The sequence below is a fragment of the Zingiber officinale genome, unplaced genomic scaffold, assembly GCF_018446385.1.
Source record: "Zingiber officinale cultivar Zhangliang unplaced genomic scaffold, Zo_v1.1 ctg131, whole genome shotgun sequence".
In the NCBI taxonomy this organism is placed as follows: Eukaryota; Viridiplantae; Streptophyta; class Magnoliopsida; order Zingiberales; family Zingiberaceae; genus Zingiber; species Zingiber officinale.
Window position 1 is genome coordinate 524,313 of NW_024589827.1, and position 72,089 is coordinate 596,401.

At 41.9% G+C, this 72,089-nt stretch overlaps 1 pseudogene; it reads right to left on the reverse strand.

Annotated features, from left to right (window-relative positions):
- Positions 1-34,433: 34,433 nt before the first annotated feature.
- LOC122036030 lies at positions 34,434-57,612 on the reverse strand (annotated as a pseudogene).
- Positions 57,613-72,089: the final 14,477 nt, after the last annotated feature.

The window sequence follows — 72,089 nt, forward strand, 5'->3', positions numbered from 1 at the left end:
GCGTGATACTTTTCACATTTGAGTATGCTATTATGAACTCTTTAAGCATTTATGTCTTTAAGCATTTCTGTATGGAAATTGGGTGTTTAGTTTGAGTAGGCTATTTTAATTTGTCAATGTAAATTTCATCGAAAATTACTCCATCTGTTGTCAGTCTTTGCAAATTTATTTTGATCGAAAATTTCATCGAAAATTACTCCATCCATCGAAAATGTGCTGTGCGGACTGCTGTGCTGGCAGGTATGGATTACACTGATTAAATGTTTTTGAGATCTATGGCAGCTGAATTTGTCACTGAATAACAATTACAATGCTGTGCTGGCAGGTATGATTCATTTTCAGGTTTTCTGAAAGGAAGGGGAACTCCAGATTCTTTGTTTACTAGTTTCTGATGAAGTGCAGTGAAAGGTCTTCCTCAGCTCATAAGAGGCCTTTGTCCAGGTTCAAAGCATATATGTTGCTTTGTTATGCTAGAATTGTAGTGCACCATACCCAATGCCATATAATTTTTTGTATCCACAGGTACTAGAAAAGTCTGCACAAAATTGCTTTGACAGATTCCATGCCAATTTTGCAACTCCGCCTCAACACCAACCACGTTCAAGAGCCAAGAAAGCTGATTTATCTCCAACAGTCCATTTTGCATTCGGAGACAAACCTCTAGATGGCACAATCTGGTGTTATAAAAGCTACGATGGCTACTTTAATGGCTGAAGCCCAATCAGTTATTGGCCATTTTCAGGACAGGCAGGTGAATGCATTGGATTATGATGATGATAGTACTTCTGCAAGGAACTGTAGTTTTGATTTGGATGACGACGCAAATCTTCTTTCACTTTACAAGTTCGGCTGTGAAGATGAATTCATCAATATTCAATGCTCAACATCTGGTTGAAGTACAAATCCTTGGGAAAACAACAAACTTCTGGCCTTCAGTTCCTATAGCTTGAAAATGTACTTTGTTTTTGCTGGTAGAAGACTAATGAATTTGGATCACCTCTTTTGTCTTTTAGAAATGGATTAGAAGGTTATTATGTGCAACATAGCTTTTTTGTTTTTAAAAACAATGGATTATCAAATAGATGCAGTGGCCGCTGCAGCCTCTTATTCCAATCCACCTGTTTGTTTTCCTTTGTATGCAAGCAAATCTTCAACCATTCCTCTATGAAGCCACTAATTGCAGTCCAGATAATATTGACAATTGCAAGAGACGATTATAACGATCAAACAAACATACAGTACGCTAAAACTATTAGCATTATATTAACAATATTTTGATGCAAATAATTTATTCTCAAGGTACATAGCAATTCTACCATCAACAAATCATATCATGAAACCAATTTATCTTAAAGTATCATTTTGATTTCTAAAGTATCATTTTGATTTCGATACAACACTTGCAACTACTCAAAATAAAATTAGTGTTTGAAATTCAACTCATATAACGACTTGAAATAACATGACTAATCATCATCATTATCATCACTGATCATAAGAGAATCCAATTGATGTTCTAGCTCGTTCAATGCATCCTTCAACTTAATAATTTTTTCATCTTTTGAAAGTTTTCTCTTTAAATTTGAACTTGAACTTGAAGTTGCACATGATATTTCATTTCGACTTGGTGCAAAGGAAGTTGGTGCAGATTTTTTATCTATGTATGCTTCAAAAGCTTTTTCTGTCTCCTCTCTACTTTTGAAAGATTTGTGTATAGCGCCCTTAAAGTGAACAACATGATCAGAAGCTTCTACCCATGTTTTATAAATTTCCGGTTCACGTCCAACAAATACAACATATATTTTTCCCTACATTTAAAACAACATTTAGAATCTTATAAAGACAGTATATTAGAACTTAAATGAAATGATTACCATGGATTGGATATAATGTGTTTATGTGATGCAAGTTTCCTGTAAAATTTAGAACCAAAAGAATATAAGTTTGTAAAGAGAAAATGTTGAAATCCAAATGAGACATGTCAACTGTAGAGAAATTTCATAAATAACTGATTGGTATACCCATAGATTGTAATGTTATTTCCGAATACCAGAACACAAGTTATTCTCAAATATGGGAAAAGTACAGGAGACTAGTTACATTGTAGTCACTTTATAAGAATATAAACAAGTCCAGGAAATAGTATTGCTAAAAATTGAGAGGTTTGAGTGCTATAAATTAGTTTGTTGCAAACCTAAGTAACCCTGTCAATTGAAAGGGTTAATCGACGATAATTCCTCTTAATTAAATGTGTTACCCGACTCTTCTTGTATGTCCGCTCGCGGCCTCTTCTCGGCGGCGAATCACAGCGGCCGGCTGCTCAGAGAACTGTCAGCAGGCGGTGAAACCTGTGATGCGTCGGGGAAGGAGGAAAACAAACTGCAGCAGAGGGGACACTGTTTGCTGTGGCCGGTGATGATTTCTGTCGGCTACTCGCGAGCAGATCTGCGCTGGGTCGGACGACAGAATAGTGCGCCAAGAGAACAAAAGCAATTTTAATCGAAAACAGAGATGAACAAATAAAGCTTTCGAGAAAACAGAGATGAACACAGATCATTTAGCAAACTCATTGAGGTCTTACAAATCGTATGCGCGAGTCGGTGAGGATGGCATGCCCTAGATCTTCGTCCCTTTGGTTTGGCGAAGAGAGCTTCGCTTAGGACGGCGTGCCCTAGATCTTCGTCCCTTTGGTTTGGCGAAGAGAGCTTCACTTCGGAAGGTCGCCGAGAGAGATCCGAGGGGCACGATCAGGAGGAGTTGCGGCCGAGGGGAGGTGAGCGGCGCGAGGAGGAAGGAAGTCGCGTGGCGTGCCCTAGCTTCGTCTCTACTGTTTGTGCGAAGAGGTTAAGAGAGCTTAACGTGGATTTGCTTTTGTTAAAAAGCAAAATCCATATTAAAGAAACAAGTCAAATGCCACGTCTGCAATGCCAACAAAGAAATCGCGCACAGGCGCGTTTCTTAAGTCCCGCAGCATAACAGGACTGTATATATATATACGTTTTCAAAGGTTTAATTATATATATATATATATATATATATATGAACATGTGAACAAGTTTTCAAAGGTTTAATTATATATATATATATATATATATATATATATATTTATATACTAGTGTGATCGTACACACGCGTTGTGTGTATAATATAATAATATATAAATTTTTTTGATTTTTGAAAATCTGAATTGTTTGGATTTTCTAGTGTCACCCTTATAAACCAAGAATTAATTATTTGGGTAAGATTCGTCAGACCCATGCAATAGTGACGGTAGAGAATCCCAGCAAAACACTAGAGAATTAATTTTTTCTCTGATTTTTTGTTTGCCACGTTTTCATTCCATATATAATTATATAAAGGTTTAGTTTTTATACTTTTATTTATCGACCTTTATGGCTTTACCTTGTGATCATGGCATCTTCCCCTTTGTTTCTTCTGTCTCTCCCGATCACCAACCAAAGTGGCAAAGGTTCGGCCTTCAGCCTTCATCCTTCAAGTAAGTAGATTTTATTTTATTTTATTTTATTTTATTTTTTTAATAATTGTTTGATTATTTCTTGATTACAATGTATGATACAAGTAATAATTTAAAATTTTAATTGTTTAAATAAAATTTTAATTGTTTAAATATTTAGTTGCTTTTTATATTTGATTGTTGGATAATTAAAAATTTAGATTTTGTATATTTAATGGTTGGATAATTTGTAATTTAGTTTTTTATAAACTCTGAATATGTAATTAGATTTTTATTAGATGTTAGTTAATTGTAATTTGTGAATATTGATAATTTATGCTAAATTAATTTTATCTTTTTAAAAGAATTGTGTCGATGAATAATGTTAAATAATTTAATTGTGTTATTGTTAAATTGTTCACATTACTTTATGTTGATAATTTTTTCCCATACATTATAATTTGTAGAAAATGTTGAAATATTTTGCAAAGATGCCTAGGAGTTCAATCGAATCGTCTAGTGTTCCGGATGAAGAGTTTACTCCTGCACCACCACCACCTCCTCCTCCTCCGCAAATTTTATTTGAAAATATTGAAAAATCTGAGTAGTGAAGTAGAAATTGTTGTTGATCCTGGTTTACGAAAATTGATTGAAGAGTATGATGTTGGTGCTATAGATCATATTCGAAAAGAATATGTTGCTATGGGCCCTTGTCAACCTCGAGGCCATAATTTTTCAAGAAAAAAATGGGTAAAGACAAGATGTTTCATAGAGGTTTGGTTTAAAGACCGTGATTGGTTGGAGTATAGTGTTTCAAAGGATGCATCCTTTTGTTTCTGGTGTTATCTTTTTAGACCTAGTAATATAGGGTTTGGAGGAGATGATGTGTTTACAAGATCTGGTTTCATAAATTGGAAAAAAGCAATTGAAAAATTCAATGAGCATGTAGGTGGAGTTGGTAGTGCGCACACTGAGGCAAGAATACAGTTTGAGGGTTTCAAGAATCAAAGACAAAGTGTGGAGTATTCATTTTCATCAGGGAAACATGAGCTTGAAGTTGGTTATCGCAAACGCTTGACTTCCATTTTAAAAGTAATTCGATTTTTGTTGTTACAAGGATTGCCTTTTTGGGGACATGATGAGTCTTCGACATCCATAGAGGTAATTTTTTAGAATTGCTCAAATGGTATAGCTCAGAGTGTCCAGAAGTTGCGGCAGTTGTTGGAATGAATGCACCTGGAAATAATCAAATAATTGCCCCAAAAATTCAAAAGCAATTGGTGAATGCTTGTGCAGTTGAGACCACAAATGCTATTCTAGCTGATATGACAGTTGTTATTAGATATGTGAACAAACATGGAGAGGTGACTATATATGCAAGTCCCGTACGTGGGAGATCCAAACCAGTTGGGAGGTTGAAACATCGACCACTTAAAGCAGCACCGACCATGAACGTGGAGACTCTCCCCCTTGGTAGGTGTGCCTCTCTCTCTCTCTCTAGTAATAAATAGGTCTTTTAGATCATTTTAAATATTTAGACTTAGCTTTGTGTTGAATTTTAAGTGGTCGAATAATTCCATTGACAATATTTTTCAAATCCATCAGATGATATACAAATAATACAAACACACAGATATATCTCAACTATCCACATACATGCATTATGAATTGCCTCATAATTAAGCAAGAATAAAGGTAAGTACAATTTTAGATGTTTGTGAATCCTCACAAATTAAATAAATATGTGAAGTTAGGACAAAATTACAACAATATAAAACGAAAGAGTATCATCAACTTAATATAACATCAAGAGGATAATTAGATTAAATTTGCAAGGAAAACAGAAGTAATTAAACAATGCTTGCCAACAGATAATGTAACTTGTATTGGGACATGGCAAAAATTTTTATGAATAAGAGATTGCTACTGTAAAATCCAACCACATCAACAGATAAAGTTGATGACTACACTATGTTTTTATAGCCTTTGTTTGTTATTGAAAGATCCACCATTGTTCTGTACATGCAAGTGAATTCTAGGTCGATTGGTCGGCTTCAATTGAACTTCGTGTTTGCAGGTTGGATTATTTTTTTTCAACATTATATATCTAACCTTGTTCCCGATAATTAAACACATGGCCTAATTAGACACTTCAAGTAAGCTTCTAAGGCATTATTAATTTAGTGGTGGTTGGTAGTTTACCACATAAGGATACGGGATCAAACCTCGAGACTAGCAAAATGCAAATCCTTGCACCTCGAAATAACTCACCCTCCCCATCCTTTGTCAGTTATCTTGATTTATTTTCTCCATATTAACTCTGAGATAGGAGTGCTGGAGACGAGTATTTCATCTTTTTACCACATACGACATTATTTAATAGGCTAGAACAGTCCAAGGTGACTTTTTACAAGCCAAGTCTTTCTATCATTTTGCATCCTTTTCTGTAGTGCTTATGTATCACATAATTCACTGATTGAGTAACGATTGCTATGGCTACCAATGGTGAAAGTCTCAAGGCATCTCTAATAATTAGACCTCTAAATGAGTATTTTTTATATTCTTAATTTACCACATCAACAATATGAAAGTTTATTGAAAGAAATTGAGGGGGTGACTCATATTTGGATAAAGGTTAATATGAGGGATGTTATGAAAGAAAAATATGTTAAGATTTTTCTTAATAAAATTCTGTTAAGATTTTATATAATAGAATTTTGTTGAGATTTTTCATAACAAAATTCTGTTACGATTTTATCGGGTCTGGAGTTTGACATTATTTATAGAGACTATTGTAAGTCTATTGTACAACAACAAAAACACAAGAATTATTAGATGTGATTCTCTTGTGTAGAGAGAATTTTAATAAAGCTTCGGCCGTTTTGTGGAGTAGGCAAGTCGCCGAACCACGGTAACTCTTTTTTTTTAATTCTTTCTCTTCTTCTTCTCCTTCCTCGTGTTTGCTCTCCTTTTTTGTGCGTCTTTGTCTTATTATTCCGCGCGATCTCTTTTCTCTCTTCCTCTTCTTCTGTGGTTTAGAGGTTGAGAGATATTGCCCTCTCTTTGCGCAACAATTGGTATCAGAGCTACAGGTTTTTTTGAAGGATTTCTTCAACATGTCGAGGACGACTTCTGCGAAGTTTGATATGGTGAAGTTTGACGGAACCGGAAACTTTGGATTATGGCAAACAAGGATCAAGAACTTGTTGGTGCAACAAGGCATGGTGAAGGCGCTAGGAGACAGAAAACCGGAAAGCATGGAGAGATCAGATTGGGAAGAACTTCAGGCGAAGGCAGTAGCAACAATCAGGCTTTGTCTTACGGATGACGTAATGTACCATGTCATGGACGAGGAGTCACCGGTGACAGTTTGGCAAAAGCTGGAAAGACGGTACATGTCAAAATCATTGACAAACAAGCTGTATCTCAAGCAAAAATTATTCGAGCTGAAAATGACAGAAGGAACCGATCTGAGCCAGCACATCAACGTATTCAACCAGATTGTAAGTGATCTGAAGCGGGTTGATGTGAAGATTGAAGACGAAGACAAGGCGATGATGTTGTTGAATTCTTTACCTTCATCTCCTATGTACGAGAATTTGGTTATTGCTTTGATGTGGGGTAAGGAAACTCTCAAATTGGAGGAGATCACAAGTGCGTTGCTAGGTTTTCACCAGAGGAATAAAACAAGTGATGAAATTTCTCGAGGAGAAGGACTTGTGGTAAATAGCAACCAAGAGCGTGGTAGGAGCAAATCTCGACATGGATTGGGAAACAACAATAAGGCTCATTCTAAATCGAGAAGGAAAAAGGTGATAACGTGCTACAAATGTGGAGGCAAAGGTTATATCAGGAGAGATTGTCCAGAGATAAAGAAATATATTGCAGAGAACAAAAGTAGTTTGGCAAAGTCTGCAAACATAGTTGAAGAAGAAAATTCAGAGAGCGGTGATGGAGAAATGCTATCAGTTATGTCAAGCTCGGAGCAGCTGACAGATGCATGGATTTTAGACTCTGCATGTTCATATCACATGACTCCAAACAAGGATTGGTTTGCACCTATAGGGCAATGGATTCTGGTTCAGTGTTGATGGGAAACGATGCATCATGCAAAGTTATCGACATAAGGAATCAGAATCAAGATGTTTGATGGTGTGATCAGAGCTTTATGTGATGTCAGATATATACCAGAGCTAAGGAAGAACTTGATCTCACTAGGCGCACTGGATGATATTGGTTGTAATTACAAATCAGTGAGCGGGGTGATGAAAGTCAGCAAGGGAGCTCTGACGGTAATGAAAGGACAAAAGGTAGCAGGAAGCATCTACAAGTTGATAGGGACTACAGTTATAGGTGGAGTCGCCTCGGTGGAGTCTGAATCAGATAGTACTGTTTTGTGGCATATGCGGCTAGGGCATATGGGTGAACGTAGGATGCTAGAACTTCACAAGAGAGATTTGTTGAAGGGTGTCAAGATGTGCAAGCTTGAATTCTGCAAATTTTGTGTTCTTGGGAAATAGAGCAAAGTGCAATTCAAGACGGCAGCAAACAAGACAAAGGGGATTCTGGACTACGTACATAAGGATCTCTGGGGACCAGCCAGTGTAGCATCACGTGGAGGACACTTGTATTTTGTGAGTTTTACTGATGATTTCTCACGAAAGGCTTAGGTATACTTTATGCGTCACAATTCAGAAACTGTTGCAAAGTTTAAATTGTGGAAAACTGAAGTGGAGAACCAGACCAGAAAGAAGATCAAATGCCTTAGGTCAGACAATGGGACTGAGTACACGAATTCAAAGTTTCAGAAATTTTGTGAGCAGCATGGGATAATGAGGCATTTCTCGATTCGCAGAACACCTCTGCAGAACGGGGTAGCGGAAAGGTTGGATAGGACAATCATTGAGAAGGCAAGATGTCTCAGGCTGAATGCAGGGCTTGCAAAGAATTTCTGGGTGGAAGCGGTTAACATGGCATGTTATCTCATTAATAGATCACCAAGGGCAGCACTAGAAGGCAAAGTATTAGAGGAAGTATGGACAGGGAATCAAGTAGATTACTCTCATATTCAAGTTTTTTTATGTCCAGCCTATATGCACATATCTAGTGAGGAAAGATCAAAGCTGAATGCGAAGTCAAAGCAGTGCATATTTTTGGCGTATCAAAAAGGAGTTAAAGGCTTCAAGCTTTGAGATCCTAAGGCAAACAAGGTGGTGATCCGCAGAGATATGGTGTTTGACGAGAAAGCCATGTTACAGCGTATTCAGGAAGAAGGAAAGGAAACACCACAAAGTAATATGGAGAAAGATATTGTGCAGGTAGAGCTAGAGACTAATGACTTTGATGATTCTAGCTCAGAGCACACAGAGCATCACACTATATGTAGTGGTAGAACGAGACGAGTCGTAAAACCACCCACTAGATACGGATTCGAAAACTTGGTATCTTATGCACTTATCACTAGTAGCGGAGACCCTGCATCTTTTCAGGAGGCGATACATAGCTCTGAGAAGGACAGGTGGACGGGTGCTATGGCAAAGGAGATGGAGTCGTTGCATAAGAACCAAACGTGTGATCTATTGGAACTTATTGAAGGAGAGAAAGCTATAGGGTGCAAGTGGATATTCAAGAAAAAAAAAAAGCAATGTCAGAGGGAGAAGAAGTGAAGTTTAAGGTTCGGTTGGTAGCAAAGGGGTATTCACAGAAAAAGAGGATTGACTATGAAGAGATTTTCTCTCTGGTGGTAAGACATACGTCAATTAGAGCGGTGTTAGCTTTAGTGGCACATCGCGATTTGCATCTTAAGCAAATGGATGTGAAGACGACATTTCTTCATGAATATTTGGAGGAGCAGATTTTTATGTCACAACCCGAGGGATTTAGTCAGCCCGGACAAGAGCGGTTGGTTTGCAAGTTGAAGAAATCGCTCTATGGATTAAAACAATCTCCTAGGCAATGATACAAACGTTTTGATTCATACATGATTCAAAACGGATATAGGAGATGTGAGTATGACTGCTGCATATATGTGAAGAGCCTTGAAGATGAATCACTGATTTTTTTACTACTATACGTAGATGGCATGCTCATTGTTGCGAAGAAGATGAAAGAGGTTGACAAATTGAAAAGACTACTGAGCATGGAATTTGACATAAAAGATTTGGGAGAGGCAAAGAAGATTCTTGGGATGCAGATTCACAGGGATAGAGCTACAGGGAGATTATGGTTGTCTCAACGTAGCTATGTGGAGAAGGTACTGGATAGGTTCAACATGAAGAATGCAAAGTTGGTAAACACACCCCTGGCACATCACTTCAAGTTATCCAGTACACAGTATCCAAAGATGGATGACGAGATCCAAGAGATGTCAAAGGTTCCTTATGCCAGTGCAATTGGTTGTCTGATGTATGACATGGTTTGCACAAGACCAGATTTGGCGCAAGCAGTTAGTATGGTGAGCAAGTTTCTCTCAAATCCTGGTCGACCGCATTGGGATGCAGTGAAATGGATTTTCATATACTTGAGAAATACAACTGATTATGACATCATGTTCAATAGACAACCGGAAGATCCTTCAGTTGCTGGATACGTAGATGCAGACTATGCGGGATATTTAGATAATAGGAGGTCTTCTACAGGATACATGTTCACTATGGCAGGAGGACCTATTTGTTGAAAATCTATGATACAATCTATTGTTGCATTGTCTACTACGGAGTCCGAGTATATGACAGCAGCTGAAGCAGCAAAGGAAGCTTTATGACTTACAGTGTTGATCAGAGAACTGGGTGTTCAGCAAGGTGGAGTCAAGTTGTTATATGATAGTCAGAGTGCTATCTATTTAGTGAAGAATCAAGTGTATCATGCGAGAACCAAGCATATTGATGTGAGGTTTTACATTGAAGCTTATTTAAAAGATAGATCGGTAGTAGTGCCCCACCAAAACTTGTAGGGCATGGAGGAAAGATCGTCGTGCCCCACCAAACATGGCCTCCCCGTACGCACTGCCCACCCCTCCTCTTCGTATATATAGGATCCAGCTGCTTCGAGGCCTGCACTTACTGCACACATACTTAATGTTGTACACTTACTTCTGTGCAAAGAGAGAAAGCAGGGCCTTGTCGGTCTGATAAGACTGCTCCCAATTCCTCTCACAGAAGCTATAGTTGTTGATTCCAAACTCTGCCACTGCACAAAGATAGAAAACACTGTTTGTCACGCCATTGCCAACCCGGAAACCGCCTTGCAGTCTTGAGTAGTCTAATCCTCCAACTCCGATCAGCCGCACCTACTAATTCGATGCTCTGCTCCTATGGTCAAAGTTAGGTTTTATGTACTTGGTTTTCTATATATCGATTGATGTGTTTGCTAATGTTGTTGCCTGTGCTTGAAGTTGTGATTAATTTGGACTGGACAACCTTCTTGTTGTTTTCTTATTAAATTTTTTGATGTCGTTGGTGAGTGAATCTAACTAAAGAGATTGTTTAATCAGATTAATTTCTAATAGCAAAACTAATGAATCTCATTGAAACCATTAGTTGGTTTCAATTGAACTTCATGCAGTTTGAAGGTTGGATTATTTTTTTTAGCATTGGCTAACCTTGCTCCTGATAATTCAACACATGACCTGATTAGACACGTACTTCAAGTAAGCTTCTAAGGCATTATTTAGCAGGTTAGAGCAGTCCAAGTTGACTCTTTCTAAGCCAAGTCTTTCTGCCAATTTTTTCCATCCTTTTTCCGTAGTGCTTCTGTATCCCACAATTCACTGATTGAGTAACGGCTGCTACCGACTACCTAACGCTGAAAGGTCTTACTGAATAGGAAGATAGTCGTGTCCCACCAAAACTTGCAGGGCATAAATTAAAGGGATTGCAATTGGAGCTTGAAGAGTAACTTTCTGGGGTTTAAATGATTAGATTATGCAACTCTTCTACGACATCCATGGCTACAACCTCACAGAACTTCTTCCTCTTTGTAAAGGCTCCATTTTGTGGCATCAAATCTTCTACCGCTGGCGCCTTTGCAGGCTGCTCAGAAGGAATATAACTTCGATGATGATACATTATCTTTTCAAATCACATGGAACAACAGCGCAATAGTAATGTTATCTAAGGGCAGTTTAGATTGGGATGTTGCACCATCATTCTGACCAACAGAACCAACATACTCTTTGTTCCTCCGTTCTCGAATTCATGACCTACTTTCCAGAGGTGATGTGATGGTTGAAAAAAGTATATCCATTTGACCATTTAGTGTATGCCGACACTGATGTTACCAAATGCCTAATGTTCTCATCATAAGCTGATTTACTTCTAACAGGCTTAGCTTGGAGAGGAGAGGCTTTGATGAAGCCTTCTCAAGGCCACAGGAAGGCATGGTTTTGGCTCGAAAGGCATATTCTTGAGGATTGATTATATTGGATGAGATGGTTGTGTAAAGGAATGTTCTGATGCCCGAGGATCCTAATGCAATACTTATTGAAATCCGATTTCCAAACAACCAAAGTATCTGTTTGGCCATATAGATGTCACTTGGTTTCTGAGCTACAAACTGATTCAAACAACCCAAGCTTCTTTGCTGACTGCAATTTGAGGTCACCCGAGATTGATCCAGCTGTGCCATGTGAAGACTGTGATGTATGCATGTTTATCTCATTCTTTAGAATATGATGGAACTACTGACCGCTTGCTTTATTCTCAATTTGCTAAGGCTAAATCGTGAAATTCCATCAACTATCATCCATATCATAATGCTCAGGCCAAAGTAGGTCAACTCAAATTGACTCGCCCTAAGAGTGACTCGACTTGGTTGGGCCTTTGGGTTTAGAACATGTGGTGCTAGCGTGAAGGAGTCGTATAAGCCTAACCAAGGATGATCATATAATGACTGTCCTAGGCTCTAATTCAGCCATGCTCAACCTGGCGTAATGGTATCTCTGGCGTAATGGTCCGGGGTCGATTCTCAGGAACTGACGACCTGGGGTTTACCCCGCCATGCGCCTATGGCCTGTGTACCTGCATGAACCTCCCTCCATATCCGTGGAGCCGGCACTAGGGGGGCCGCTAAGGTAGCGGATCTACCTTTTTTTAATAGTACAACTAAAGAAGAAAATTTGCTAAATTTAGGATTACACTAAAGCCCACTTCTTATTTAGCGTATTATTATACATTATAAAATTTAGAAGTCTAAAAAATCAGACTCATAAAAGTCTATGGTGTGGTTATAACTCGGCTTTGAATACTTCCAAATTACGTCATGGGCTAGAGGGATACTTTTTACGTCGTCTATACTCTCTGAACCTGATCTACCACATTAAGGTCTCTGTATACCTAAATTTGAGCTTTCAATTGCACCTAAATACTACAAGTTCACCTCAACATTTGACTGCTTAATTAAGCACTCTAACTTATTCTTGTGCACCTCAACATTCGACTTAATATGAGGGAATTAGTGATATTTGTATGTCACCGAGGTCACTAGGCTATGTTCAATGACAGATTCAACAATTAGAAATGGACTAGACTACTTTTGGGTGTGGAAGGGTCGGGGTGGGCTAAATAAGAAGTGGACTTTAGTGTAATCCTAAATTTAGTCAATTTTCTTCTTTAATTGTACTAGAAAAGTACAATTGAGCATGACTGAATTAGAGCCTAGGACAGTCACTATATGACCATCCTTGGCTAGGCTTATACCACTCCTTCACGCTAACACCATATGTTCTAAACCCAAAGGCCCAACCAAGTCAGAGTCACTCTTAGGGTGAGTCAATTTGAGTTGACCTACTTTGGCCTGAGCATTATGATATGGATGATAGTTGCTGGAATTTTATGATTTAGCCTTAGCAAACTGAGAATAAAGAAAGAGCGCCATTGGGTAGGCTAGGTCACCAACTCAGGCAGTCGGATAAAGAAAAAGCGAGACTTCCAACCTTTGTTGGAGGAAGGCATATCGAAAAAGAATTTACAACCAACCCTGCATTGCACTATGAATACGCCAAGTTCGGATCGTTTCAGCGAATAGAAATGATGGAAAAGTTCTGCAGTCAGAGGAATCTGGTACACCCTACAGAGGATGACCATGCCGCAGATGGCACGAATAACGTTCGACGCAAACTAGGAAAGTGGGATTCTAAAGTACTGACTCAAAGATGAGAAAATGGGATGGAGAGGAAAGCGAAGACCTCCCAGGAGCTGATCCTTGAAGAAGGTTGCAAACCCTTGGGGAGGGGAAGAAGGGTGCTCAGTCGATCAGGGAGCACGCAGTTGATAAGCATCAGTAAGATGCAAGTTGATCCGGCAGTAAAGAGGGGGGCCCCCCATAAGCAGAGTCAACGCCACGTGGAAGTCAATAGGTCAAATGGCTGATCGGGCAAGGGTGGACCGACCGGCCAACCGGGGTCTAAACGGAAGCAAAGGCACCCGGCGGGGAGTCAGGGTTCCGACGCTCATGTTGAACATGGTCATAGGGTCGAGCGGATAGCCCGCTCGGCCGAAGACATAAAGTAACCACTGTGAACAGTCCACAGAGCACACGACCGGGAATCCCCAAGCGGACCATCACATACGACCGGTCGGACATTAGGAAACTACCGGCCGACCGGACGCTCGGCATGGGGTGAAAAGAGAAAAGGACAAGGGAACATCTTCTGACAGCGGGTATGTTCGACAAGCAAGCCATACGCAGGATCTTATGACAGAGGGTTCCGCTGTCCCATCAGATATATGCTCGGACTGTAGCAGTATGGTGTCAGGTAAGTTTTTCTGACAAGCCCATACTGAGGAATGGGCTGAGGACACATATTCACCTCGGTATGTGTGTGTGAGCCCCATCCCAGCTCTATATAAGGAGCCTCACACTTCGTCGAAGGTACGCGATTTCATATACTCGAAGCCACTTTCTAGTTTCCTCTTGCCTGACTTGAGCGTCGGAGGGTCGTCACCGGGAACCCCCTCCTGGCCCGACTTCTTTGCAGATTCGCCGGAGCGCCGTACCACCGGTCGGAGATTTACGTCATCAATTCGGAGAGCGCCACGTGCCCAGCGTCCGTTGATTCACCGTTCGGACAAGATCACAGGTTAACCTGAATCTGGGTCAGGTGACTATCATCTAAGTCGGAAATGTAATATGAATACCAGGGTACCACGTTACCTTCAGCCATGAGAGAATTGAGAAGGATGAAGAGGAGAAGAAATGTGGGCAAGAGGCAAGTCGGGAAGGTCTCTGCAAGAAGAGTAAGAAAGGGTGCAAGAATCAGAAGCAGCACGAATGGTAAGAAGTCGGCGGACGACCTTTAGGGTTTATAAAGTCGGGGACCTAGGAAGCGTCGAAAAAAGGAGAGAGGGAAAGATGTTGTGAGGCGTCGGATCTAGGGTCGCATGCTAAAAGACGCTGATCAGCTACAGTGACAGTAAGGCTTCATGGGGCACGCGTCGCTTTTCTAGGAAAGGCATTAAAAAGGTATTAATAATGGATGTGACAAGGAAATCATGGTGGGGGATTTCTGTATGGCAACATTCCGGCGCGAAAGACCAACATCAGAAGAAAAGGCGGTCGTGCGATTACCTCGTGAACAACAAAGCTATGCGTCATGATTATAAGTCACCTTGGGAAAGAGGAGGGAAGACGAAAAGAAGCCGGAATTCGAATTCGCGCTTATTCATATATTAATAAACAAATAACTTATATGATTAAGTTTCCTGAGTTATTTGCAGGAAATAGCCGGGGTAACGCCTAATGGGCCAGACATCCACAGGATAACGCCTGAGCGAGAATTTCGAGAGCTACCTCCAAGCCAGCCCCAAACATTAGAGTTGATCCATGGATCAACACCTAAGAGTTTCTCAACGACCGTCCAGGTCGGTGTTCCAGACTCTCGCCCCAGTGCGAGTTATAAATGAGCATGCTCTCACGCCCAACGACCGTCCAGGTCGGTGTCCCAGACTCTCGCCCCAGTGCGAGTTATAAGTGAGCATGCTCTCACACCCAACGACCGTCCAGGTCAGTATCCCAGACTCTCTCCCCAGTGTGAGTTATAAGTGAGCACGCCCAACGACCGTCCAGGTCGATGTCCCAGACTCTCGCCTAGTGCGAGTTATAAGTGAGGATGCTCTCACGCCCAACGATCGTCCAGATCGGTGTCCCAGGCTCTCGCCCTAGTGTGAGTTATAAGTGAGCATGCTCTCACGCCCAACTACCGTCCAGGTCGGTGTCCCAGACTCTCGCCCCAGTGCGAGTTATAAGTGAGCATGCTCTCACACCCAACGACCGTCCAGGTCGGTGTCCCAGACTCTCGCCCCAGTGCGACTTATAAGTGAGCATGCTCTCACGTCCAACGACCTTTCCAGGTCGATGTCCTAGACTCTCGCCTCAGTGCGAGTTATAAGTGAGTCTACCCTCACGTTCAGCAACTGTCTCGGTCAGTATCTCCTCCTCTTTCCTTGATATGAATCTGCATGGTGTCCTTTCGTGTTCAACAGATCTGCAGCCTTACTTTTGTTGCCAATACGAGATGCGAACAGACAAGTTCGTACGAACCACTACTTTCCAGCCCTTTTTGGTAAAAAAAAAGGTATGGTAAGTAAATTATCCTTTTTAAGTTATCTTTGCTAGCAAATTTTCGTAGGGTCGTGCGTCTATGAAACACGATACTGTGATAGAAAGGGAAATTCAGACCCACAACCTTGGAGGCAGGCACTACAAGGAATATTATTTAATGAAAGTTGAAGTACAGACCTATAAAGAAAAGTTGAAGAATATTTTTCAGTTCACGTTATCATTACAAGATCTCGATCCAGAGGCCTGATTCCTTTTTGCCAGATGAATTGGAGCTTGAGCTAGTTCTTCCTTGATAAGTTTGATGGTGCTCTGTAGTTGGCCAACAGTTTCATCCTTTATCCGGCCTTCCTCTTACAGGAGGGCTATGGTGTCCTCATGTCGCAGCTTCAGGTAGGCAATATAATGGGTCTGACTGTTCAAGTCTGCAAGAGCCTTATGCTTTAAAGCTATCTCGGCTCGAGTCCTGGATTTAGCAGCCAGCCAGAGTTCTTCCATTTCCCGACGAAGAGAGGATTGCAGGTCTCTGCTTAGCATCATTTCAAGTAAGGCTTCCTCTTTAAGAGCAAGCTGGTGATGTAACGAAGACAGCTCGTCCAGTTCCATGAGTGAGAAGGGTGTAGCTTGAGGAAAGGAGGGTGAAAGTATACGCGATCCTTTTATAAGGATGGAGAAGGTGAAGGGATTACCTCGAAACATGAGATGACGCTTGGGAAACAATACATTTATGAAAAAGTGACATGATCGGAAGCCGAAGAATCAACACGCATGTAGTGAAGTCTGGCCCATCTTTTACAGAAGATGATAAATTTTGAGCAGGACAATGGGAAAGAGGTCAGCTTGTAAAAGCCAGGTCAGGTAATTACTAGATTTGGGTCTAGTCAGTCGGACTAGAGTCTCCTTCGACTATACTTGAGGGGGAGGCTTGTGATACGGTGCATGATAGTGGGATCAAACAGCGGATGTGGTCGGAGGTCAAACCCTCGAGGAGGTCAGAGGTCAAGCCTACGAGGTAGTCAAAAGTCAAGCTTGCGTGGCGGTCAGAAGTCAAGCCTACGTAATAGCCAAAGGTCAGCCCACGTGACGGTCAAAAGTCTCGCTGATGTGGAGGATAAAAGTTTAGATTCAGATTACAGAATGACCCAGGTCGGACGGAAGCGACATTCAGGGGTCTGGCCGACATGGCAAATAAGGGTTCAGACTGGCCGGGACGCGTTGGTCGGATTTATAGCCTTGCGATACAGGACACATGGACAAAAGCGCACAGGTCAGGAAATGTCAACCAAGGATACAAGTCAGGACTTATAGCCTTGCGGTATAGGACGCATGGTCAAAAGTGCACAGGTCAAGATATGCCAACTAAGGATACAGGTCAGGATTTATAGCCTTGCGGTACAGGACACATGGATAAAAGCACACAGGTCGGGATATGCCAACCAAGAATACGGGTCAGGACTTATAGCCTTGCGGTACAGGACTCATGGTCAAAAGCGCACAGGTCGGGATAAGCCAACCAAGGATACAGGTCAGGACTTATAGCCTTGTGGTATAGAAAACATGGACAAAAGCGCACAGGTCAGGATATGCCAACCAAGGATACTGGTCAGGACTTATAGCCTTGCGATACAGGACACATGGACAAAGCGCATAGGTCGAGATATGCCAACCAAGGATACAGGTCAGGACTTATGGCCTTGCGGAGCTGATGCGTACAGGTCGAGATCAGGATAAGCGGAGCCGAACTGAGGCGTACCGGTCAGGATGTAGGATCAGGATAAGCGGAACCGGAATAAGGCATACAAGTCGTGATACAAGGCAGGTCAAGGATTTACAAGATAAGACGCGTAGGACAGGGCTGGATGCTCAAGTCGGGATTCATGAAACGGCAAGCATAGGATAGCCACAAGTCGGGGTCGGCAAGTATGAAGATAGTCTAGAGATCATGGACTTAGGAGGTCGAGCACCACACGACGAACAAACAAGGGAATCGTAACCATCTGTCAGAGAATAATCAGAGTGTCAGAGAATATGCCAACGGTCGGGGGCTCGTTGCCCCCTCGATTCTTCCTCCATCTTATGGGAGAATGCCACATGTCACTCACTGCCAGAAAAAGCCTGACATCCAACATTCCGTGACACCCGTCAGACTCCAGAAGCACCCATTGCAGTATAAAAAAGGATATTTTGTCCCTTACGCAGGTACGCTCACTCGTCATTACACACTCATCTTTTACTTTTTGTCCTTTTTACTGTGCTTCTGGGAAAAAAGTACCTGACTTGAGCGTCGGAGGGCCTGATCCGGGGGCTTTTTCCCTGGTTTCTGGTCTCTAACGACCTGTGTGCTCATCCGAATGTGCGCAAGACTCACGTCTCGTCATCATCCCTCGTCATCCGCCCCTGGGAGTCCTTTTGGGCGGGTGTCAAATCGACCAGGTGTCTCCGCGACTTTTCATCAACGCAGAAGACAGCACAGTCCGCCTCTGTCCGACTCAGCTTCCGGACGAGATCAAATAATAAGAATATTAATGTTTTGCTTTATATATATATATATGAAAATTAATTTGTATATATATAGTGAAGCACAAAGGTGTAAAATACGAATTATATTGATGTTAACTGGGATATATATAGTAAGTAGCATGTATACAATGCTATCCAATAGAGATGCCAAAATAAGTTGTCCCAACTAATTAAATTAAGCACGACGTCCTAAGCATGCGTTGGTTATACTAGTTTTATATATGGGCTAACTAATTATTAACCGCTTGACTCGGCACCAAGGATACTTATTTTTTTAAAAATAAATATTTTAAAAACTAAAAGTGATTTTAAAATAAAAGAAATATAAAATTATAAAATATATTTAAAATTATCAATAATATATTAAAAATAAAAGAATAATATAAATTTAATCTAATTTTTAAGAGCAAAAATACTATTAAGCCTGATAAAAAAACTTAAGCTCAAAGCATAGTTGTTTTAAAAGATAAAAGGATAGTTAAGGGAAAATGAGTTATATGTTATAGACATTTGGGATGACAGGTAAATGTTAATTTATCCTCAACAAATTTAGTGTTTTGCAGCAAACAAAAGATTTGTTGAAAAGAGAGAACGTGACAATATATATAAACAAATTGGGATAGTTTTTTTGGGAAACAATATAATAATATAGTTAATTTATCTTTAAAAAAGATATTGCTATTTTATGAAATAAAAAAATAATAAGGAAGTAAAACTAATTAATATTTTAAATCTGTAATTGAATTTCATTCTAAAATTTATATATCATTCATAACCAAAAAGTTTAATAAAGTCAAAATTGCAAATAGACATGCAACTTATTTGCATAGAAATAAACATAGAAAATTGATCATCCCTCACAGGAGCAGGCTGAGGAATTCTAGATTGCTAGACGAGACCAGAGGAACAGCAGCAGCCGCACGATTGGAGGAATAAGAAATCCAAACAGAATCAACTGTTGAAATAACATTCGCAGTTGTTTCAGTCTCGTTTGATTAGCAACAGTATGCTCTGTCCGCTCTCGGGCTAACTAAAATCAAAATGCGAGTTAAAATTACCTTATCATATATAAAGCCATGTTTAGCGATTGACTAAAACTATAACAGGATAAAATGATATAACAGATGAAACAAAAACGAAAAAGCTAGCTAGCTAGAACCTCAAGATCATCAGGAATTGTCCACTGGGATTGATTTATGGCCTGGTTATAGTAGTATCTACAACAAATAAAAAATATTTTACAACTGGAATAAAAATAGCTAGCAGTGCTCGATTGAGGAACTTAGAAGACTAGAAGAAATAGTTAGAGCGAGAAATCAATGCATACTTTTGACCATCTGCGGTAGTAAACTCCTTCCAGTCAGTGGATGCATCTGTCCTCTGATAAAAAAAAAAAAAAATTGTCACTGCAAAGAGTATTGAGATTTCCAATAAAAGAATAAGTGAGGAGCAATAAATAATTAAAGACCAATAAAAAATTATGTAAAGAAGAAATTCAACCCGATACATTAATTTAAATAAAGAATGCAAGATGATATTTGGCACAACATCTCAAATGGAAGATATTAAAGACCATCTTAATTAGCAATAATAGATCTTTTGTATAAATAAATATTTCTCGTTGGTCACAGCAACTAGATGATACATACTTATAGCACACAGAAAAGGTGTCGCATCTGTCAAACATGAACTAGACTAATCAAATTAACCACGATAAAAAAAATAATAATTGGTGTGATATGAAGTCCGTACCAAAAATAACAAGAATATTAATGTTTCATAAAATGACTTACCTCTACAGGCGTCGTCAATTCAAAGGGTTTCTCCCAGACAGATTGCCCAGTCTTCTTATTATAATAGTATCTGAAAAAAAAAAGAAAAAAAATGATGAATCATAACGAAAAGGAATAATATACAAAACCAATGAAAGGACGACAAAGAATGTATACCATGTACTAATATGAGACATAACACACCACTGGGCACTGACATTTTAATTAGTGGAACATTGACAGTAATTTAACTCTAAGTGGCAATCGCAATCATAAATAGAAATAGCTAGTAACTTCATGAAAGGAAAACATAAAATAAGTATAATTACTCAATCCTCACCTTCTTCCGTCAGTAGCAATTTGCTCTTGCCAGTCAGAAGATGCTTGTTCCGTAGAATTTGAATGTACGGTTTGTGTCTTTTTTTCATCAAAGGTAAAAAGTTAAGAAAGGAGATTAATTACAATATTCACATGACAACTTTATCACAGTAAAAATAAACAAATAAAGGAAGAAAATGCAGAAAAAATATATAAAATAATAAAAATATACAATTGGCATTATTACCATGTCCTTTCAATAAAACAGGATATATATATATATATTTTTTTTTCATCTGTTCATCTTAATTGTGGGATTATAACCATATACCCAATATATACGACAATATTCACATGATAACATATCCACATGACAGCTTGATCACATCAAAAATAAACAAATAAAGGGGAAGAATGCAAAAAAAAAAAAAATCAAAATATATAATTGACATTATTACGATGTTTTTTCAATAAAAAAGACTATATATTTCTAATCTTCTTAATTATTAATATTACCTTGATCCGGGATGGGGAGACGACTCTTTTCCGTGTTCTACATTGGGCTATACCAGTACAGAACCAAGCAAAGAAGCGTACCATGAAGAGAGATATACAAATTCCAAGTGGGAAAAATATATAAATGTTAATGAAATGACGTCGTGGAAATTAGCCCTAATAGATAGATTTATATATAACTAGAAGGCCGGAAGATAATGACAATTTAATTGCCCGGTACCGATGGTTTGCCATACTTTCCTTCTAAGAGCATCCATAATTAGAAAGTTGTTTTGTTTGTTTTTTTTTAAAAAAAAAATTGCCCGGTGATTTCAAATATCTCTAAAATATCCCCTTCCAATAGGGGATATTGAGATTGATAGATATTAGGAAAAATATCTCTCAAAATATCCTCTAATGATTTTAAAAAGAAAAACAAAAAAAAAACTTACTATTGATACTTTCCTTCTAATGCATTTGTGATCTAGATAAACAAATTAATAAACAAAATTAATAACAAATCTGAAAATTCAAATGATAATGATGACAAGGTGATCTAGATAAAATTAATAAATTTCTTAATAAAATTTTTAATAATCTAGATCTAGAAAATTCTATCCAAGATAATCTAATAAATTTAACTTATCATATTAATTTAAAAGACAAAGAAAATATAAGGATAAATTCAAATACTTTAATAAAATCAAAATTAATAAATTTAAAATTAAATATTAAATAAAATTTAAAATTAAATATTAAAGAAAATTTAAAATTAACAATTAATAAAAAATTAAGAGATAAACATTTAAAGAAATATAATAATAATATGAACCACCAAACTTGTCCAAGTTAATGTATAATGTATTTGCAGGAGCTAGATCTATTTTTTTTTTTTAAAAAAAAAAAAACCTTGATCAAGCAAAGAATGAAACACACGTTTGAGGGCAGAAGAAGGATACAAACACCATGTGTGTCTGAGCATATAAAACGGGTAAGCAAACATCATCTTCTCTTAGCGTACCACGTCTTAGTTACGAACACTTAGTGACAACTTGGCTACTTAATTATAATACAATCAATATGTTATTGGCAGATTAATTATAAGAGACACACCAACAAATTAAATACGGTAGAAAATAGCCATGTAGAGAAGATATATACCTTTGTATGAGAATTTTGAAGCAAGTACAATTGTGATAAACTTTAAAATTAATCAAGTAACTTTATCGATATGACTGCTAAACTTTTTATAACAAAGCAAACATGAGCCTAAACTAAAACTACCTAAACCAAATACAATACAAAAGAGTTAAAGTGAGGATGTTGTGTTTAGCAAACCTCACAGATATAATTAAAGACCATCTTAATTAGCAATAGATCTTTTGTATAAATAAATATTTCTTGTTGGTCACAGCAACTAGATGATACATACTTATAGCACACAGAAAAGGTGTTGCATTTGTCAAACATGAACTAGACTAATCAAATTAACCACGATAAAAAAAATAATTGGTGTGATATGAAGTCCGTACCAAAAATAACAAGAATATTAATGTTTCGTAAAATGACTTACCTCAACAGGCGTCATCAATTCAAAGGGTTTCTCCCAGACAGATTGTCCAGTCTTCTTATTATAATAGTATCTGAAAAAAAAAAAAAAAAAAAAAATGATGAATCATAACGAAAAGGAATAATATACAAAACCAATGAAAGGACGACAAAGAATGTATACCATGTACTAATATGAGACAACACACCACTGGACACTGACATTTTAATTAGTGGAACATTGACAGTAATTTAACTCTAAGTGGCAATCACAATCATAAATAGAAATAGCTAGTAATTACATGAAAGGAAAGCATAAAATAAGTATAATTACTCAATCGGTCAATCCTCACCTTCTTCCGTCAGTAGCAATTTGCTCTTGCCAGTCAGAAGATGCTTGTTCCGTAGAATTTGAATGTACGGTTTGTGTCTTTTTTCATCAAAGGTAAAAAGTTAAGAAAGGAGATTAATTACAATATTCACATGACAACTTTATCACAGTAAAAATAAACAAATAAAGGAAGAAAAATGCAGAAAAAAATATATAAAATAATAAAAATATACAATTGGCATTATTACCATGTCCTTTCAATAAAACAGGCTATATATTTATTTTTTTTCATTTGTTCATCTTAATTGTGGGATTATAACCATTTGCCCTATATATACGGCAATATTCACATGATAACATATCCACATGACAGCTTAATCATATCAAAAATAAACAAATAAAGGGGAAGAATGCAAAAAAAAATAAATCAAAATATACAATTGGCATTATTACGATGTTTTTTCAATAAAGACTATATATATATTTCTAATCTTCTTAATTATTAATATTACCTTGATCCGGGACGGGGAGACGACTCTTTTCCGTGCTTTACATTGGGCTATACCAGTACAGAACCAAGCAAAGCAGCGTGCCATGAAGAGAGATATACAAATCCCAAGTGGGAAAAATATATAAATGTTAATGAAACGACGTCGTACGTGGAAATTAGCCCTAATAGATAGATTTATATATAACTAGAAGGAAGATAGATTTATATATAATTAGAAGGCCGGAAATAACAATTTAATTGCCTTCCTTCTAAGAGCATCCATAATTAGAAAGTTGCAAAGTTGCTTTGTTTGTTTTTTTTTTTTAAAAAAAAAATTGCCAGGTGATTTCAAATATCTCTAAAATATCCCCTTCCAATTGGGGATATTGAGATCGATAGATATTTAGATATTAGGAAAAAAATCTCTCAAAATATCCTCTCATTATAATTATGCGTAGAATATGTGTAAATTTTAAGTAATGATTTTAAAAAGAAAAACAAAAAAAAAATTACTATATTTTATTGATACTTTCCTTCTAATGCTTTTGTGTACGTATTAATTATATAATAAAAAATAATATTTGTTTCGGTTTGCAAAAGACAGACCACATCTAAATATGGCTTAGAATGACGACATAAGATAATCACATCTAAGAGCAATTGTCAAGAGCGTAGGGACTCAAATTTGCACAACTTAGAATGACTTAACTCTTACTCAGCTTGAACTAATTAACTCAACATGGAGTCGCTCAGGCCAAAGTAAATCAACTCAAATTGACTCGCCCTAGAGTGACTTGACTTGGTTGGACCTTTGGGTTTAGAACATGTGGTGCTAACGTGATGGAATGGTATAAGCTTAGCCAAGGACGGCCATATAATGACTATCCTAGGCTCTAATTCAGCCCATGCTCAATTGCACTTCTTTAATGGTGCAGTCGAAGAAGAAATTTGGCTAAATTTAAGATTAGCATTAAAATCCACTTCTTATTTAGCCCGGCCCTTAATTCCATACCCCAAATGTCGATTGCACTTTTAATTCTTAAATTCATCCTTGAACGTAGCCTAGCTAATGACCTCCTAGTTGGAACTATTCAAAGCTAACCACAACAGTTTCAAATTCGATTCTTACGGGTTATCGGGGCCCGGTTCATCTAGCTAAAACCCGATCCAGGGAAGTTGAACGAAATGATTGGAAGTTGTTTAACCGTCCGATTGATCCTTTCTTGAATCTTGACTGCTTTTAATTTTGTATTAAAAAATTATACCTTTTTATATAAAAAAAAACATTTATCTATAAATACTAACGCAATATAAATTATAAAATACAAAGGGCCGGGAAATCGGTCCGGCGTTTAAATTTCAAATTTTTTTTTTGAAAACAATATTAAAAATAAATTGGAGTTCGTAAATAATGAAGTTCCATTTTTCTAATAAATGCTCCGGATTCCTTTTATCTCTCCCCTGCCCCTTGCTCCCTTCGTCCGCCTCGCTGCCCTACGCCGATCGTGTTTCTCCGCTTCCTAATCTGGTGAGCGGAGGAGAAGACGATGGCGATGGCGCTGGCGGCCTCGGATCAAGCCGAGCTTCTCAATGAGTCAGGCAAGACCTTCGTCGGGAAACAGCGTTTTCTTGCTGCCATTGAAGCTTACACCGACGTAAAATTGGCCTTTTCTTATTTACATTTTCCCTTCGTTTCGATTCGCCGCGATACGCTCTTCAGCTTTCTGTTGTTACTGGTTCAGCGGGGGATTACTTGTCCGTTGTTGTTCGATGTAATCTGTTCTGTCTGATGGCCCCATTTTTTTTTTTTTTTTTTTTTTTTAAGGTTTGAATTTCCATCGTTTCGTTATTTTTTAGGCATGGTAGATCCTGCGCCAAAATTATCATACAGAGCACTGGTTTCTTATGAAATTTCCACTTGTTTGTTACAATTTTTTCTTCATTGGCTTTCTATTGTATGCTCCTTAATTCTTCTCGGCATGATTTGTATTTTGGCATTCGAGCTAAAAAAATTATTTTGAATTTGGTTTCAGGCTATCCAGATCGGATTCGAGTCAATCAGATTCAGATTAAATTCGGGTTTGAGTCCAGCTTGAATTGGGTTTAAAAAACAAACAAACTTTTGATCCATCCGAATTGACACTTTGAATGAATGAGAGACCACACATGCAATTGTCTAAAGCGAAGGAACTCAAATTTGGAGAACTTAGAAACTTAACTCTTGCTCAGCTTGAACTACTTAACATGGAGTCGCTCAGAACAAAGTAACTCAACTCATATTGACTCGCCTAGAATGACTAGGCTTAGTTGGGCCTTTGGGTTTATAACATGTGGTGTTAGCGTGAAAGAGTCGTATAAGCGTAGCCAAGGACGGCCATATAATGATTATCCTAGGCTCTAGTTCAACTCATGCTCAATTACATTTCTTTAATACTACAATTAAAGAAGAAGAAAGTTGGCTAGATTTAGGATTACCATTAAAGTCCACTTCTTATTTAGCCCACCCCTACCATTCCATTTCTAATTCTTGAATCCATCCTTGAACCTAGCCTAGTGACATCGGTAACATACAAATATCACTAGTCCCCCTGCTTATTGAGGTGCACAAGAATAAACTAGAGTGCTTAAGCAGTCGAATGTTGAGATGAACGCCTAATATTTACGTGCAATTGAAAGTCCAAATTGAGGTATACAGAGACTTTGATGTGATAGATCAGGTTGAGAGAGCATAGACGACATAAAAAAATATCCTTAAGTCTCTCTCAATTCTTTTCCATCATATTTTTTTTCTCTTCATATTTTCTCTCTCGTCATCCTCTCTCATTATGCTCTCTCCCATCTAAGGGTGTAAACAAATCGAGCCGGTTCACAAGTTTTTTGAGCCGGCTCAAAAACTATTTGATTCCTATTCAAATTTATCGAATTCGAGCCGAATTCGAACATGTTCGAATTTGTTTTCGAGCAGAACTCAAGCCTAAATTATATTGTTCGATAGTTCACGAGCCGCTCGCGAACCTTAATATAAGTTAAATATATATTAAATAACTAAATTTCAAGCCTTTCGAGTACTTATTTTCGAGCAATAATTTAAATAGTTCGCGAGCATGTTTGAATCTTTCGAGCTGAACTTGAACTAAAAATCTTAATTTTTTTCGAGCTTCAAATCAAGCTCGAACTCGAATATACCTATTTTGAGTCGAATTTGAGCCTTAGATTTTCTACATATTTAGTTCGATTCGGTTCGTTTGCACCTCTACTCCCATCATATTTCTTTCTTCATTTTCTTTGATCATATTTTCATTCTTTTTCATCACATTTCTCTCTAATCATATTTTCTCTCATGCTTATACTCATTTTCATTCAACAATACTATGATTCTCATTTTCATTCTAATTCAAGGAAAGAACCAAACGCCACCTAAAACTTCATGGAAAAACATTTATGCTTCTATCTTATCCTCTGTGGTGCTTATATAACTAGTGAAAAATCACTCCATGTAGGTTGTTGTGCACTCCTCCGCCCTTCTCATACAAGTTTTACATCGCTATTCACCCCCCTCTAGTGACTTCTTCGATCCAACAAATGGTATCAGAGCGGGTACCGTTTTGAATTAGTGCAGCCACAAATCGAGTAGGGGGGGTTCTTTTTAAAAGAAAAATAGATATCATTTGTGTTTAAAAAATATCCTTACTCCTTTCATTTTTTCCTCCAAAATTATATTTCAAAAATTCATTATCATATTTTCACCGTTGAAAGGTAATAAAGTTAGTTTCAGATTTATTACCTAACAAAGTTACTTGCAGGATAAGAAAGGTCAAGGATGCCTACGAGTTTTGGACCTGCCTGACCAAGCTTCACGAGGATCCATTGGAGTTAGACGATCAAGTCAAAATCGAATCCGGACTCGAGTCGGATCCAACGGAGAAGCCTACTGAATTACGGGTTACGCTCAAGGTTAGTAATATTTACCAAAATACCCCTACTAGTAGTAGTTTAAAAAATATGCATGTTAATTTAGATATTTCTAAAAATATATGTGAAAACAGTATATTTGACAATACTTTCAAAAATACCCCTAGGATATTATCTTATAAAACAAATCTAATTAATTTAAACAATTCAGAAAATATGAAAATAATTAATAATCCTAAAAATTTAAATGATGACCAAATCAATTTGAATGACTCTACCCCTAATAAAAAGTCAACTAATAATATTAAAAATATTACTTTAGACAAAAATTTAAACAAATTAACAAATTAAGAAAAGTTAAATATTCAAAATTCAAATTTAAACCTAAACAAATCTGAAAACTCAAATGATAATGACAAGGTGATTTTGATAAAATTAATAAATTTCTTAATAAAATTTTTAATAATTAATCTAGATCTAGAAAATTCTATCCAAGATAATCTAATAAATTTAACTTATCATATTAATTTAAAAGACAAAGAAAATATAAGGATAAATTCAAATACTTTAATAAAACCAAAATCAAATTTAATAAATTCAAAATTAAATATTAAATAAAATTTAAAATTAAATATTAAAGAAAATTTAAAATTAACAATTAATAAAAAATTAAGAGATAAACATTTAAAGAAATATAATTTAAACAATTTAATTAATTCGAATTCAAAAACTAATAAAAACTTAAACACTAAAAATAATCTTAACTTAATAAAATTAAAATTGAAAGGAAATTTAAATATAAAATACAAAAATTTGATAAATTTAATTAATTCAATTAAATTCAATCTTATAACGGGCCAGGGCCCAAATTGTGAGTAATTAATTATCAATATTAATTACTTCATTAGATATCTGCCCTTAGGATTTGTATCTGCAACGAAGTCGGAGATGATCTCCCTAGATTGTCTTGGAAGTCTATGGCCGATTCGGCTCTGGGTTGGTCTGAATGAGAAAATCGTCATAACCACCGGATGGAAGAAGCTGGTCAGAGAGACTAAGCTAGGTGATATGTGTGTTTTTGAATCCATATCACCATGGGTGTTGAGTCTTAAGATCGAAAGGAAATAATAGGCTTTGCACACGGCTTTCTTTCGTTCGATCTGCTTGCTTGCGAACATACTTAATTACCACCTGTGCTTGAAGTAGTTGTACTTTTGAACTCTAGATATGCTTGTTACGTTGTGTGTCTGTGTATGTTTTTCTCGAACCTTTTTTGTGTAGTAAAAAAATGGTGAAGCACTATAGACTACATAGTAGATTTCAAAAAGTTGGATGCACGATGTTTACATGCTAGCAGAATCCGTATTTCGTAAAAAGTAATTATTAAGCTTTTTGAAAAATCCTAAATTTTTAGCATTGGACGGAAGCTCCTTTCACTTGGCATTCCCCCTTTTCCGGAGGAATTTTAGCATGGTCTGGGTATATATATATATATATATATATATATATATATATATATATATATATATATATATATATATATATATATATATATATATATATATATATATATTTCATATATATCAAATAGAATGATATATTGGAGTTTTGATTGGTCTGTCTTGAATAAGTTACAAGCTCATATAAATAGGGAATTAGGACCTATTATTTACTTATATGAAAAAAATAAGAAGGTGAAATAATTTGAACTTTTATATATAGATGACGTGAACGTTTTAATTTTAAACAATTTGAGTTTTTTAATAAATGAAAGTGTTTAATTCGAGAGCTTTTTCAGAGTATCTTATTTAGCAAATTTTAGTAGAACCTAGCACAGATTGTGACATGCCATATTTTGATTGGACCTTGTGTATGAATTAATTAGAAACAATGGAACAATTATTTTTATGAAATGGAATACACAATAAAATAAATAATAATATTAAATAAATAAGGTTGAATAAGTTTAATAAATAAATAAATAAGTTTCAACATTATTAAATTTCCATTGTGAAGCAAATAGTTGGTTTGAGAGAAAAAAGGATCGGATAGTTAAGCGAAAATGATCTAGAAGTACTTAAGTTATAGACATTTGGGATGTCATGTAAATGTTAATTTATCCTCTAAAAATTTAGCGTTTTTCAACAAATAAAAGATTTGTTGGAGAGAGAGAACAATATATGCAGTTAAGAATGATTCTTTGGGATATATAGGTTTTTTGGGAAACAATATAATTAATGTATCCTTAAAATAGGTATTACTATTTTCTGAAACAAAAAATAATTAGAGGTAGAACTAATATTTAAACCGGCCTGTAGTTAAACTTCATTCTAAATTTTACCATTCATAACGAAAAACTTTAATAAAATCAAATTTGCAAATAGACAACTTATTAACATAGAAATAAGTGTTAGATTATATATTTATTTGTTTATAGTTTTAAGGACAATTTGGACATTTCTCTTTTTTTTTTTTATAGAGTTTAGGACTTTTTCCTTTTTTTTTTTTTTATTGAGTTTAGGGTTTCTTAACTTAACTATATAAGACCATATACTCTATATCAATTTTGTGATCTAATAATATGATTAGTGATCCTGTCGGGAAGCTGAGAAGATGAACCTGTCGGTATGACGTGTCTGGAAGGTTGACCGCATCCTCATAACCCGACTGATGAGCTGTCTCTCGTGTTGACCAAGTCGTCCGATGTCTTATGGTCAACAACACCTGCAACCAGTGACCGGGTTGCCCCGATCCTTGTACCTCGATGCTCGAGGTAGGTCCCGCGCACAGATAAGCATCCACATAATAATAGGCCAATAAAATAAGTACAAAATGAATACGGCGACGTACCCTGGCCCCGGGGGGCGCCCTCGGATAGGTAGATGAGCTGATCGGGATATTGACCGAGTCGTCACGGCTCTGAATAGTAGATAAACATCCACCCGGTGAGTAGCTAGCTCTAGTGGCTTGGAGCCGCACGCGATATGAATCCGTAGGGCGTCGCACTGTCCGACTACAGCGGCACAAAGGTCGAACACTCCATCGGCTCGCAGGCCGGGATACAATAGCAGCTCGAAGGCCGGACATCATGTCGACTCGCAGGCCAGAATAAACAAATAGTACGATACCTGAGCACTTGAACGGCGACTGCCCGGATGGCGACGGAGGAAGTTGTCCGGAGGCGCAGGCAGCGGCAATATCAGCTACTATAGGCTGCGGTGGGTGCCGGAAGGAGCGGCGGCAGTCGCTGTGGACTGTAGTGAGCGCCGGAGGGTGACGGTGGTGGTCGCCGGGGGGCGGCGCCAGCTGGAGGCAGTGCTGGCGGCTACTGGAGATGTCGGCAGCGACATCTGTTGTCGCTAGAAGCCGTGGCGACGGTATACGCCGGAGGCGGCGAAGCTGGACGCCGAAGGCAGTGGCGCCGAACGCCGAAGACAGTGGCGCTGGACGCCGGAGACAGTGGCGACGGTGACAACTGCCGGGGGCGACAGCAGTGATGGGAAGCATTGGCGGCTGCTGGGTGAGATGCTGGCCGACGCTGGAAGTTGGCGCACGATATGGCGATGGAGGTTGCCAGCGCTGGGGAGGAGGCGGTGGTGATGGAAACAGAGCACGAAGACGCCCTTCCTCAACCTGGTGTCGGGCGCGGCGTGTAACGGCGGCAGTGTCGCTTGGAGACGACTGCGACGAGATTGGCAGGAGGAAAAGAGACACAGGAGCGGCGCCCTGGTGAAAACGCCAAGAAGAGGAAGGTGAAAAGGAGCGACAACCGGGACGAAAATGAGCTCCTCCAACGCCAGCCGGTCCGGTGACCTGTGGTGGAAGCCCCTCCCGTCCCAAGTGCTTGCTGGCGACGGAAAACCCAAAAGCCTCTCTTTCCTGTGAACAATGCCATGAACTAAAACCTAAGCCTTCCCCCTCTCAAAAGACCCAAATGCCCTTCTCCCTTCTCCTAATTACTCATATGCCATTAATTATATCCGCATCACAAGCCTCCCCTTCAAGTCTAGTCGAAGGGTGCGCAAGTCCGACTGACTAGATGGTCTGTCGTAAGGGCTGAATCGCTCTCGATAATAAAATCAACTTGCTGGACCCCTCGTATAATGGCACGTGAGCGACCGCTATCGTAATGGTGTCACACTAGAGATTGTAGTGCTACCGAGCAAATGACGATGTAATGAATGAGACAAGTGCCTCCAGAACGACGCACGCTTGGCCGAGTGGGGAGAAAAACATGTGTCGACTGAGCGGCGAAAAAATAATGCCAACCGAATGTCAAGAAATCGGTCAAATGCCGAGCGAGACTGAGTGATGCTGAGTAGACGATCGGGCGATGTGGAGCAAAACGATCGACGCGATCAAGCAAACGACCAAGTGATACTGACCATGTGGCTACGAAGGTGCCGAGCAAGCTACGAGAAATAATACCAAGACAACTGGACTGGTGCCGATTGAGCACAAAACGTCAAACGCGCGATGAGTAAAATGATAATCGACCGAGCGACACGCAGGACGCCGAGCAGACTGAGCGAAAAAGTGTCGAACGGGGTAGTCGGAAGAATGCCCAGCCGGCGGAGAGACGCTGGGCAAGCGAGGTGTTGCATGCGCTCGCGAAGATGCTAACCGAGGGATCAGCAGAATGCTGACCGGGCCACTAAAAGATGTCGGTTGGATGGCCGTAAAATGTGATCGGGCGCCCCAACAATGTCGACTAGGTGACTGTAAAATGCTGACCGGGCGAACGAACGGGCGAGCGCTAAGTGAGCGTCTAGGAAAAAATGTCGTGTAAGAGGCGAAGCAGCGCTGGACGGGAGTGGAACCCGAAAACTGAGCGGGAGCATAGCCCGTGAACTTTAATGCGCCTGGAGACGAACGAGTGCATAGCCTATGAGATACTCTGGTCTGAAACCAATGGAGAATCTACGACCATCGGAGATAGCTCAACCCCGAACGGGGGAGATGAGACAACTGAAGCTGGTCCGAGACCAGTGAAGACCACTTGACCCCGAACGGGGGAGATGAAATAACTGAAGCTAGTCCGAGACCAGTGAAGACTACTCGACCCCGAACGGGGGAGATGAAATAACTAAAGCTGGTCTGAGACCAGTGAAACCCGCTCGACCCCGAACGGGGGAGATAGAATATCTGATAAGCTCAACCCCGAACGGGGGAGATGAAATAACTGAAGCTGGTCCGAGACCAGTGACGGTCGCTAGACCCCGAACAGGGGAGATGAAATAACTGAAGCTAGTCCGACACCAGTGAAGACTACTCGACCCTGAACGGGGGAAATGAAATAACTAAAGCTGGTCCGAGACCAATGAAGGCCGCTCGACCCCGAACGAAGGAGATAGAAGATCTGATAAGCTCAACCCCGAACGGGGGAGATGAAATAACTGAAGCTGGTCCGAGACCAGTGAAGCCCGCTCGACCCCGAACGACGGAGATAGAAGATCTGATAAGCACAACCCCGAACGGGGGAGATGAAATAACTGAAGCTGGTCCGAGACCAGTGACGGTCGCTCGACCCCGAATGGGGGAGATGAAATAACTGAAACTGGTCCGAGACCAGTGAAGACTACTCGACCCCGAACGGGGGAGATAGAAGATCTGATAAGCTCAACCCCGAACGGGGGAGATGAAATAACTGAATCTGGTCCAAGACCAGTGACGGTCGCTCTACCTCGAACGGGGGAGATGAAATATCTGATACGCTCGACCCCGAGCGGGGGAGATAAAATATCTGATAAGCTCGATCCCAAACGGGGGAGAAAGAATATCCGATAGGCTGGTATGTGAAGACAGGAGTTTAACGTCGCCGCTAGACGGTCTTCAAGCCGGGGTTTTTATAGTCGCCGGTTCGACACTAGAGTTTAACGTCGCCGCTCGACAGTCTTCAAGCCGGGGTTTTTATAGTCACCGGTTCGACTCTAGAGTTTAACGTCGCCGCTCTACGGTCTTCAAACCGAGGTTTTTATAGTCGCCGGTTCGACTCTAGAGTTTAACGTCGCTGCTCGACGGTCTTCAAGCCGGGGTTTTTATAGTCGTCGGTTCGACTCTAGAGTTTAACGTCGCCGCTCGACGGTATTCAAACCGGGGTTTTTTTAGTCGCCGGTTCGACTCTAGAGTTTAACGTCGCCGCTCGATGGTCTTCAAGCCGGGGTTTTTATAGTGACCGGTTCGACTCTAGAATTTAACGTCACCGCTCAACGGTCTTCAACAATGAGCTTGCAAATCAGATAATATACGTCCGACCGATCGGCACGGGGTCTTCGACATCGAGCCGGTGGCTCGGATAATATACGCCCGGCCGATCAGCACGGGGACTTCGACATCGAGCCGATGCCTCGGATAATATACGCCCGGCCGACCGGCATGGGGACCGGCATGGGGAGATTGTTGGTCCCCGTATGTGTTTTGATGTGATCAACGAAGTTGGTTAGGTCCTGCTTTGTGTTTGATCCCTGTGTCTGAGTGTGCAGGAGCTTAGAGCGCAGGAAGTCGAGCGGAAGACATAGATAGCGAGAAGGACGGCACGGGAAGGGAGCCGATGGGCTCGGTGCGTCCGAAGGACGAGAGAGTTGCGGAAGAGTACTCTGGTGGACGAGAAGAACGTGCACGGCGTTCGAGGGACGAGAAGATAGACGGAAGCCTGCTCGAGGAGAAGGCCGAAAAATTGGATTCGGGTGATCCCTATTTCGGTTGGCCGCAATCACCCAAACAAACGGAGCCTTGGAAGTCAAACCAAAGAAGAATAGAGTTGAGAAGACTGCTCGAGGCGCCTTCAACCAATGTTGGAGGCGCCTCAAGCCTAGTCTGAGGCGCCTCAAGAGGCGCCTCAGACCTGCTTTGAGGCGCCTTCAGCCTGGTCAAATGTGACCGTTCGCAGCGGATAGAGTTCTATCCGATACATCGAGTTGGAGGCGCCTTGGACCCTCGGGATAGATTTTTTAGGAGCTATATAAAGGCCCCTGGAGCTAAGAAAGAAACAACAACTCAAGCAATCAACTGTGTAGTCTTTCCTAACAATAATTCTAAGCTTCCAAAGTGTAAAAGGCTTCTCCGCATTCAGAGAAGGAGACGTTTTCGAGTGTACTTTTCATCGCCCTGGATTAATAACCCTCTTGGTTGTAACCAGGTTAACTTCTGATTTCCTTTTCAGTTCTGTTTCTTTACTTCTGATATTTGATTATTGCTATTGCACTTTGTGAGTTGAAAATTCCGAGGAGGGTATAGTTTTTATTTTTCAAAATCAATTCATCCCCCCTCTTGCTGGCCTCCGTTACACCTACACCTGTGCCCCTGAAGATTGTGGATTGCTAGTCATTCTCTTCTGTGATTCCTTATTTGAATGGCAATTATCCTTGAACAAAAACTGAATATCAAAATAAAAACATCAAAATCTACCCTGTTTGAAAAAATGACACAAGAAGACCAAAAGGTTCCTACCAAATCTACTAAGTTGTTACACCCATTAAGTTCCAACAACCTGCTGATTTTACAAGTTAACACAAGGTATGCAATGAAAGTAATGTGAATTAAAAAATCCATGATTATCACCCCAAAAAAGGACTAACTCGGAAATATAACCTAAGGCCCAAATCAAGTTGACCATGTACAACAAGCATCCACTTTTTCAAAAATCATAGAGTAAATATGGATAGGCAGCTAACTAAGCTCAACTTCATAAGTATGGAATCAACCAACATAATGATGAAAAGAAACACTCAAAAAATGAATTATTTCTCACTTATTTCAACTCAGATGCTAGGGGTTTTGTTGAGTGAGCATGAAGACAGAAAATAAATGTCTATTACCACATTTTGGTATTGTATCACTATATATGGATAATTCAGAGCTAACTCCTTAAAAACCTGGTAACATGCCTTTATCTCTTTGCATGTCCTTACAAAGGATTAGCCGATTACTGGTATGCTTGGTTTAATTCAATTTCTGGCCTCTCGGTACATAAGAAGAATTCATTCTTCTAACCAAATGATTGGCCTTTTCTATAATAGATAACTACGAAACTGCAGAAGCTAAGCACATCACTTTGATATTGATACTAGTGTTAAATAATTGTTCCCAGTTTAGCAGTACTTCCCTACATGAAATTGTTTCACAAAGAATAAAAGAGCTTTATCACTAAGCATTTTGAAGCACTGTCAATGTGATGGGTACATCTAGAACAAAAAATTGTGAATACAAGTTTTCCCATGGGTCAACAATTATAATAATAAAAGGGAGAAAAATTCTCCTTTGATCTCATTGTACAATTAACTGGACATTAATCGCAATATGCTACAAGTGTGTAACATACATGATCTTTCAATAGAACAAGTCGTTGTCATCCAATCATTGTACTGAACACGAAGGTATGCGCTAATAGGACTAAGATTAGGTAATGAAGAAAAGAAACTTTATTACCTTTTCTTCTTCCCTCCGCTCTTTTTCTTTCATTTTTTCTTGCAAATGAGCAATATAACCCTCAAAAATCTCTTTTGCAAAATTGTCATCACAAATTGACCTTATGACAAAAAGAAATCAAATATTTATGCTAGTAGGGGAAAAAATATATACATGAACAATGAGATTGCCACTACCTATAATTCTGGCTCTCTTCAATTAGCGATATGCACTCCTCCCACTTGGAAGATGCAGTAATTTCCTACAGTGAAAAAAGTTAAATGGGACTACTTGACACAAAAGATAAAATCCACCAAAAGGTTAGTGAAATATCTACCTCGATTGAATATAACAGATCAGAGAAATAATCTGCAAGACGTTGGCGCTTTTTAGCCTCTTTTTCCTCTTTCTCCCTAAGCCTTTCGAGTAATTCATCATAAATGAGCTACATATATCGAAAAGCTTCACATGGTATGTAAATACTAGCTTACAAAATGAACCATATTATAATTACTATTATTGTGCAAAAAAATCTTCATTGGTAACTTTACATGGAACCATGTTAAGTACAAATTGTTACAAAGCATCATGGTGAATGTGTGAAACTAAGATGCCTAAGAAACCTTTGGCTAAAAATTGGTTTGTGAATACCAGATACATTTAAGGAAAGGTATCATTGGGAGAGTTACAAGTAAAACTGAAGTAATTTTTCTAATAAATTCTGAATTTTTCCCACTCATTGTCTCATGAATTCTTCAAATTTTGCAAACATTTTTTGGAAATACCACATGGAACCATGTAAATATGAATTGTTATAAAGTCATCATAGCCAAGTGTGAAACTAAAATGCCAAACAAACCTATGGTTAAAATTTGGTTTGCAAATCACAGGTACATTTAAGGAAAAAGGACCATTAGGAAAATTACAAGTAAAAAATTTAAAAGTATTTTGAAAGAAGAAATTGAGGTTTTTTTCCACTCATTGCCTCATGAATTCTTGCAATTTTGCAAACAGTTGGACTTCCATTAGTTTGTATGTATTTCAGTATGAGAAAAATTTCTTCATGCCATCAGATATAAGCAACCCATACAAGATTTCTCTGGAAGAAAAGATTTCAAGGCTGTAAAAAGGCTCCTTACATATAGGAAACAAGAGTTCTGAAACATGCTGTCCACATGATATCAGTACTAAAAATTGATATGAAATACCCAACCAAAGACAAACTAAATGAAAGCAGACGCTTGCAATCTCAGTTAGGTTAGAAAAGACCTTAGCTCTTGAACTACCAGAAGCATAGCAAACTAGATTTTGAAAGGAAAAGAAAAACCATGTGTTTGCACTATAAAGCATTGCTTCCCCACTGGAGGAGAGGTATTGCATATAGAAAAGAGCAGAGAGGATGCATGATTCGAAAAGAAAGAGTTCCTGAAAGTAAGAGTAATGCTAGTCTACAGAAGTTCCAGCTATCATGTTTTCTTAGGTCCGTATTTGTAGAACATCATCTCAATGTTAAATTTTTTTTAAAAGAGAAAATATTAAAATAAATAGATAAAAAAATGAAATATGGAAACTACTTTCAAGCTTATCTCAGACACTCCTTTCTGGATATCAATATCTGCAATACTATTTTTGAAGTCCTCGAATGTCCATGACAAAGTCAAAGTAATCTGGATGAAGTTAATAATATCATTAGGGACCTGTACAAGCTGAAAACAAATATAAATAGAATACAAACGGATTACTTTTCCAATCTTCATTGCATCTTTAATTTGAATTTTCTCTTCATGATACTGCAAAAAGAACATAGTAAAACATGAATAAAAATATCACAACACTACATATGAAAGACAGTACCAACACTCAGAGAAAGAAATCCCTTGTGTTTCATCATGGTGCACCAATTATTTTTGCTACCACCAATAAATCATTCATAGTACACCCCTTGCTATAATTACATGCTCTTATTGCAATAACAAACAATTGACAGCCCAAATTCCTCAAATTTATAGGTAGATTCCCAATAAATCCGTGTCCCACTAAGGTATCAAGTAATGCATTATCATAATGTCACAGTCATAATCATGAAGCAAATAGGGCAGCAGAAAGTCATTTCAGGGATAAGACAAGCAATTGACTAGTTATTTCAGGAGAAAGCATGAACACATGGAATGAGATACAAGAAATGAATTGGTATAATTTCAAGTAGAAATCACTACTTGTGGCCGTGAAACAAATTTCCAACCTTCTTTTGAAGCTCCACTAAATAATTTTCAAATAGATCCTCACGCTCTCTTGGACGCTCAACAGCACTGAAACGTTCATCGTCCTCAAATATGGATATAGCCTTTCTGCATAAATTGACAACCATTTAAGTATAAATTGCTGACAAAACATCAAAAGCAAACATAAGTCCTACAAAGCAATAAAATAAGACTCCCATGGAATCCATCTGGTTTAAAAGGTAAAATATTTTAAAATTGTTAATAACATGAAAATATCAAATACAACCCACCATCGAGTCTGTGATGTCAGTTCCTTGCATTCCTACAAAAAAAAAACAATGTAAATTGAATGATTAAGAGCAAAGGGAGCCACATTTACAATATTTACTTCTAACATTCTTGTAAAATCTTCCCGTGCTTTCTTCTGTTTGATCCGCTTCTCCTCAGTCTCTTGTTTTTTTCCTTTGACCCAAATACTGTACAAGAAGACAACTCTGATAAGCAGCCAAATGACATTTTGGAATACAAACTCAGTCAAATACAGAATGGCAGACTAAAATATCGCACCATAACATGATAAACCATTTCCAATATCAAAATTCACGAATAAAACTTTATACAAAAGTTTACCTCATTAAATGCTTGTTTTCTTTCTCCAAGAGTTTTCAAAGCACTATATCTTTTGTCGTTGATGATAATCCTCATTGCCTACAAATTGGAACAATAAAACCACATGTCAACAAATGTACTATAAAAGTATAAAGGCATCTCCTGACTCTTTACATAAAATTTGAAACAAAGAAATGAAAAAAAAAAAAAAAAGAAAGAAAGAAAAAATATTACCTGCTCCCATGTCCAATCAGACTCAACGTTGACAGATTCCAGTAAAGCCAAAAAAAGGGATATATCAGTTACAAACCCTCATTTACTATCAAAACAAATGAAACATAACAAAAGGAAATAATGTACAAAATTAATGAAAGGACAAAGAATACCATGTACTAATATGAGACATAACACACCACTGACATTTTAGTGGAACATTGACATACATTGATGAAAGTAATTTAACTCTGAATTACTTTAATTTAAGTAGCAATAGCAATCATAAATAGAAATAGTAACTTCATGAAAAGAAAACATAAAATAAGCATAATTATTCAATTGACACCTTTTTCCGTCAATAGCAGTGTGCTCTTGTCAGTCAGAAGAGCTCTGTTCTGTAGAATTTGATTGTACAGTTTGTGCCTTTTTTCATCAGATATAGAAGGTTAAGCCAGGAGACTACAAAATTTTCATCTAAGAAGAATTAACAAATGCAAAAAAAAATTTTAAAAAAAATCTTACTGGAACAGTCACAGAGGTAGCCAAAGGTTGCTGTTGATGGCAAGGTGCAACAAGAGGTACACTCTGAGTTCCAGGTGTTGCCCAGGTTTGTGTCCTCGAAGGGGTCACCTGTGTTGCTGGTTGATACTGAACTGGAGCATTTATGGTATTTGGTGCCTGAACATAAGATGTTGCAAACTGCAATCCAATACTGTAACATCAAACAGTCGATCAATATGAAGGTATGCTAGCTTTTCTTTGTAGCTTTGGAGCCTTACCGTGTATGATGAAGAAAGAGGCACTGTTGCACTTGGAAGATTAGGCACATTGTTTGGCACTTGAGCATTTTGTTGAGGTGGTAGCGGCCCAGATGAGATAGGTCTACTTGCTTGAACATATGACATTGGAATTGCTTGGGATGATGGTGGCACTTGACCTGGTTGGCCTGGTATTGGAGGCAATTGCTGTGTTGATTGAGAAAAATGAGGCATTTGAGTTTGGCCAACAGGCATGGCAATATTTGGCGCTGGCATTCTTTGGGGGGATAGGCCTGAATTGCTGAGAGGCAGCTGGGACAAATTGTGGGGCTGGAACCATTGTCCTGTACTACAATATTCACATGACAACTTGATCACAGTTAAAATAAAAAAATAAAGGGAAAAAAATGTAAAAAAAAATGAAGCAGACTTACCTGTACAGGCATGGAGGCACCAAAATTTAGTGGTGGACCAGCAGAACCCACTACTGGAGGTCTTAGGGGCTATAAAATGGCATGTGACCTAATTATCATGATGTAATATTGAGAAAAATGAAACAAAATAAAATACTAGAGAGACATCAAGGCACACAATAGGCACACAATACCTGTGCCCTGAAGATTGTGGATTGCTAGTCATTCTCTTCTGTGATTCCTGATTTGAGTGGCAATTATCCTTGAACAAAAGCTGAATATCAAAATAAAAACATCAAAATATACTGTGTTTGAAAGAATGACACAAGAAGACAAAAAGGATCTTACCAAATCTACTAACCTGTTACACCCATTAAGTTCCAAGAACCCGCTGATTTTACAAGTTAACACAAGATATTGCAATGAAAGGAATGTGAATTAAAAAATCCATGATTATCACCCCAAAAAAGGACTAACTCAGAAATATAACCTAAGGCCAAATCAAGTTGACCATGTACAACAAGCATCCACTTTCCAAAAATCATGAAGTAAATATGGACAGGCAGCTAACTAAGCTCAACTTCAGAAGTATGGAATCAACTAACATAATGATGAAAAGAAATACTCAAAAAATGAATTATCTCCCACTTACTTCAACTCAGATGCTAGGGATTTTGTTGAGTGAGCATGAAGACAGAAAATAAATGTTTATTACCACATTTTGGTATTGTATCACTATATATGGATAATTCAGAGCCAACTCCTTAAAAAGCTGGTAACATGCCTTTATCTCTTTGCATGTGCTTACAAAGGATTAGCCCATTACTGGTATGTTTGGTCTAATTCAATTTTCGACCAAAGCTCTCCGGCCCGGTTCGAATTGCAATTTTCGATGACACCGGATCAAGAAAAAGGAGAAGTCTCCACATCCGGGTCAAGAGAAGAAGAGTATGAAGAAGCTTCCACCTCCACAAGTCGAGTCGAATCTATTGGAGGAGCATCATTATTAGATCAAGAGGAAGCATCTACCTCTGGATCAAAAGGAGGATTAAGTGTTATCCCTACACATGAAGGTATAACTAGTTTAATTAATAATAAAAATCATATTATATGTTTTGAGTGTAGGGAGCATGGGCATTACAAGAGCAAATGCCCTAAATTGGTCAAGAAAAAGAGCCAAGTGACACCAAAGGGTAAGGAGAAGCCCAAAGAGACCGCTCTCTCAACAAAGAAGAGCAAGGAGCACATTGTGTGCTTTTTGTGCAACCAAAAGAGACATTATAGAAGTCAATGTCCCAAGGGGAAGAAAGTGGTCAAGGCTCAAGAAGGAAGCACAAATCAAGGGGGAGCCTCCAAGATAAAACGAAAGGTATCATTTATTTAGCCTACCACTTTAAATAATGGTAAAAAGCATGCTAGTTCTAATTTATATCATTTTAATGCTATTTACCATAAACATAGGAAGCATGATAGCATTAAGGGAAATCATATGGCTCTTCATGCTAAAACTGCCACACCTAGGGTTAGGAAGGTAGATAAGAATTTAGGCAATAACTCTAATGACCATAGTTATAAGCCTAGAAATAGAAACACTCATGGACTTAATGATAAATCAAAAACTAAGGATTTATGGAAAGAAAATCAAGTCTTGAGGTCAAGACTTGATAAAATGGAAAAGACCCTAAAAAGGATGGAAAACATCCTAAAAGGGCAAAATGAGAAAAGCCTAGGTTTAGGACAACAAAGGTCATCCAAGGGCCATAGAAGTTTGGGATACAAACCTAAAATAAAAAGGAATGTGCCTTCTTACCATATGGTTCCATATAATTATGAAACCAACCCTAGGTCAAATGGTCAAGTCAAAAGGACTAGGGAGGTTATCCCTAAGAGTATTTTTGCAACAAATGTGACTAAAACTTCTGATAAGTCTAAGAAAGTCACAAAGAATGCCACAAGGGAAGCAATCCCTAGGGTTGACCTAGAAAATGTGACCAAGGCCCTTAAAAAGCCTAGCAAGGTCATTAGGAAGGTATCTAGAGAAGTTATCCCTAGTGAATACCTAGAGCATCCAAGGAGCACCAATAGGTTTTGGGTTCCTAGGAGCATTTTCTCTACCCCTTAGATGGGTTAGAGAGTGTCAACTCAAATTGAAAGGGTAGTTAACCTAATCATGATGAAGTTGACACTTGGAGGGCATTTTCAAGGTTATTATTAACTTTTGAAAATGAAAAGGACAAATGGTTACTCTTGTAAGAGTAAAATGTGCCAAACCTTGAGAAATTGTGTTTCTAAATTAAATTGGCACAATTGGGATAATAATAAGAACTACCAAGTTGATATTTTGGTAGTTTCTTAAGGGATTAAAGGCAATTTATGCCTTAACTCAATTGGTTACTCTTGGAAGAGTAGTTTGTGTCAAAATCGGTCGATCGATTGGGTGAGTCCCCGCGACAAGCTTTCTTCCAATCGATTAGTGGATCGATTGGGGATAAGCGTCGTGCAAATAGAGAGCCTCCCAATCGATCGACCGATCAATTTGGAGCCTCCAATCGATCAGTGGATCGATTAGGAGGTGTGGCTTTCACGCGATAAGCCCTGGATCGATCAGTCGATCGATCCAGGCAATTCCTAAGAGTACAGAGGCGCTCTGAATCGATCAGCCGATCGATCCAAAGCCTCCCCAATCGATTGGGAGCAATCCAATCGATTGGGATCCGACCATTGGCGTCGTATTTAGCTAGTGGCGTGCGATTTCTTCGATAGCTCTCGACCAAAACTCACGACCTTCTTCTCCAGCGAGCACAGATCTTCACAGCGACTTCACAATTCTCACGCCATATCTTGAAGGTTCTTGGAGGTTTTCTAAGTCAAGAGGCCAGGAAGAAGCTAGGGTTAGGATTTATTGTGCATATCTCGTAAGCTTTTGCTTATTCTGTATTTCCCTTTCCTTCTTCTTGTACTGAGAGTGTTGTAGGGCTTTTCCGCCTTTGGTAGTTACCAAAAAGGAGTGTTTTTCATAGTGGAGGGTGTGTGAGTGCGTGGATCCTTTGATTAGTCACCTCTTGTGAGGTGGATACCAAGTAAATCCTATTGTTAGCGTTGTGTATTGTGTTTCTTTGTATTTCCGCTGCATATCTTTGAAGAAACAAGCAACGTCAAGCAAGAGGAGCCGCGCCGAGATATTCACCCCCCCCCCCCTTTAGCTCCATTTTCGGTCCCAACAAAAAGGAGAACTCGGAAATATAACCTAAGGCCAAATCAAGTTGACCATGTACAATAAGCATCCACTTTCCAAAAATCATGAAGTAAATATGGACAGACAGCTAACTAAGCTCAACTTCAGAAGTATGGAATCAACCAACATAATGATAAAAAGAAACACTCAAAAAATGAATTATCTCCCACTTACTTCAACTCAGATGCTAGGGATTTTGTTGAGTGAGCATGAAGACAGAAAATAAATGTTTATTACCACATTTTGGTATTGTATCACTATATATGGATAATTCAGAGCCAACTCCTTAAAAACCTGGTAGCATGCCCTTATCTCTTTGCATGTCCTTACAAAGGATTAGCCCATTATTGGTATGTTTGGTCTAATTCAATTTCTGACCTCTCGGTACATAAGAAGAATTCATTCTTCTAACCAAATGATTGGCCTTTTCTATAATAGATAACTACGAAACTGCAGAAGCTAAGCACGTCACTTTGATATTGATACTAGTGTTAAATAATTGTTCCCAGTTTAGCAGTACTTCCCTACATGAAATTGTTTTGCAAAGAATAAAAGAGCTTTATCACTAAGCATTTTGAAGCACTGTCAGTGTGATGGGTACATCTAGAACAATAAATTGCGAATATAAGTTTTCTCATGGGTCAACAATTATAATAATAAAAGGGAGAAAAATTCTCCTTTGATCTCATTGTACAATTAACTGGACATTAATCACAATATGCTACAAGTGCGTAACATACATGATCTTTCAACAGAACAAGTCGTTGTCATCCAATCCATGTACTGAAGACGAAGGTACGTGCTAATAGGACTAAGATTAGGTGATGAAGCAAATACACAATATTAAGGCCTAAACTGAAAAGAACTAATTCTCCGTAAAAACCACAAACATCAATATTTAGTTTTCGATGTGTCAAATTATTCGATAACCTCACAATTATCTATCCTAAAATGATCAAGATAACAGGAGATCAAAATTGCCATAATTGGTCTAGACATGCCCATGCCACTGAAAAACGAAAATGTCCTCAAGAATCTATTCTTGCCGTCAAATTTTCAACCGTTTTAATTTGGTATGAGAAATGGAAATACAAGAGCTTGAGAGGACAGGTGGACGAGGGAAAACGCTTTCCATCAGGGAGCCTCCGCGGCCATCGCTACCATGCTATACTACTGTGTCAGAACGACATAGGGTTTTCAAGGATCACGAGCAAGCAATTCGAAGAAAAAAAAACACATGTTTTTGCCCAAAGAAATCGTGAGGTAGAGGATGGATTCGTCTCGTAGCTCTTCTCGTCGCTCTTCTTCGCAGGGATGCACGAGAATGGGGCGAGAGGGGAAGAAGGAAGAGGGCAGGGTTTTGGGCTGCCGAGATTAGCAAACCCGCCCAGATGCGAATCACTAGGTTTAGGTTTGGGTGTTGGGTTTTATACGTAGCGGGAGCTTTGACTGCCGACGTCAAGATAGATGACGAAGCCCGCCCCAATCCTGGTCGGGACTCTCGGCCCGGTTCGAATCGGTCCATTTTTACCAAAATTAAATAAATTTAAAGCTACAAACATTAATAATTAAGGCATTTTAAGATTCTGTTATCCAAATTTTATTATCAGAGTATTTTATTTTACTCTCCCCTAGATAAAATAAAATGTAATTTTTCTGGACCACGCAATTATAATTTTTTTAATGATACTGTGTCTCAATCAAACATATGGTATGAAATATACAAATCTAATTTGATCAACTTGAACCATTTTTCTTTTATTTATTAAAGTTTAACCACAAACTTCAAGGACGATAAATCTTTACAAAAACCATCACAAGTCTACTATTCGAAATTGACGGTTAAATTATAAAAAAAAAGTACAAAACATGTGGCTGGAATCGTTTTACGCGCACTTGGCCCAGCCCTCCTCCGCGTCCTGGTAGGGGGAGCACGAATCGCAGAGGCGCCGCACGCGATCAAGGACGTGGTTGGCGGGGCAGAGGGCGTCGCAGCTCGCGCAGGCAACCCGGCGGAGGCGGCGAGCGACCAAGAAGTTGGCGCCGTGGACCGACGCGTCGCAGGTCCAGCAGAGAAAGGCCGCCGCCGCCTCGCAGAACACCACCGCCTCGCCGCAGCAGAGCTCGCACGTCTGCTTCATCTCCAAAAATCCTCAAAAGCGGCGATATGTACCAGCCAGAAGAGAGATTCGCAAAGAAAGCTCGCATTCGATCGACCGAGCTCGAAGATTATATATGGAATGGAAAAGGGGGGGACTTTTGGATTTTATGGCGGTCGCGTAGAGCCATCTCTGTCCACATGCCTAGTCTACATCGAATTGTTTCAATTTCTTCCTGTTTAATTTATGGTCGCCCTTTTTCTCCCACATTTCCAATATTTTTTTATCATTTATTTAGATTAAGTAAATCATCGTCTCATTCTTTTTCGGGATAAATAATAAATTATAGTTTTTTAAGAAAATAAAATATAATCATTTAGAAAATTTATAATTTTAAATTATTCATAATATATATTAAAAAAATAAAAGAATAATATAAGTTTAATCTAAATTAAAAAGAGCGATAATACTATTAGTTAAGCTTGATAAAAAAACTTAAGCTCGAACTTGGTAAGATTCCTAATAAATAAGTTTGAATAAGTTTAATAAATAAATAAATAAATAAGTTTCAACATTATTAAATTTTCACTGTAAAGCAAATAGTTGGTTTGAGAGATAAAAGGATCGGATAGTTAAGCGAAAATGATTTAGAAGTACTTAAGTTATAGACATTTGGGAATTGGGATGCATGTAAATGTTAATTTATGCTCTAAAAATTTAGTGTTATTCAACAAACAAAAGATTTGTTGCAGAGAGAGAACAATAGATATAGTTAAGAATGATTCTTTGGGAGATATAGGTTTTTTTTTGGGAAACAATATAATTAATGTGTCCTTAAAAAAGGTATTGCTATTTTCTGAAAAAAAAATAATTAGGGAGTAAAACTAATATTTTGTTGGATACGATTTTGCAAATCAAAATCTTGGTGTCATCGATCGTTGAAAGTTAAGTTTGACTTCAAAATCGAAATCTACGTTTCGCGTAAATAAATCTGGATTATTAATTTGCTCAAAACCGCTTACGGGTGAATGAGAAATTAATTATTCAAAGATGTGCTCAAATTAATATTAAGGAAAAAAAATGGGTTTTAGTCCCACATCATTCACCGGTGAGAGCCACCATTTCCTTATATGTGTTGTTGTATTAATGTTGTTAATACAAAAGCACAGGTGCTCTCTACCCCTCGCACCTGCGAACCCGCCACCTGCGTAATGGGCGCTTTGTTGGCGCACTTTACATGTGGCATGGTTGGGTGACGCCATGGGGCGGTGACGAGGCAGTGCCTATGTGGCACGTGACTGTGTAAAGAGCAATGACTGGATTGGGCGAACAGATGGTAACCGTCGGATCAAAAATGAGGATAGATCGCAAGTAGATGCGATCTGGAGCGTCAAATTCTAATCTGGCCTAGAAGAGGAAGGCTTGATTTGAAGCGTCGGAGTAAATATTATAAAAAGGTTGCTACGGTAATCAAGAAATTCCTTCCATCATGAAAAGATCTAGAGGAACGAAGCGGGCAGTCGACGAGATATCCAACCTGACGGAACCAAAAGCCAAGAAGCCGAAACAACTGAAACAGAAGGCTCAAGGCAAGAAGTTCAAGGGCACGTGCTATAACTGTGGAAAGTCAGGACACATGTCCAAGGACTGCTGACGCCCGAAGAACACAACTAAGAGTCAGAAGAATGTTACGAACCAGGTCGCAACTTCTGCTGACATAGATCTCAGCACCATGGATCTCACTGTGATCGTGTTTGAAGCCAACATGGTGGACAACCCGAAGCAGTGGTCGATCGATACTGGAGCGACCCGCCACGTCTATTCTGACAAGGCAATGTTCTCCAAGTACACCATGATAAGTGGAAGAAAGCTATATATGGGCAATTCCATGATGTCTCCGATTGTTGGACTCGGAAAAGTAGTTCTAAAAATGATGTCTGGGAAGGAGCTAACTCTCATTGATGTGCTCCATATTCCTAACATCAGGAAGAACTTAGTTTCTGGACCGGCACTTGTTAAAGTCGAATTCAAACTAGTGTTCCAGTCCAACAAATTTATACTTACGAAGAACAGTGTCTTCGTAGGAAAGGGGTATTTGGAACAAAGTTTGTTCAAGATGGTTGTAATGACCGTACACTGTGATTTTGATGGTAATAAAATAAAAACTTCCATCTATGTTATTAAGTGTTTCAATTTATGGCATGATCGGCTTGGGCATGTCAATAATAATACTCTGAAACATCTCGTCAAACTAAATTTATTACCAAACATTGATGTTGATGAAACACAAAAATGTGAAGTGTGCGTGGAAGTGAAAATAACGAGACTATCTTTTCATTCAGTGGAAAGGTCGACGACTCCTCTAGAATTAGTACATAGTGATCTATGTGACTTAAAATTCATGCAAACTAGAGGAGGTAAAAAGTACTTCATTACTTTTATCGATGATTGCACGAGGTTCTGTTGATTGCCGGTCGGACGGCGCTCCGGCGAACCTGCAAAGAAGTCGGGCCGGGAAGGGGTTCCCGGCAATGACCCTCCGACGCTCAAGTCAGGCAAGCGGACAGCAAAGAAGTGGCTCCGAATATCCGAGAATGCGTACCTCCGGCGAAGTGTGAGGACCCTTATATAGGGCTACGGGAGCTTGGTGCATACAAACCGAGGTGCACACGTGTCCTATACCATACCGCAGCATGGGCTTGTCAGAAGAGCATGTCTGACGCCATACTGCTACAGTCTGAGCGTCTCTTTGATGGGACAGCAGAATCCTTTGTCGTACGATACAGAGTATGGCCTAGTCATCGAACATGTCTATTATCAGCAACAGGAGTTACTAAGATGACGTCCCTACTGTCACATACCTTTTGACTTCCTCTTCCCGGATCAACCATCAAGCCGCTCAGCCAGAACATTCGCCTTTGATCTGGCGTAGGTGTTCGCCCATCCGGGAAGGTTCAGGGTCGTCGCATGCTCGGCTCTCATAGCCTGACATCCTGGCCGAGCGGGCAAACTACTCGGCATGCTTCCGTTCGGCTCGGCATGCTTTCGTTCGGCCCGGCATGCTTCCGTTCGGCCCCGGCATCCTTCCGTTCGGCCCGGCATGCTTCCGTTCGGCTCAGCATCCTTCCATTCGGCCCGCCATCCTTCCGTTCGGCCCGGCATGCTTCCGTTCGGCTCGGCATGCTTCCGTTCGGCCCGGCATCCTTCCGTTCGGCTCGGCATGCTTCCGTTCGGCCCGACATGCTTCCGTTCGGCCCGGCATCCTTCCGTTCGGCTCGGCATGCTTCCGTTCGGCTCAGCATGCTTCCGCTCGGCCCGGCATCCTTCCGTTCGGCTCGACATGCTTCCGTTCGGCCCGACATCCTTCCGTTCGGCTCGGCATGCTTCCGTTCGACCCGGCATGCTTCCGTTCGGCTCAGCATGCTTATGTTCGGCGCGAACTTGGGGTTGAACTTCACGTGCCTTTGACCCTCCGCCCATGAGGGTCCCCCGTCCTTACCACCGGATCGCATGCCTCCCCTTCAAGTCTAGTCGAAGGAGGCGCATAGTCCGACTGACTGGACGCCCGTAGTGCCTAGCGGCGCATCCAAGAAATCATCCTCCGCTTCTCCTCGTTAATCACTGCTCATCCCACCTCTCTTGCGTTTTGCAAGGGATTTCTACAAGTGTTTTGAATATCTGGTCCGCTCGGGTCTTCATCTGGCCGGAGGGTTTATAGTCGCCGGCGTGACCCGATTTTTAACGTCGGAGTTCGACGGTCTTCCGCTCGGGAGTTTATAGATGCCGGCTCGTCTCTCGATATTTAACGTCGGAGCTCGACGGTCTTCCGCTCGGGAGTTTATAGACGCCGGCTCATCTCTCGATATTTAACGTCGGAGCTCGACGGTCTTCCGCTCGGAAGTTTATAGACGCCGGCTCGTCTCTCGATATTTAACGTCGGAGCTCGACGGTCTTCCGCTCGGATGATTTATAGACACCGGCTCGTCTCTCGATATTTAACGTCGGCGCTCGACGGTCTTCCGCTCGGCAGTTTATAGACGCTGGCTCGTCTCTCGATATTTAAAGTCGGAGCTCGACGGTCTTCCGCTCGGAAGTTTATAGACGCCGGCTTGTCTCTCGATTTTTAACATCGGAGCTCGACGGTCTTCCGCTCGGAAGTTTATAGACGCCGGCTCGTCTCTCGATTTTTAACGTCGGAGCTCGACGGTCTTCCGCTCGGAAGTTTATAGACGTCGGCTCGTCTCTCGATTTTTAACGTCGGAGCTCGACGGTCTTCCGCTCGGCTGTTTATAGACGCCGGCTCGTCTCTCGATAACATCAGAGCTCGACGGTCTTCCGCTCGGATGATTTATAGACGTCGGCTCGTCTCTCGATATTTAACGTCGGCGCTCGACCATCTTCCGCTCGGCAGTTTATAGACGCCGGCTCGTCTCTCGATATTTAACGTCGGAGCTCGACGGCCTTAAAGGCTAACTTTGACACAGCCGCCCGGCGGACACATTAACCATCCTTTAAAATCTTTTTTACTTCCTGCATTACAAGGACGTGGGCAACTATACATAAAATGAATTACATCGGCGTACCTCTCACCCAGCTCGGTGAAAAGGGATCGGGGCAAGTGGTGCTTCCCCTTGAATGCCGACCGACTCTTCATCTCGGCCCCATGTTGAGATATTCTCCGGTCGGAACTCTGCTGCCGCTCGGCCTGCGGATGCTGACGTCGCCTGTTGCTTTAGGCGCTCGGCTTGCGTCTTTTGTTTCTGTTGCTCCACGAGCTTGGCTGCTCTTACCTCGATTAGAGCGTCGAGCTCCTCCTGGGAGAGCATCATGGTGTGCGGTCGTCCAGCTTCGCCCATCTCTTCCGCTCGGATGCAGGTGCGTTCCCACAGACGGCGCCAAATTGATCCTGTCCGAATCGCTGAGTCAACGGACGCTGGGCACGTGGTGCTCTCCTTGTCGTTGACGTAGATCTTCGGCCGGTCGGACGACGCTCCGGCGAACCTGCAAAGAAGTCGGGCCGGGAAGGGGTTCCCGGCGACGACCCTCCGACGCTCAAGTCAGGCAAGCCGACAGCAAAGAAGTGGCTCCGAATATCCAAGAATGCGTACCTCCGGCGAAGTGTGAGGACCCTTATATAGGGCTACGGGAGCTTGGTGCATACAAACCGAGGTGCACACGTGTCCTTTACCATACCGCAGCATGGGCTTGTCAGAAGAGCATGTCTGACGCCATACTGCTACAGTCTGAGCATCTCTTTGATGGGACAACAGAATCCTTTGTCGTACGATACGGAGTATGGCCTAGTCATCGAACATGCCTATTGTCAGCAACAGGAGTTACTAAGATGACGTCCCTACTGTCCCATACCTTTTGACTTCCTCTTCCCGGATCAACCATCAAGCCGCTCAGCCAGAACATTCGCCTTTGATCTAGCGTAGGTGTTCGCCCATCCGGGAAGGTTCAGGGTCGTCGCATGCTCGGCTCTCATAGCCTGACATCCTGGCCGAGCGGGCAAAATGCTCGGCATGCTTCCGTTCGGCTCGGCATGCTTCCGTTCGGCCCGGCATGCTTCCGTTCGGCCCCGGCATCCTTCCGTTCGGCCCGGCATGCTTCCGTTCGGCTCAGCATGCTTCCGTTCGGCCTGCCATCCTTCCGTTCGGCCCTGCATGCTTCCGTTCGGCTCAGCATGCTTCCGTTCGGCCCGGCATGCTTCCGTTCGGCCCGGCATCCTTCCGTTCGGCTCGGCATGCTTCCGTTCGGCCCGGCATCCTTCCGTTCGGCTCGGCATGCTTCCGCTCGGCCCGACATCCTTCCGTTCGGCTCGGCATGCTTCCGTTCGGCTCGGCATGCTTCCGTTCAGCCCGGTATACTTCCGTTCGACTCAGCATGCTTATGTTCGGCGTGAACTTAGGGTTGAACTTCACGTGCCTTTGACCCTCCGCCCTTGAGGGTCTCCCGTCCTTACCACCGGATCAGCGATATTTGTCGGATATGTCCAAAACAATAGTGCATATCGTTTCATAGTTTATAAGTCAGACATTCCTGATATTCATGTGGGTACAACCATAGAATCTCAGAATGCAATATTTTTTGAAGACGTGTTCCCAAATAAGAAGGAAAACGTTCAAAGTGATAACAATGGAAGTTCTAACGAAAATGACGTTTCTGAAGTTAGTTGTCATAAAAGGACTATTGACAATCAAAGTGAAGAGCCACGTTAGAGCAAATGAGCTAGAGTTGAGAAATCGTTCGGGCTAGACATCATGACTTTTATGTCGAAAATGGACCCAAGAACATTAAGTGAAGCTCTCTCTGGTCCCGACGCCCCACTATGGAAGGAAGTTGTTAATAATGAAATCAAATCCATCGTGAATAACCATACTTGGGAATTAGTAGACCTTTCTTTTGGTACTAAACCATTAGGTCGTAAATGGATACTGATCCTGTCCGAATCGCTGCGTCAACGGACGCTGGGCACGTGGTGCTCTCCTTGTTGTTGATGTAGATCTTCGGCCGGTCGAACGGCGCTCCGGCGAACCTGCAAATAAGTCGGGCCGGGAAGGGGTTCCCGGCGACGACCCTCCGACGCTCAAATCAGGCAAGCGGACAGCAAAGAAGTGGCTCCGAATATCCGAGAATGCGTACCTCCGGCGAAGTGTGAGGACCCTTATATAGGGCTACGGGAGCTTGGTGCATACAAACCGAGGTGCACACGTGTCCTATACCATACCGAGCATGGGCTTGTCAGAAGAGCATGTCTGACGCCATACTGCTATACTCTGAGCGTCTCTTTGATGGGATAGCAGAATCCTTTGTCGTACGATACGGAGTATGGCCTAGTCATCGAACATGCCTATTGTCAGCAACAGGAGTTACTAAGATGACGCCCCTACTGTCCCATACCTTTTGACTTCCTCTTCCCGGATCAACCATCAAGCCGCTCAGCCAGAACATTCGCCTTTGATCTGGCGTAGGTGTTCGCCCATCCGGGAAGGTTCAGGGTCGTCGCATGCTCGGCTCTCATAGCCTGACATCCTGGCCGAGCGGGAAAACTGCTCGGCATGCTTCCGTTCGGCTCGGCATGCTTCCGTTCGGCCCAGCATGCTTTCGTTCGGCCCCGGCATCCTTCCGTTTGGCCCGGCATGCTTCCGTTCGGCTCAGCATGCTTCCGTTCGGCCTGCCATCCTTCCGTTCGGCCTGCCATCCTTCCGTTCGGCCCGGCATGCTTCCGTTCAGCTCGGCATGCTTCCGTTCGGCCCGACATACTTCCGTTCGGCTCGGCATGCTTCCGTTCGGCTCGGCATGCTTCCGTTCGGCCCGGCATCCTTCCGTTCGGCCCGGCATCCTTCCGTTCAGCCCGGCATCCTTCTGTTCGGCTCGGCATGCTTCCGTTCGGCTAAGCATGCTTCCGCTCGGCCCGACATGCTTCTGTTCGGCTCGGCATGCTTCCGTTCGGCCCGACATCCTTCCGTTCGGCTCGGCATGCTTTCGTTCGGCCCGGCATGCTTCCGTTCGGCTCAGCAAGCTTATGTTCGGTGCGAACTTGGGGTTGAACTTCACGTGCCTTTGACCCTCCGCCCATGAGGGTCCCCCGTCCTTACCACCGGATCATATGCCTCCCCTTCAAGTCTAGTCGAAGGAGGCGCATAGTCCGACTGACTGGATGCCCGTAGTGCCTAGCGGCGCATCCAAAAATCATCCTCCGCTTCTCCTCGTTAATCACCGCTCATCCCACCTCTCTTGCGTTTTGCAAGGGATTTCTACAAGTGTTTTGAATATCTGGTCCGCTCGGGTCTTCTTCTGGCCGGAGGGTTTATAGTCGCCGGTGCGACCCGATTTTTAACGTCGGAGCTCGACGGTCTTCCGCTCGGGAGTTTATAGACGCTGGCTCGTCTCTCGATATTTAACGTCGGAGCTCGACGGTCTTTCGCTCGGGAGTTTATAGACGCCGGCTTGTCTCTCGATATTTAACATCGGAGCTCGACGGTCTTCAGCTCGGAAGTTTATAGACGCCGACTTGTCTCTCGATATTTAACGTCGGAGCTCGACGGTCTTCCACTCGGATGATTTATAGACGCCGGCTCGTCTCTCGATATTTAACGTCGGCGCTCGACTGTCTTCCGCTCGGCAGTTTATAGACGCCGGCTCGTCTCTCGATATTTAACGTCGGAGCTCGACGGTCTTCCGCTCGGAAGTTTATAGACGCCGACTTGTCTCTCGATTTTTAACGTCGGAGCTCGACGATCTTCCGCTCGGAAGTTTATAGACGCCGGCTCGTCTCTCGATTTTTAACGTCGGAGCTCGACGGTCTTCCGCTCGGAAGTTTATAGACGCCGGCTCGTCTCTCGATTTTTAACGTCGGAGCTCGACGGTCTTCCGCTCGGAAGTTTATAGACGCCGGCTCGTCTTTCGATTTTTAACGTCGGAGCTCGACGGTCTTCCGCTCGGCTGTTTATAAACGCCGGCTCGTCTCTCGATATTTAACGTCGGAGCTCGACGGTCTTTCGCTCGGATGATTTATAGAAGCCGGCTCATCTCTCGATATTTAACGTCGGCGCTCGACGATCTTCCGCTCGGCAGTTTATAGACGCCGGCTCGTCTCTCGATATTTAACGTCGGAGCTCGACGGCCTTAAAGGCTAACTTTGACACAGCCGCCCGGCGGACACATTAACCATCCTTTAAAATCTTTTTTACTTCCTACATTACAAGGACGTGGGCAACTATACATAAAATGAATTACATCGGCGTACCTCTCACCCAGCTCGGTGAAAAGGGATCGGGGCAAGTGGTGCTTCCCCTTGAATGCCGACCGGCTCTTCATCTCGGCCCCATGTTGAGATATTCTCCGGTCGGAACTCTGCTGCCGCTCGGCCTGCGGATGCTGACGTCGCCTGTTGCTTTAGGTGCTCGGCTTGCGTCTTTTGTTTCTGTTGCTCCACGAGCTTGGCTGCTCTTACCTCGATTAGAGCGTCGAGCTCCTCCTGGGAGAGCATCATGGTGTGCGGTCGTCCAGCTTCGCCCATCTCTTCCGCTCGGATGCAGGTGCGTTCCCACAGACGGCGCCAAATTGATCCTGTCCGAATCGCTGAGTCAACGGACGCTGGGCACGTGGTTCTCTCCTTGTCGTTGACGTAGATCTTCGGCCGGTCGGACGGCGCTCCGGCGAACCTGCAAAGAAGTCGGGCCGGGAAGGGGTTCCTGGCGACGACCCTCCGACGCTCAAGTCAGGCAAGCGGACAGCAAAGAAGTGGCTCCGAATATCCGAGAATGCGTACCTCCGGCGAAGTGTGAGGACCCTTATATAGGGCTACGGGAGCTTGGTGCATACAAACCGAGGTGCACACGTGTCCTATACCATACCGCAGCGTGGGCTTGTCAGAAGAGCATGTTTGACGCCATACTGCTACAGTCTGAGCGTCTCTTTGATGGGACAGCAGAATCCTTTGTTGTACGATACGGAGTATGGCCTAGTCATCGAACATGCCTATTGTCAGCAACAGGAGTTACTAAGATGACGTCCCTACTGTCCCATACCTTTTGACTTCCTCTTCCCGGATCAACCATCAAGCCGCTCAGCCAGAACATTCGCCTTTGATCTGGCGTAGGTGTTCGCCCATCCGGGAAGGTTCAGGGTCGTCGCATGCTCGGCTCTCATAGCCTGACATCCTGGCCGAGCGGGCAAACTGCTCGGCATGCTTCCGTTCGGCTCGGCATGCTTCCGTTCGGCCCGACATGCTTCCGTTCGGCCTCGGCATCCTTCTGTTCGGCCCGGCATGCTTCCGTTCGGCTCAGCATGCTTCCGTTCGGCCTGCCATCCTTCCGTTCGGCCCGGCATGCTTCCGTTCAGCTCAGCATGCTTCCGTTCGGCTCGGCATCCTTCCGTTCGACCCGGCATGCTTTCGTTCGGCCCGGCATCCTTCCGTTCGGCTCGGCATGCTTCCGTTCGGCTCAGCATGCTTCCGCTCGGCCCGACATCCTTCCGTTCGGCTCGGCATGCTTCCGTTCGGCTCGGCATGCTTCCGTTCGGCCCGGCATCCTTCCGTTCGGCTCGGCATGCTTCCGTTCGGCTCGGCATGCTTCCGTTCGGCCCGGCATGCTTCCGTTCGGCTCAGCATGCTCATGTTCGGCGCGAACATGGGGTTGAGCTTCACGTTCCTTTGACCCTCCGCCCATGAGGGTCCCCCGTCCTTACCACCGGATCAGATACTAAAACGTAAGTATAAAGCTGATGGATTAATTTATAAGTATAAGGCTAGACTTGTAGCCAAAGGGTACAAGTAAAAGAAAGACCTTGATTACTTCAATACACCTACTCACCGATAATAAGGATTACGTCCATATGAGTGTTGATAGTCATTGCAGCATTATATTACCTTGAAATACACCAAATGGATGTTAAAACTGCGTTCTTAAATGGTGAGTTGGAAGAAAAATTTACATGGAGCAACCCAAGGGGTTCGTAGCTCCTGGAAATGAGGGAAAGGTGTGTCGACTTGTTAAGTCATTGTACGGACTTAAACAAGCACGCCAAAACAATGACACGAAAAATTTGAAAAAAAATGTTGTCAAACGAATTCAGAATAAATGAATGTGACAAATGCATTTATGTCAAAAGCACACCTGAAAGTTATGTAATCGTCTGTCTATACATAGACGACATGCTCATAATGGGAAATAATCATGATGTAATCGTGAGTACTAAGAAAGTGTTGACCAATAATTTCGATATGAAAGATATGGGTCTAGCAGATGTCATATTGGGAATTAAATTTCTCAGGACATCCGATGGGATAGTTTTAACACAATCCCATTATGTAGAGTCAGTATTGAAAAAATTCAATGCATACGATCTCTTTACTGTAAAAACTCCTATAGATCTAAGTCAACACTTAGCAAAAAATCAAGGTGAGCCCATATCGCAATTAGAATATTTTCGAATAAATGGTAGTTTGATGTATCTCACAAACTACACACGTCCAGATATTGCCTGTGTGGTCAACAAACTGAGTCATTTTATAAACAATCCAAACGACACCCATTGGAAAGCACTAATGCGAGTTCTTACATATTGAAAATATACTATGAACTACGGATTACATTACGAAAAGTATCCTGCGATCTTGGAGGGATATTGTGATGCTAATTGGATATCAGATACAAAAGACTCCAAATCCACTAGTGGATATGTATTCACGATCGGTGGATGAGCAGTATCTTGGAAATCTACTAAGCAGATGTGCATAGTGTTGGTTAGTCCTAGGAAGGTCGTACCGGTTCCACCGTACAAAAATTTTATACAAGTGTCAAACCTTTTCCTAAATAACCTATTGTGTTCTTTAGAAGTTAAATTAGGAATCGCAGACGAAACTTAACATCATTGATTCCAAATTTAACTTATCTGTTCTTGATGGTTTATGATCCGGATATGTGAAGAGGTCAAAGGTAATTAAGAGGAAAAAGAATGGCATTTTTGTAAGGGGGATGTTTAGGTTTCTTTGGGGAATTAAGGCAAGGACGTGAGGGAGAAAAAGGGGGAGGAGGGCTCGTGTTTTTGGGGATGCCGCCGCCAGGGAGAAACGGGGAGACCGCCGCCAACACAAAGAAAAGGGGGGGGGCTTTTCTTCCTCTCCGTCTGATGCTACTCGCTGACGCCGGCACCGGCTATCGTCGCCTCTCACCTCCTCCTCGCGGCGCCGACCTCCAGCTCCTTGGACCATCCCTCTCCTTCCTCGCCGACAAACCTCCACGAACAGACCGCAGCCCTCGCGACGGCCAGCAGCCGAACCTCGTGCTCTCTTCGTCCTCGTCTCTCTTTTCCACACCGACAGCGCATCGGAGCACAGCTGTCGCCTCATGTAGTCATCGTTGCTGCCTCTAGTAGCCGGAGCCGCCGCCTGCGACCACCACAGTGGCCAGCAGTCGCCTCTTCTAGCGCCAGCCGCCGTCTGCAGCGGCTGCCGCCGCCTCTTTCCGCGTTTACCACTGTATAGCGACTGTTGTCTCCTGTCCCAGCCTCTACCGCCTCTTCCGGTAGTCCTACAGCCGACTCCGGCGTCCCGACAGTCGGCTCCGATGGTTGTACATTTGTTGTCTCCACTGCTTTTGTCGTAGATCCGGCCCTCAGCGGTGTTTCTGTCCATCCGTTGTGTTTTCCGGCCATCGAGCCGTGATTCTTTGCTATTTGTATTACTGCTATGATGATACGTCCATCCGGCAGAGCCGCGACGACTCGATCTGTATCCGACCAGCTCACCCATCCATCCGAGGGCGCCCCCCCCGGGCCAGGGTACGTTCTCGTACCTTCATTGCACTCATACTAATTACTTATTTTACTGCTCTATTTTATGTGATCGCTTGTATGTCTGTGGGATTCGCCTCGAGCACCGAGGTACCAGAGGCCGGGGCGACCCGGTCGCTGGATACAGGTACAGTTGACCGGAGGAGGACTTCAGACGACCTGGTCAACGCAGCGGACAGATCATCGACCGGGTCATGGGGATGCGGTCAACCTTCCAGACACGTCATACCGGCAGGTTCGTTTTCTCAGCTTCCAGACAGGAACAAAATGGCGCCGTCTGTGGGAACGCGCCTGATCTGGAACGTGAAGATGGACGACGCCGAAGAGTTCTGCTATCCTCATGACCTAGGTCAGTCTTTCCGTTATCTGTTCTCGGTTAGTCATGTGATTTGTAGTTCTTCGAGCCAAGGCCCCCGAGCCGTTCGGCCGGGAGGTTTATATCCGAGCCACAGGCTCGAACCCGAAGACCCCCGAGCCGTTCGGCCGGGAGGTTTATATCCGAGCCACAGGCTCGAACCCGAAGGCCCCCGAGCCGTTCGGCCGGGAGGTTTATAGCCGAGCCACGGGCTCGAACCCGAAGGCCCCCGAGCCGTTCGGCCGGGAGGTTTATAGCCGAGCCACGGGCTCGAACCCTAAGGCCCCCGAGCCGTTCGGCCGGGAGGTTTATAGCCGAGCCACGGGCTCGAACCCGAAGGCCCCCGAGCCGTTCGGCCGGGAGGTTTATAGCCGAGCCACGGGCTCGAACCCGAAGACCCCGAGCCGTTTGGCCGGGCTGCGTATGGGATACGAGTTGTTGGTTGCTACTCGGAAAACCTAGAGGTTCCACTGTACAAAAATTTTGTACAAAGGTCTGAACCTTTTCCTAGCTACCATGTGTTCTTTTAAATTAAATTTTGGATCGCCTGCGGAACTTAACACGTTTGATCCAAAACTTAATCTATTCGTTCTTTTAGGTTTTGGCTTGGGTCTCCTGCGGAACTTAACACGTTCGACCCAAATCACCTTAAGTTATTAATTCCATTAAATATTAATTTCCATAATTGGTTCCCAGTACTGACGTGGCGAGGCACATGGCCTTCTTGGATATGGGAGCAACCACCACCGACTAGACAAAACCTTTTATGGAAAGCTAATATTTAATTTCCTAAAATAACTTTAGGTTAACCGAAAAGAACAATCAAATCACAAGGGAAAGAAAAACAAAAGAACACTATATCGAAAACAAATTCGAAACTCTAGAATCGTATGCCTCTTGTATTTAGTATTATTTCCAAAAATAACTAGTATGATGCGGAAACAAAAATTACTAGTTATACCTTTTAGAAAGACCTCTTGATCTTCTACCGTATTCCTCTTCTAACCTCGGACGTTGTGTGGGCAACGATCTTCCGAGATGAGAAACCACCAAGCACCTTCTTCTCCTCCTAGCTAGGTTCGGCCAACACAAAGAAGCTTCACCAAGGACGAAGAACAAAACACCAACCAAGCTCCAAGGGATACAAGCTTTCTCTCCTTCTTCTTCTTCTTCTCCAAGTAGTATCCGGCCACCACAAGAGCTCCATGCCAATAGAGAAGGTTCGGCCACCACCAAGAGGAAGAGAGGAAGAGAGGTTGGCCGGCCACAACACCAAGGAAGAAAAGAGGGAGAAAATAATAGAGGTTGTACCCCTTGAAGCCTCCTCTACCCTCTCTTTTATAATCCTTGGTCTTGGCAAAAAAGGAAAAATTAATAAAACCTTCCTTAATTCTTTTGCCATGAAAAAGAAAAAATTAATTAAAAATTAATTTCCTTTTTCCAACTTATTTGGCCGGCCACCTACAATCCACAAATCAAGGAAAGTTTTAATTAAAACAAAATTTAAAACTTCCTAATTTGTTTCTAGAAATTTATAAAAATTTCTCCAATAATTTTATCCCTTCATGATTGGTTTATAAAAAGGAAATTAAATTAAAATCTTTCTTTTAAACATGTGGATTAAAAAGAAAGTTATCTCTAAAAATTAAAATCTCTTTCAATCTACAAATAAGGAAAGATATCAAATCTTTTCTTAATCTTTTGTAGAAACTTATAAAAGAGAATATTTAATTTTAAACTCTCTTTTAAATCATGAACATAATTAAAAAGGAAAGTTTTCTTAAAATTTAAAATCCTCCTTTAATCAACAAATAAGGAAAGATTTCAAATTTTAAACTCTCTTTTAAACATGTAGATGATTTACAAATAAGGAAAGTTTTTACCAAAAATTAAAACCATCCTTTTAAACTACAAATAAGGAAAGAGATTAATCTCTTCTCTTAATCTTTTGTAGAAAGCTATAAAAGGAAATTTTTAATTTTTAAACTTTCTTTTAAAATCATGATATCCACATAAGAAATAATTTTAATAAAAATCCTTTTTAATTTTCTAGTGGCCGACCACCTAAGCTTGGGACCCAAGCTTTAGCCGGCCACCTACATGACTCATCCACTTGATCTTGGCCGGCCCTAGCTTGGGTTCCAAGCTAGCTTGGCCGGCCCCATTGGATGGGTAAGAAGGTGGGTATGCGGTGGGTATAAATCTCTATATACTAGAGGCTACGATAGGGACCGAGAGGAGGAATTGGTTTTGGTCTCCCGATGAAATTAAGCATCCCGTGTTCGCCCCGAACACACAACTTAATTTCATCAATAATAATTCATTCCACTAAAGAATTATTATTGAACTACCGCACCAATCCCAAATTACTTTTTGGGCTCCTTCTTATTATGAGTGTGTTAGTCTCCCTGTGTTTAAGATAACAAATGTCCACTAAATAAGTAAGTTACTGACAACTCACTTAATTAATATCTAGCTCCAAGAGTAGTACCACTCAACTTCATCGTCATGTCGGACTAAGTCCACCTGCAGGGTTTAACATGACAATCCTTATGAGCTCCTCTTGGGGACATTCTCAACCTAGATCACTAGGACACAGTTTCCTTCTATAATCAACAACACACACTATAAGTGATATCATTTCCCAACTTATCGGGCTTATTGATTCATCGAACTAAATCTCACCCATTGATAAATTAAAGAAATAAATATCAAATATATGTGCTTGTTATTATATTAGGATTAAGAGCACACACTTCCATAATAACTGAGGTCTTTGTTTCTTTATAAAGTCAGTATAAAAGAAACGACCTCTAATGGTCCTACTCAATACACTCTAAGTGTACTAGTGTAATTATATAGTTAAGATAAACTAATACCTAATTACACTACGACCTTCCAATGGTTTGTTCCTTTCCATTATGGTCGTGAGCTACTGTTTATAATTTATAAGGTACTGATAACATGATCCTCTGTGTGTGACACCACACACCATGTTATCTACAATATAAATTAATTGAACAACTACATTTATCATAAATGTAGACATTTGACCAATGTGATTCTTATTTCTAGATAAATGTTTATACCAAAAGCTAGACTTTTAGTATACACTCTAACAATCGATGCTTGAAATAGAAGATCCCGAGCCGTTCGGTCGGGAAGGATATCCCGAAGACCCCAGGCCGCTCGGCCGGGCTGCGTATAGAATATAAGCAGCGTTCGAAATCGAAGACCCCGAACCACTACGCAGGGCTGCGTAGGTGATACGGGCTAGACGCTTGAAATCTGAGACCTCAACCATTTGGTTAGGTCAAGATTATCGTAAATATCCCCGAGCCGTTCGGCCGGGTATATGGTATCCGAGCCCAGCGCTCGATGTGAAGGCCCGAGCCGTTTGGCCGGGTATATGGTATCCGAGCCCAGCGCTCGATGTGAAGGCCCGAGCCGTTCGGCCGGGTATATGGTATCCGAGCCCAGCGCTCGATGTGAAGGCCCGAGCCGTTCGGCCGGGTATATGGTATCCGAGCCCAGCGCTCGATGTGAAGGCCCGAGCCGTTCGGCCGGGTATATAGTCTCACTTGGAGACCGACGAGCACCGTCGTTAAAAATCGAGAGTCGGACCGGCGATTATAAACCTCCCGGGCGACCGACCAAGAGTCGGGCCGCAGTCGGACCGGCGACTATAAACCTCCCGGGCGACCGACCAAGAGTCGGGCCGCAGTCGGACCGGCGACTATAAACCTCCCGGGCGACCGACTAAGAGTCGGGCCGCAGTCGGACCGGCGACTATAAACCTCCCGGGCGACCGACCAAGAGTCGGGCCGCAGTCGGACCGGTGTGAATCCCCCAGCCTGAAGACCTCTGCACGGACCAGCATATCGTATATTCTATCTCCCCCGTTCGGGGTCGAATGGTCGTCACCTTCATATATCATACCTCCCCTGTTAGGGGTTGAGCGGCCTTCACTGGTCACGGACCATCTTATCCTGATTATTCATCTCCCCCGTTCGGGGTCGAATTATTATCTAAGACCCCCGAGCCGATCGGCCTGGAGGATTATATCCGAGCTGCAGGCTCGCTTTCGAAGATCCCGAGCCGAGCAGCCGGGAGGATTATATACGAGCCAGGGGCTCGATGGCGAAGACCCTCGAGCCGATCGGCCGGGAGGATTATATACGAGCGATCATCACCGGTTTCGGGCCAGTTCAGCGGACCAGCACATCATATATCTATATCCCCCGTTCGGGGTTGAGCGACGTTCACGGGTCATGGACCAGATTCATGATCATCTATCTCCCCCGTTCGGGGTCGAGCAGTCATCGTCCGCCCGGCATTTATACGATCGATCGACATCATTTCGGTCGCACGCGCGGTATCGTCCGCCCGGCATTTATCCGATCGATCGACCTCATTCCAGTCGCACGCGCGGTATCGTCCGCCCGGCAGTTATCCGACCGACCGACCGACCGACATCATTCCAGTCGCACGCGCGGTATCGTCCGCCCGGCAGTTATTCGACCGACCGACATCATTCCGGTCGCACGCGAGGTATCATCCGCCCGGCATTTATCCGATCGATCGACCTCATTCCAGTCGCACGCGCGGTATCGTCCGCCCGGCATTTATCCGATCGATCGACCTCATTCCAGTCGCACACGCGGTATCGTCCGCCCGGCATTTATCCGTTCGATCGACATCATTCCGGTCGCACGCGCAGTATCGTCCGCCCGGCATTTATCCGATCGATCGACCTCATTCCAGTCGCACGCGCGGTATCGTCCGCCCGGCATTTATCCGGTATCGTCCGCCCGGCATTTATCCGTCCGATCGCCATCATTTCGATCGCCGCACGACAGCGTTCGCCCGGCATCTATCCATCCGATCGACAGCACTTCGATCGTCCGGTCGGTATTTTCGCGGCTGCGCACTTGGCATTGGTCCAGTTTCCGACTTAGTTTGCTCGGTATCGTGACCATCTCCTGCGACACCATTATTATCGCGACCGCTCGAGGGACATTATATTATTGGTTCAGCGTTTTGGCTTTGACATCGAGAGTGGTTCAAATCTTTGCAATAGACTGTCCAGTCAGTCGGACTCACGCCTCCTTCGACTAGACTTGAAGGGGAGGCTTGTGATCCGGATATGTGAAGAGGTCAAAGGTAATTAAGAGGAAAAAGAAGGGCATTTTTGTAAGGGGGATGTTTAGGTTTCTTTGGGGGATTAAGGCAAGGACGTGAGGGAGAAAAAGGGGGAGGAGGGCTCGTGTTTTTGGGGATGCCGCCGCCAGGGAGAAACGGGGAGACCTCCGCTAACACAAAGAAAAGGGGGGGGGGGGGGGGAAGCTTTTCTTCCTCTCCATCTGATGCTACTCGCTGACGCCGGCACCGGCTATCGTCGCCTCTCACCTCCTCCTCGCGGCGCCGACCTCCAGCTCCTCGGACCATCCCTCTCCTTCCTCGCCGACAAACCTCCACGAACAGACCGCAGCCCTCGCGACGGCCAGCAGCCGAACCTCGTGCTCTCTTCGTCCTCGTCTCTCTTTTCCACACCGACAGCGCATCGGAGCACAGCTGTCGCCTCATGTAGTCATCGTTGCTGCCTCTAGTGGCCGGAGCCGCCGCCTGCGACCACCACAGTGGCCAGCAGTCGCCTCTTCCAGCGCCAGCCGCCGTCTGCAGCGGCTGCCGCCGCCTCTTTCCGCGTTTACCACTGTATAGCGACCGTTGTCTCCTGTCCCAGCCTCTACCGCCTCTTCCGGTAGTCCTACAGCCGACTCCGGCGTCCCGACAGTCGGCTCCGATGGTTGTACATTTGTTGTCTCCACTGCTTTTGTCGTAGATCCGGCCCTCAGCGGTGTTTCTGTGCATCCGTTGTGTTTTCCGGCCATCGAGCCGTGATTCTTTGCTATTTGTATTACTGCTATGATGATACGTCCATCCGGCAGAGCCGCGACGACTCGATCTCATCCATCCGAGGGCGCCCCCCCGGGCCAGGGTACGTTCTCGTACCTTCATTGCACTCATACTAATTACTTATTTTACTGCTCTATTTTATGTGATCGCTTGTATGTCTGTGGGATTCGCCTCGAGCACCGAGGTACCAGAGGCCAGGGCGACCCGGTCGCTGGATACAGGTACAGTTGACCGGAGGAGGACTTCAGACGACCTGGTCAACGCAGCGGACAGATCATCGACCGGGTCATGGGATGCGGTCAACCTTCCAGACACGTCATACCGGCAGGTTCGTTTTCTCAGCTTCCAGACAGGAACAGTTTAGATTTGGTTCGCAAGCGAAACTTTATACTATTGATCCAAATCCACCTATATTATTAATTCCATTAAATATTAATTTCCAAAATTGGCTTCCAGGACTGCATGGTGAGGCACATGACCTTCTTGGATATGGGAGCAACCACCACCGCTTAGACAAAGCCTTTTAAGGAAAACTAATATTTAATTTCCTTAAATAACTCTAGGTTAACCAAAAAGAACAATCGAATCACAAGTTCAAAAAATAAAGAAAACACAAACTCGAAAAATAAATTCGAAAACTAGATCTAATGCTTCTTGTGTTTGGAATTCTTACAAAGAGAAATAACTAGCATGATGCGGAAAACAATTGCTAATTATACCTTCTCTTTGTATGCTAATGACCTCGAGATTTTCTGCCGTATTTCTCGCCTTGCCTTAACTCAAGTGGTTACTCCTTGAGAGAGAAATTTGTGCCAAATTTTGAGGAATATGCTTAATTTAAATTGGCACAAATTAGGAAAAACAAAAGAAATGTCAAAATTAGTTTTGGCATTTTCTTGCGAAATAGTGGGCAATCTAGGTTTATTTTTTTTTTAATTTAGCTAAAGTTTTAGGATACGTAGATAGGTATTCTAGGTATATTTTATTTATGCTAAAACTTGCCATGCTTTGTTTGTCATGCTTTATTATGAAAAACACAAAAATATCATGTCATGTCATACATACATCATATAGTTATAGAAATTTTCTTTTGAAAATTATTTCTTTTTTATGTATGTCATAACATCATCATGCATTATTTTTTTATTTCCTTGTAAATTAAGGAGTAATGGCATTTATTAACAAGTAACATCCTTGGTGGATGTTCACAACTCAAAATGCTTAGATAGATATGCATGATCCCTAGATTAGGGCAAAACCAAAGTTTACATCTCACTAAAGAACTATAAGGTGACTTGTATGTGTTTTAGTACACATTAGATACAAGTGAGATGTTAGAATGATGAACAAAACTCAAGATGTTGATTTAGTGCAATCTTTTGAGTTTTAGATGTTGATACAGTCTGACCTGGATGTTGTTTTGATGTTGACACTGATTTAAGTTTCAATCAGATATTGAATTAACTCAGACAAATCAGGGTTGACTTGGTTGACCTGATTAATCTGATTGGGAAAAGTCCGAGCAAGGAGCTTGGCACGGGAGAAGTCCTGGTGAGTGAAGCCAGGCAATTGGAAAAGTCCTGGTGAGTGAAGCCAGGCAATTGGAAAGTCCTGGTGAGTGAAGCCAGGCAATTGGAAAGTCCTGGTGAGTGAAGCCAGGCAATTGGAAGTCCTGGTGAGTGAAGCCAGGCAATTGGAAAGTCCTGGTGAGTGAAGCCAGGCAAGGGAAAATCCAGATGGATCAAGGGTGATCGGACATCTGGTGTTGGGAAATCCAAGTATGGAAACTTGGCATGTATAGTCGGAGAAGAGCTCGGTAGCTCGGTCTCTGGACTGTCAGGATTAAGGGTAGCAAGCTTGGAAGCTTGCCTCTTAAATCACAGCCTTGGATCGGTCATCAGACCGATCCAGTGGCACAAGTGGCACGGGTGATCGGTCGGCAGACCGATCCAGTGACACTAAGTGTGTCCTGATCGGTCTACGGACCGATCAGTAAACACTCAGTAGCATACTGTGTTGTTACTGATCGGTCCGCCGACCGATCAGTGAGAACTCAGTAGCATACTGCGAATACTCAGTATGCTACTGTATCGATACTGACCGGTCTCGGGACCGGTCAGATTGATGCCTGATCGGTCTGGAGACCGATCAGGCTTGTGCGCGCGACACCTGATCGGTCTGAGGACCGATCAGGATAGTTCCTGATCGGTCCGCAGACCGATCAGTAACGATCGAAAAAGAGATTTGAACGTATGGATCGGTCTGCAGACCGATCCATATTATAGTCTGTTTTGCATGCACTTTCTCTGATTCTTTCTGATTCAAAGTTGCTTTTGCCTAAATATTTCTAACCATCTGCTGCAAGATTTTGAGGTGCAGGTTACTGGTAATTTGCAATTGGTTGATTTCAAATTGAGCTTCATTAATAGAGGATACCAGAGAGACTTTTGCTATGTTCCACTGTAAACCTGTTAAAGCAGCAAAGTCGTGGCTGCGATCTGGCGGTGATCTGGCATCGATCAGCTCAACTCATGGTGATTGGGTGGAGCTCAGAGACACCAGTGAAGACCAGAATTCCATTGGTGTGAGCTCAGATGATCAGATGAGAAAGAAGCGTGATTGGCGATGCTATGGCTGGATGCAGAGATTTGCTGCAGTTTGGCAGGGATCCGTTGCGGGCGAAAGGCAGAGATGGCAGAGACATAAAAGGCTGGTTGAAGAGAGGGTTAAGTAGAAGTTTTTCTTTGGGAAGAAAGAAAAAAAAACTCTCTGTCGATCGGTGCAAAAGCTTTGACGCTCGGGGCTGAGAAGCGGCTGTCTCGACTTGCTCTCTGTTTCACTGACCTTCGCGTGACTGTAAGCTTAATTTTCATTCTCCTAAGTCACCAAGCTCAGTAAGTCTTGTGCTATATTCTACATACCTGTTGAGATTTTGTTGAGAGGTCACTCCACCGAGAAGGAGAAAGTTCATAGCCGGGTGTTCACCGGGGTTGATCTACCGAAGATCGGCTTGTCCACCTTACGGACACCGAGGAGTAGGGGCAAGTTATCCCCGAACCTCGTAAACACTTGAGTCACTGTGGTTTGCTTTGTTTCTTCTCTTATTCTTATTCTGTTCTTAACTTGTTTTCCGCTGCGCTAACCACTCGTGTGAGTTTTATCTTTAAGTTTTAGCTTTTGAAGAGGCTATTCACCCCCCTCTAGCCATCCAAGATCCTAACAAGTGGTATCAGAGCTTGGAGCTCTTCATCCGGCTTAACAACCTAAGAGCAAAGAGATGGCCATGAGGGAAGGTTTTAGCACAAATCGACCACCTTACTTTGAAGGGGCAGATTTCCAGTACTGGAAGGGACGCATGGAGTATTACCTAAAGACGGACATTGCCATGTGGTTCTCAGTCAAGGAAGGCTACACACCACCAAGAGATGAGGAAGGTAAGGAGCTCGAATCGTCAAGGTGGTCTACCGAACAACTCCGCAAAGCACAAGCCGATGCCAAGGCCATGGTCACCTTGCAATGTGGAATCGCCAAGGACCAACTAGTCAAGGTAGGTCCTTTTACTAGTGCAAGAGATCTATGGAACAAGCTCATTGAGCTTCAAGAAGGGACTCGGGACTCTCGAATTGCCAAGAGAGACTTGTTCCTCAACCAACTCCAGAACCTCACCATGAAGGAAAATGAGAATGTAAGTGAACTTCATGGTAGGTTTAAAGAGATCATTAACGGTCTCCATTCCATAGATGAACATGTAGAAAACCGCGATCTTGTAAGGTATGCACTTAAAGCTTTTCTTAGGAATGCCTTGTGGTCATCTATGGTAGATGCCTACAAGGTATCCAAGGATCTTTCAATTGTCAAGTTAGATGAATTTTTCTGTGAAATGGAATTACATGAACTTGCTAACAAAGGCCAAAAGGAGAAAGGTATTGCTCTTGTTGCAGGAGAAAGGAGCAAGGATGGGAGAAGGAAGAAGGAAAAGAAGAAAGAAAAGGAGATCTCCTCATCCACCTCTTCCTCCGAGTCCGATGACGAAGGCGAATCATCGTCATCAAGCGAAATGGCGAATTTCGTGAGGAGGATCATGAGAAGAAGCCGAAGATACAAAGGTAAACCTAATGATCCGAACATTGATAAATCTAACGTTACGTGCTATGAATGTAGTAAGAAAGGGCACTACCGAAGTGAGTGTCCTAAGCTCAAGAAGGAAGAACGAGCCAAGAAGAAGGAAGAACGAGCCAAGAAGAAAGAAGAAAGAAGCAAAAAGAAGAAGGCCCTTAAGGCCACTTGGGATGAGTCATCTTCAAGCTCATCCGAGGAAGAAGAGAAGAAGGAGAAGAGCACTCGCCATTTAGCACTCATGGCAAGGGAGGACTCCGGAAGCGATGGCAACTCAAGTGATGCTTCAAACGCGGCCTCATCATCCTCGGATGGTGAAGAGGTAACCTCTTCTCATGTAGAAAAATGTTATAAGACTATTACTCATTTATCTACATTGCTTAAAAAGTCGAAAACAGAAAATAAATTGTTAAAAGAAGAAGTAGAAATGCTAAAGGCTCTTAGGGAAGATGAGGTTGATGACCTTCATCTAGAGCTTCTTGAAGATGAGAACAAGGCTTTGAAGAGTGAGGTTGAGAAGCTCAAGAAAATGCTTGAGAAATTCTCAACTAGCTCTAAGACATTAGACATGATCTTAAATGCCCAAAGGGCAGTCTACAACAAAGCCGGGATAGGTTATCAACCCAAAGAATCGAGTTTTATCTCATTAGTGTCTAGGACCCAATACCATAGATCAAATGATTCTAGGGTTCATGGAACTAGGAAGGGTATGACCAAAGCATGGGTTCCTAGGTCACTTCTTGTAGATGCATTAGGTCCCAAGATTTGGGTACCTAAAACATCTATCTTTCGTATCTTGTAGGCATTGATCGAGGGGGAGCACCTATCAACTTGGTTTGTTGATAGTGGATGCTCCAAGCACATGACCGGGGACAAATCTCTATTTGCTTCTCTTCAAAACAAAAGTAGAGGTAATGTGTCCTTTGGTAACAATGGTAGTCTTAAGGTAATAGGAGTTGGAGACATTCATATATCCGAATGTCTTCATATCAAGAATGTCCTTCTAGTCAAGGGAATGACTTTTAATCTCCTAAGTGTCAGTCAATTGTGTGATACGGGTTACACAATTGAATTTCATTCAAGTCAATGTTTGGTTAAAAACATTGACACACTTGACACAGTACTAGTAGGCACAAGGGTAGACAATATTTATCAAGTATCATTTAAAAGTGCTACTAATGCTTTGATTAAGTGTTTCATGTCGAAAGAAGAAGAGTCTTGGCTATGGCATAGAAGGTTGGCACATGTAAACATGAAGAACATCCGGAAGCTAGCAAACAAAGGATTAGTGCGAGGCTTACCAAGCATCAAATATCAAAAGAACAAACTATGTGATGCATGTCAAAAGGGTAAGCAAACAAAAGCGGTTCATAAAGGTAAAAGCATTGTAAGTACTTCTACTCCGTTAGACTTATTGCACATGGACCTATTTGATTGCAGTAGTGTAATATCTTTGAATGGAAGTAGATATTGTCTTGTGATTATTGATGATTTCACTAGATATACTTGGACCTTCTTTTTGAAACATAAGGACCAAACCATAGATATTTTCATTTCTTTTTGTAGAAGAACGGAAAATGAAAAATCAACCACAATTAAAACCATTAGGAGTGATCATGGTGGTGAATTCCAAAACCATAGGTTTTTAGAGTTTTGTCAAGAGAAGGGTTATAGACATGAGTTCTCTACTCCAAGGACCCCACAGCAAAATGGGGTTGTGGAGAGAAAGAACCGAGTCCTACAGGAAGCTGCACGAAGCATGCTCAATGAGTACTCTTTGCCGAGCTACTTATGGGCCGAAGCTGTGAGTACAGCTTGCTATGTGCAAAATCGAGTCCTAATACACAGATTTTTAGGAAAGACCCCTCATGAACTTTGGTTTGGGAAACCACCTACAATTAAACATCTTAGGGTGTTTGGTTGTAAGGTGTTTATCTTGAACACAAAGGATCATCTTGGGAAGTTCACGGCTAAGGCTGATGAAGGGATACTGGTCGGGTATTCACTCACCAGCAAAGCCTATCGAGTCTACAACAGTAGGACTAAATTGATTGAAGAGTCCTCTGATGTAGCTTTTGAAGAAATCCCTAATTTAAATGATCAATCAAGGGATGTAGAACAAATTCAATTCGAACTTAGAAGGCTAAGTTTGAATGACCAAAACATCGAAAGAGTCGAAATTGACTCTGATAATGATGAGCAAGGACAACAAAGAACTCAGGTGGATCCATTGCCTGATATTGAGTCCTTGTCTGTGCCAAGTGAGACCACTCATGAGGCACCATCAGCACCAAGGCAGTCTAGGTTAGACACTAGTCACCCCCAAGACCAGATTGTGGGAGACATCCATCAAGGGGTTAGGACTAGGTCATTCTTTAGAAATGAGTCCAATGAGGTCGCTTTGATCTCAGAAATTGAACCTAGATTAATTGATGAGGCATTGCATGATCCTGAGTGGATCATAGCTATGCAAGACGAATTAGGTCAATTTGAAAGGAGCCAAGTATGGGACTTGGTTCCCAGACCTAAGAAGACCACCATTATTGGAACCAAATGGGTCTTCAAGAACAAATTGAACCAAAAGGGAGAGGTAGTTAGAAACAAGGCAAGACTTGTAGCCAAGGGCTATAGTCAAGTTGAAGGCCTTGATTATGATGAGACATATGCTCCAGTGGCCCGATTAGAGTCCATTCGCTTAATGCTAGCTTTTGCTGCACAAAGAGGTTTCAAGCTCTATCAAATGGATGTAAAATCGGCCTTCTTAAATGGTCTCATTAAGGAAGAAGTTTATGTTGAACAACCACCGGGATTTGTGAATACCGAATCTCCAAATCACGTGTACAAGCTCAAGAAAGCACTTTATGGGCTTAAACAAGCACCACGAGCTTGGTACGAAAGGTTGTCAACATACCTACTAGAGAAGGGCTTTGTTAGAGGACAAATAGACCCAACACTATTTCTACGTAGAGATGGTGAAAATATTTTTGTAGCCCAAGTATATGTCGATGACATAATTTGTGGCTCAAACAACAAGGGCTATTTAAATGAGTTCATCACTCACATGGAGAGTGAGTTTGAGATGAGTCTAGTGGGAGAATTGACTTTCTTCCTTGGACTCGAAATCAAACAAACTAGAGATGGTATTTATGTCCATCAAGCAAAATACACTCAAGAGATGCTCAGAAAATTCAATATGAGTGACTCTAAGGAAGTGTCCACTCCAATGGCGACAAACACTCACCTTGACAATGATGAGAGTGGAAAACCAGTTGATCTAACGCAATATAGAAGCATGATCGGTAGTCTTCTATATCTCACAGCCAGTAGACCCGATATACTTTTTGCTGTGGGCATGTGCGCTAGGTATCAAGTCTGTGCAAAGGAATCTCATTTAATTGCAGTTAAAAGAATTTTGAGATATCTTAAGGGCACAATAAGAGTAGGTCTTTGGTATCCTCGTACCGAGTCTTTTGACTTGATAGGTTATACCGATTCCGATTATGCTGGGTGCAAATTGGATCGGAAAAGCACGAGTGGGGTTGCCAATTTTTAGGGTCATCTTTAGTTAGTTGGTCAAGTCGGAAGCAACATTGTGTTGCTCTCTCCACGACCGAGGCTGAATATATTGCCATGGGAGAGAGTGTATCGCAATTGTTGTGGATGATACACACCTTAGAGGATTATGGATTTTCTTACAAGGGTGTACAAGTGCTATGTGATAACATTAGCACGATTAACCTAACTAAAAATCCAGTCCATCATTCAAGGACAAAACACATTGAAGTGCGTCATCACTTCATTAGAGATCATGTAGCTAGGGGAGACATTGCACTCACATATGTTGAGTCAAAGTCAAACCTAGCTGATATTTTCACCAAACCCTTCCGGAAAATGAATTTAGTCATTTAAGGAGGGAGTTGGGAATGTGTTTGGCTCCTTAGGTCATTAGAGTTTCACCATGATCAATAAGGACTATTAAAATGACAAGAGTAATTGGGACAAAAATTTGGGCAACTTGGGAACATCTCACATACACTATAAGGTTTAAC